Source organism: Thalia democratica, chromosome 5 (assembly GCF_965202585.1).
Source record: "Thalia democratica chromosome 5, ktThaDemo2.hap1.1, whole genome shotgun sequence".
Taxonomy (NCBI): domain Eukaryota; kingdom Metazoa; phylum Chordata; class Thaliacea; order Salpida; family Salpidae; genus Thalia; species Thalia democratica.
In genome coordinates, this window is record NC_139169.1 from 234,859 (window position 1) to 302,374 (window position 67,516).

General features: G+C 25.2%; 2 protein-coding genes across 2 annotated transcripts; one reads left to right on the forward strand and one right to left on the reverse strand.

The window, feature by feature from the left end:
* Window positions 1-9,617: 9,617 nt before the first annotated feature.
* LOC145836183 (chromatin target of PRMT1 protein-like) lies at window positions 9,618-18,611 on the reverse strand. Its single transcript, XM_082943999.1, has 6 exons — window positions 18,513-18,611; window positions 16,289-16,457; window positions 15,824-15,862; window positions 13,123-13,204; window positions 12,635-12,688; window positions 9,618-10,091 (listed from the first exon to the last, which is right to left on the reverse strand). The coding sequence occupies exons 1-6, from the start codon at window positions 18,569-18,571 to the stop codon at window positions 9,949-9,951; spliced, it is 546 nt and encodes a 181-aa protein (XP_082800125.1). The 5' UTR covers window positions 18,572-18,611; the 3' UTR covers window positions 9,618-9,948.
* Window positions 18,612-35,716: 17,105 nt separating this feature from the next.
* LOC145835534 (sphingosine 1-phosphate receptor 1-like) lies at window positions 35,717-49,117 on the forward strand. The gene is made up of 7 exons (XM_082943179.1): window positions 35,717-35,971; window positions 38,351-38,523; window positions 43,069-43,225; window positions 44,651-44,867; window positions 46,890-47,050; window positions 48,418-48,614; window positions 48,940-49,117. The coding sequence occupies exons 1-7, from the start codon at window positions 35,717-35,719 to the stop codon at window positions 49,115-49,117; spliced, it is 1,338 nt and encodes a 445-aa protein (XP_082799305.1).
* Window positions 49,118-67,516: the final 18,399 nt, after the last annotated feature.

The following is a 67,516-nucleotide window of genomic DNA, read 5'->3' on the forward strand; positions in this document are numbered from 1 at the left end:
ATTACATTTTGCTTCTTATACTTTATTTTGGATTGTACTTCTGGACGTATTTAATTGATACTACTGCAAATACAATGCTTGAATTAAAAAACATGGTAGAAGTTACAAAAACTAATGATACTGGCGTGAATTATGATCAAAGCACCCTTCTATACACCAAGTAATTGGACAAAACTTTTGGATCGTCTTCTTAAAGTTGAAATGCATAAGCAACTTATACTTTTTGAAGAATGAGATTTACTAAAGATAATACAAAGGGTTAGCGTTAGACTAAAAACAAAAATAAGTTGGCTCTTAAGCGTACATTATTTTTCACTATTAATACGACTTTAATGTCTAGTATGTGAAGTTTTTTAAAGGATATTAAAGAATTTTCTTGTTGCCACCTTTAAGCTCTAAAGAGCCTTATTTACGTGAAACAGTGATAGTTTTGTGACAAGTTTTTACTAAATGTAATAGTATTAATTTAGCTTCGACAAATTAAAGAGAACTTAACAAAATTGTTGATGCAGGTTTGAAAACTTTTGTAGTATTAAATTTAAACTTTGAAAAGCTAATGTTCTCAAAATGCTTTTGGTTGGTCTATATCAGGGGTCGGCAAACTTCGACCCTCAAAGTCAAAATCTGCGGCCCGCGAGCTCCTTTTTAGCTAGAAATATCCATTTTAGAAGCAATAGAAATCAAAGATTTTGTGATAAAAACTTATATTTAGGCTCTTAATTCATTTTATACTCTTTATTAGTGCTCAACTTTTCATATTTTTTATCATAAATAGTATGTTTCTACTGAATAACAATATTTCTAAGTAAATGCGGCCCTCGAAAGTTTTTTTCTAAATAGTGCGGCCCGCGAGCAATTTTTCTAAAGAAAATTGGCCCGCGAGTTACTTAAGGCTACCGACCCCTGGTCTATATAAACTAAATTTTGCAAGTAAAGCTCTACTAAGTAAAATATTTTTTGAGTTTTTATTTTAAAATCAAAGTCGCTTTCCATGACTTATTCTTAATTAAGCGGCTTAAACATTCCTTTTAAGTTGCATGACGGTCTAGTTTTAAGTAGATCGTTTTGAAAAATTTAGAATATATAAGTGGTAAAATATCGTTTGCCACTTATTAAAGCTATCATAACCTAATAAATGAATTTATTCATTCAAGAATTTATTTTACAAACTAAGTTTCGGTCAAAGACCTCTTCAGTGCTTAAATAAATTTTATTCAATATATTTGAACCTAATAAATGTATAGAAGAAACCATGGTTAAACCTAAGTAATAAATGTCCGAGTTTTACAAAACTAGTTTTTTAAATTTACTTATATTCAGCTCTAAAGTATAACAAAAGTTTCTTAAACTGTGAAGTTTAGTTTTAATAAAACCTAGTTTCATGCATTAAGTGTTACTTACAACAAATAATTTTATTGAGGAGTATCAGCTTAATTCTATTTTGTATATTAAGATTTGAATCGTTTAGGTTCCAACAGAAAATAAACATAAAGTGTAATCAAGAAAACCATAACATAGTTTAAAATTTAGGTTATCTCAAGAATAAAACACTATCACAAAGACTTTCTATAATCATATTCATAACACTAGTTTAATGTTAAAACAGCTTTTATTTTAAAGTAGTTTTTTTATTTAAGCTTTGATTGCAATTTTTAAAGACACCAACATGTAAACTATTCAAAAACCCTTCGAATCTCCTCGCGCCATGTGACACAAACTTTAGTTATAGATAAATTTTAGGTTAGTTTGAAACACTTACTGTGTAAGAATCTTGGCTTTCTGCCCACAAACTTTCAAAGATTAATTCAATTTTTTTTTTGCTTTTTTCAGTTGCGGAACCACTGTGTACTCTTGCAAAATCAACATTTCATAAATTTGATAAACAAATTCTTAAAAACCATAAACATAGATGTCAGTTAAAATTCATGGAAAATTTTTCACAAAGTTGCTAAGGATTATTATTTAGTTTTAATGAATCATTATTGTTTAACTAAAACTTTAAGTGAAAAGATGCAATGTTCCATTATAATTAATGTTGGTTAATTTATACTAATATTTTCCTTATTTTAGTGAATAACTAGATACAACTTTTGTCAAAATAAATGTTTTGTATTTTTTAAAGTATGTATCATTTTCATTAAAACCTGTTACGTTCTGTGTTTACCGTAGTTTTTCGGCACAGTAAATTTACTTGTTTTAAAATGTAAAATAAAAAAAGGGTCAGTTTTCCACAAAGTAACTTTTGCACGAGTAGTCAGTTTTGCATAGATGGTCAATTTTGCACGGATCATAATTTTGCACAGTTAAGTTGTTTAAGTCACCGCTACAACCGTCAACCACCGCTCACCAGGCCGACAGAAGGAACCGCTCACTAAATATCTGAAGCTAAGTTTAAACCCGGGCTAAACTGACGCCTGACAAAAGTGACGCCGTCGTGCGAAAATTTCCCTTTGTGCATTTTTGATATTTACGTATAAAATAAGCTATGAAATATCATAACATTTACATTGTATAAATCATAAGAGTTTATATTTTTTCTTGACAAATTCATAATTGTTTCTGACTTTCAAGTTCTTCTTAAAAAACTTTGTAAATGTTTTAGTATTTATAGTTTAAGTTGAAATCTAAAATAAACAAAAATTCTAAACCATAAATTTTATTGTAGTGAGCATATAAAATCAAATAAAACACATTTCTTATACTTTTTTCATGTATAACGACTTATTTTTACGTAATAAGTAAAATGTATCTCTAGTTATGATTATTAGCTATATTTTTATTTTTGTTTATTGAACGAAAAAAAAAATGTTTGGTCCTAAGACCTGGAGTGAAAAAAACCTTTCGATTGTTGAGTTGTAAAAATTTTTACGTCTTGTCCAGGGCTAGATGATAAATATTGTGGATTTCGTACTAATAAGTAGCGAAGCGATTAAAGTTAAATTCAGTTTACTACTTTTCAGAAACTTAAGCTATTTAATTCGACTTTGTCCATCCTAATTGACTTTACTTTTCTTAACTTTAGCGGAAATCTAATTAGTACCCACTAATAAGTATTCCAATATATTAAAAGTAAAGGAAGAAAAAACGGTGATTTTAAATACTATTTGTAAAAACTAATTACATACCTACTTGTAACAATCAGAAGAGGTAAAATATAAAAAATACTAATTAAACATTAGGCTATTTTCGAGTATTACCTCTGTTGTACTTAATAAATTTTTAAGACTTTTTTGCTTTTCTTAAATAATTCTGAACTTTTCCTCTTTTTTTTTTAGTATAATTGTTTTAGTTTAAAATTAAAATTGTATAACAAACACTTATTTTATTTCAATTTTTATTTAGGTTATTTTAAAAACATTTTTAAAAGTTATTATTAGCTTAGATTTCAAAAATACAAAACATAAAATAAAGTATTTTTTATAACTTTATTCCATTTTTGTGAAAATAAATGTCTATGATATAAGTTTCATTTTGTTTTTCTTTGCATACTGATTTTTTGTCTTTGAAAAACAACTTAACAACTAAAAAAAATGTCGTTCAAATAAATAATTTTGAAAGTTATTAACATTTTCTTAAACTATTTATTTACAGTATGATTAATTTTACTTCTTTTTTAAGTTCAGTATTAACACTTTACTTTCAACAAATTTTCTATGCACTAAGCTTTTACTTGTTGAAAAACATAATTAAGTTTTAAGAAAAAAAGCTAGGATTTTTAACATATTATTTTCTAAATCACCAACTTTAAATAGTCACACTTCTTAGTTCGATACTTAAACTACAGTACAGAGAATTAAGCAAAAAAGTCTTAATAAAACAGTAGAAACCGAAATTATTGTAAGAAAACAAAAAAATATTAATACCTATACGGAACATTATATTTTAAAGAAGTTAATTGAGAATATGTTTTTTAAGCTATGTATAGTATCGTAAATTATAACTCAAACAAGGAAATAAACTAGAATCATAACTTTTTGTCAGCCTAGTATGCTGTTCGAAAATCCTGAATAACAGAACATAAAAACTAGTTTAAAAAACTAATACAAAAGCGAAGTTATTCAATTGTTAGCATCAATATACATAAATATTAATCAATGTGCTTACAAATGCTTATAAAATTTGTAGTATTGAAAGCTAAGGTAGTCAAAGGTTTTTTGGAAACTTTATCCAGGTTTTTTGATTTTTAAAATAGAAGTTTTCTTCTACCATCTTAGTACATATAAAAACTTTAAATACAAATGGTTAGTTCTGTATTTTAAATCAACTGTATTTCTATTTGAAATTTATTTTATTCTTTTTTTATTTCTTCGAAGCCCTTTCAAAAGTAAACCTTTTAAAGCTGAAACATTGAGAAAAAAAAATTGAAGTACAAAAAAATAACTTTTTTTTTTAATTCGAAATTAAAATAATATTTAACTTGTTTCTAAAACTTGTCAAACGAAATTTTATAGAAAGTATGTTTTTTTATCTTTCTCTTTTGATTTTTTTGTTCTGAACATGACCTTAACTTGTATCCTGGTGTACGACTCGATAACCCAAAGGTTATTAAGTTCCCCAAGTTTTTGGATCAAATTTTTCGAGCACTTTATTCACATTAAACAAAATATATAGAATGTGCAAATTGTGTCTTATACATAAAGAATATTTTAGCATTTTTGCTGTCTGGAAATGTTCTAATTATTGTCGCAATTTCCTTAAGTAAATTTGCATTTATTTGCACTTTCAGGACTCACTAAATATGAACAAGTAGTATGCAAAACATTAGATTAGCTAAAAGTTTTACTAGTAGAAACTATTTTAGGAAGAAAGCTTTTGCAGATATTTGTGAGTTTAAGACTGATGCTTTATTGACAGATTTTTTTTTTAAGAGCACCAACTCCTATGTGAGACAAACTCACTAAAACTCTTAACGGTTTACACTTAATTCTAGTACAATCGATTTTGGAACTGTGGATTTTACAGTCATACTTGACGAATCTACTTCTTAATGTACTTTTTATTGATATTTATTTTGTTTTAGACTTAACTCAAAATAGCCTACTTTTATTGAAAAACTCTATTAAAAATTCAAATTGTTTGATATAAGTTTTGTCTTTTTTTAAACACTACAAACAAAACTAATTTATACCTCCACTTAGTAGGCTAGAATATTTTAAAATATAAAAGTATTTTGGTATAATTATTTTTTTGTAAAAGCTGCTACTCCTTAGTATACTGCACTACTATTGGTAGTAGGTAGATAGTTTACAATCACTTTTTCCTGAGATAATAAGTGATTTTTTTATCATGATTCTATGATGTTATTAGTATAAAATTACATTCTTTTTGCTCTTTTTGTCACTGGAGCTGTTGCAATATTTTCATATTAACTTAATAGCGTTTGTTATTTCCATAGATGATGAGTTATTAGATGCAAGATAAAAAGTATGTCTTTAGTTTAGCGACTGTTAATAAACACTTAGGTCATTATTAATCTGAGATTTTAAACATCTAAGGCGTTATTAAAAAGAAACTTGTAAACAGCAGATAAAAATTATTTTTTATAAAAAATCTTCCTGTGTAAATGTAAATTTTTTCACTCTGTAAAGTGCACGTATCTTGATTAAAATTTTTGTTACACTTCAGATTTTATTTTTTAAGTTGCTTTTTCTTATATTCTCAGAAAAACTCACTTGCTACAAACTAAGATTATCTGTTTTAAGTGTTTAACATACAAATAACTTAGTTTTATAACATGCAACTAGTAAAAACGGTTAAAATTAAGTAAGAGCTAAATTTTAAGCTAAATTCGAGTCTTTACTTATAACTTATAATTAAAAGTTGTGGCGAAAACAACAACAAACTAATTATTTTTAAAATCTATTTACCAGGTATAATCAATAGTTAGGGTTAAATGAGTAAGTTTAATTGACTATTCTTGTGAAGAGCTAATTACGTACAATATTTTGTTGATCACATAACTAAAGCTTACATTCAGCTTAATCTTGAATTTCTGTATAGGATTAATTCTCAATTCAATAAACCTTGTTAAGATTAATTTTTATTTGCAACAATAAGTGGGAGACTACTTGACTTAAATTTTTTTTTAATCAAATATTGCTGTGATTGATCTTAAATACATATTCCTTACTCGCTTCGTTTTGAAAATTTTGTAATAAAAATTATTAAATTACAACAAACATAAAATTGTCAAAACGTTTGTTTTAGTGCTCGTTTTTAATAAACATTTTTTACTTGTTCAAAATTTTGGACACAATAATTTTACTTGATCATAAGATTATTTAAAAATAGGGTCAATTCTTTCTTTAAATTGACATCATTTTTTGTTTAAATAAAGTTCTGTAACACTCAATCTAGAAAATACATCCAGTACCATCCAAATTACATTTAAAAAACTAAATTAATTTCAGCTTAACAGAAGAACTAGTAAGTTATGCGTAAAAAAAATACTTATAATTGCAATTTATAATGCAAACACAAAAAATAATAACTAATTACAAGAACAACTTCAGTAAAAAATTATTTTAAAAAATCATTGCATATTTCTTGTTACATGTAACAATGTTTCAGTTTTAATTTGGTAAACAAATGTTAATAATATGTTTAGTCAACTGTATGTACTAAATTATTTTTTTCTCATTATCAGCTTTAAAACAGTTTACTTAAAAATATGCGTTTTAAAGTTTTGTCAGTAGTTCATACTCTACCTCACTTACAAATTAAAATTTATATTTCAATGAGTTTATTTACAAAACGAGGTTATACTTTAGCCTGTTGAGCTCTTTAGTTATAATACTTTTTTATCAGAAATAATTTACAATATAAATTTAAAACAACTAGGTCAGAGATCGGCAAACTGCGGTCTCAAAGCCAAAAGCTTCGGTCCTCTAAATACTTTTCAGCTAAAAACTTACTTTTTTTGATGTTAAAAATCTGTGATAAAAACTTACAATTTTCCCCTTAATTTAATAATTACTTTTCACTAGTGCTTTTTTATGATAGTATTTTCTAGTTTATTATTAGAATGACTGCGGCCCGCTAAAACTTTTTTATTTTAGCGAGGTCCGCGAGCAAATTTTTATAAGAAACTGGCCTGCGAATTATAAAGAAATGTTAACCTTTGCATTAGGTTAACGCTAAACGTCTGTAATCAACAATTTTGATACCACTTTACTTGGATGTGTACTTTACGTGGGTGTGTACCTCTTTAAATGCGTACTTTTCGTGCACAAGTGACCCCTCGTGCAAAGCAGGGTTGTCACAGGTCAAGCTGAGAAAAAATTCCTGACTTTTTACTAAAATTTTCCTGACTCTTTAAGATCAAAATCTTAATTTAAACTTATTCTGATATACATAATTTAACACTTAAAACTACATAAAGCTTTCAATTCTATTTTTATACATGTTAAAACCATAGTTTTTTGCTGAATTCAACCATCAAACTTCCATTACATCACTTGAACCATCTGTGTATGATTGATGTACTTGCAATATTCAGCTATATCAGCAAAACACTTATATTACTTTATAAATACAGCTTGTCTGAAATAAGACATAATTTTTCAGCATCTCCTAACATAAATGTATCTAAATAAACGAAACAACATATAAGGAATTTTTACTTAAAAATACTTAAAAAATTAAAATATTTATATGTGTTGTATAAAATATTTCCTATTATCATTTAGTATAAAATTTGTAACAAATAAATTTACTCTTATTTATTTTAAAAACTTGTGTTATTTTACAAAAAATATAAATAAGTAAACTTAATCATGACATATACCTCTCTTGTAACTTATTTTACAAAATTACGCAACTTTGAAAAAATTATAAAGAGGTAAAGTGTACACATCAATTGTTACATAAAATATTAAGCTTACTGCTTAGTTATAAAGAACTCAATTATTTTGAACAAAAAAAACTTTACATCTAAAATTAAGCTAGATAAACTTTTGTATGTATATACCACAGTTTCACTATGGAAGTGTCCTTGCTGCAGATCATCAATACTAAAAAGCATACAAAAAATGCTTGTTCAAGTAGGGTAGTTGTTCAATATGTTAATAGAAAATTTTTGCAGTATTATAAAGGATAATTTATTATTTTATACCAGATGAAGGCATTAGAAATTAAATAATTTTGTTAACTTATAGGAAATTTTTGCAACTTTAGTCTGACTTTAAAGAATTTTTTGTTAATTTTTTACCATTTGAAGGCTTTGAAAAATAAGGAATTTGGTAAATTTTTAATGACAAAATCTGACTTTTTTTAAATTTGTCAAATTTTCTGACTTTTTTTTTCGAAAACCTCCATTTTTTTCCTGACCATGTGGCAACCCTGCAAAAAAGACCCCTCGTGCAAAAGTGACACCCACCCGTTAGTCGCGTGTCTTTATATCAGGTTTTTTTTTTCCCAGAAAGTAGTAGTTTTTACAGGAGTTTATCGGGAAATTAGCGCATATAAATTATCTTATTCTCCAAAGAACTCAGAGATATTATAAGTATGGACTCTTATAATATTATTGCCATGTATCTCTGTAACTAGCAACCATTTAAAACTTAACATCAACTGCAGAGATAAAAGTGTAATCTGGTGATATTTATAAGGACTTATGAAGAAGAACCTTTTTAAAGTAGAAGATCTTTCTAACTTTAACATACTATTAAATGCACAGAAATTGTAACGATTTATAATAAAGTTTGAATTAAACTAGTTGCGCTAATCAATCTAATATTAAATATTATTTGTATTTCTCCGTTATAAGTAAACATATGTTTGTATTGACGTACAATGTTTAAATATACTGAAAAATCACTTTGGTATTTTCTATCAGTAATCAATTATGCTTTTTACTTTTAATTATAACTTTATAACAGAAAACAAAATCTATTTAAAACCTCGAATTTGTAAAATATTTAATCATTTAAGTCTGTTTTTCAGATATTATTGCTATTTAACATGAATATAAATCGCACAAAACTTCAAATTTAGAATGTTACCGGTATGATTTTAGTGCTAAATTTGCAATGACCTTATTAACGAAATTGTTTAATCGAAAACAACAAAAATGTAATTAAGCAGGGAACGGGTCAAATATGCACGAAGACACTTTTGCACAATGGTCGATTTTGCACGAGAGTAAAAATAAAAATATAATAAAATTTACCGAAGAAGAGTAAGGGGTAACAGTGATAATAAAAAAGTATAATAAAATAAAATTTAAAAAAATCAAACTCGTGCAAAAGTGTCCCTTCATGCACTTTTGTCACCTATCCACTTAAGCAACTATTAAAACTCAAAGGTTTAAATTAGCGGTCTCTTCTGAGGTAATAACGTCGGATTACCATTATTTGATTAAAATTAAGCCTACTTAGTTATATATATGTCTATGAATTTAAATATAATAAGTTAAATTAAATAACTAGTATTAACAAATAAATTTAACATGAAAGTTTAACTCAAAAATTACCAAATTTCTAAATATTGTTAATTTATGATCACTTGAGTGTAAAGTATATCCATCTTAAAATCATAAAAACCTAAAAACTTGCTACTCACTTTATTTTTAAATAGTAAAAAACAAATTAACTAATTTAGGTACAACTTTTAAAACAAAAATCCAACACACAGAATATATAATACAAAAGCCTTTTGTTTTAAACCATCTACGAACTAAATCACAATTTTCAAATTAAATAAAATATGTACAAAAAAACTTGCAAATAAAACAAAGTAAATTTATTTTAATCTTTTATTAACAAAACTTTTTCAAGTCGTGGTAGAAATGTAGTGCAGCTAAATAAAACTTTTTCAACAAAAAAAAAAGTTCACAAATGCGTGGGAACATTCATAAGAAACATTATTATCAAAAAAACAATTAACTAGTAGAAGTTCGTATATACCGAATGAAGAATTCACATTTTTGAGCGGAATATTCACTAACTTTTAATCAGCTTTCTTTTTATCTTTCATGTAAGAATCAAGAGCGTTGTCCAACTCATCCTTGGTTGCCGAGGGTTTACCCTGCCACACCCGGGTTGCCATGCCCCTTCCTCTGCCCCGGCCCCTCACGTTTCCACGGTAACTACCTGTTGGTGTTGCCATGGTTATATGGTTGTTATGGTGAGTTTGGTTTAATCAATGTTGCCAAATGTTTTGACAAATTTTTCAGGTTTTCAAATTTTCTTCCAGGTTTTTCAAATTACTTATTTTAGAGTCTATTTTTGGTTTAAAAATTTAGTTTAAGGTAAAAAACTGTGTTTAATAGTATAACGTCATTGAAAATATACTTTAAAGTTTCTTTAAAATTGTTTTTTTAATAAAAAAAATTGATGATGATAAAAAACTTTTATCTATATTTTTTTGTCAAATAAAAATTTTACTATTTAAAATTGTTTAAAGTTCAAGGTTTTCCAGCCTAAAATGTCAAATTCCAGGGTTCCAGGCTTTTTGGCAATCCTTTTAGATACATAAGTTTGATAACAGGCCATATTATTACAAGATGATCTTAGTTTGTAGATATAATACCATATAACTAAGCTTTATACATTTTACAAGAAACTTGAGAATATTTTGAAAATTTAATTAAAAACAATTATCAGTATTTTAAATGTTGTGTACCCAATACTACAGCTTAACAAAATTACAGTTTGATTTTTCAGAGATAAAAATTAAAAATTTAAATTTATAACGATAAACGTGAGCTGCCATAAAGATGAAAAATTTATTAAAAATCCTAAACTTGTTTACTAATCTTCTTATATTTATTACAGTTTATTATTAAATAACTCTTTTTTAAATTCACACAAAATATTTTAATTTAGAAAAAATATTTCAATTAAAGCAAAAGGTCTTTTTAAAGGGCTTTGACTTTATTTAGTAATAATATTTTTGAAACAGAACATGTGGACATTTCTAGTAACAAAAAGTTTCTTGAAATATTTTTACATCTTTTACTTTTCAAACCTTCATTAATATGATAGATTTTGTTGTAAAAATTAAGCACCTCAACTCTCATATAACCTCAATATATTAACTACTTTTTTCAATTTGAAAAATGTAAATATATTGGACTAATAAACTTACAATTGAACAAATATTTCAGTATATACAATTAAAACTAATTTTTTACTTGTATGTAAGGATTGCAGTCAAACGTAATTAGCAAAATATATACTTGTTTATTTAAATTTATTAAGTTTTTGTTTTAAACTATTCAAAAAGCTTTTTTTAAATACATTTAAGTCCTAACTGCTAATTATTTATTAAAATTTTTAACAATTTAAAGATTTAAGATAAAAAACATTGAAATTAACTAAACGAGCAAACAATTAATATGTGATTAAAACTTTACAATTGTCTACTCATTAAAAAACTGAGTAAACTAATTTCCAATTAAATAATTTTAAACAACTTAGTATACTTGACAAACTAAAAAAACAAACATAGTAGTTTGATCAAAAATCAAAAGTTCAAAATCATAAATTCAATTATGTCAAGTGCTTTATAAAGTTGCAGTAAAAAGGGAGTTTTTTTTAGAATAAATACTATTTGTATTATGGCAATGTCTTAGAGATAAAATTTATTAGTAAACAAAAAAAAAAATACTGTACAAAATTTGAAATTATAAATACTTTTAAGTATTTCATTTAAAAAACATTTTACTTTGCATACAAAAACAGTTTACTAAAATTTTATATTTCGTACTTAATTTTTTATGTTAAAATTAAAAAGAAAAAACTTTAAGTTGAAGAAAAGTTTATAAATTTAATGATTTAAATTATTTCTAATCTAAGATTAAACCATTAAAGTGTTAAGAAAAACTTAACTTAAAATAAACAAAATAACAACTATTTATTTTAACTTGTATTAAAATTCGTTTTATAATTTTGTTTTGAATAGAAAAACAAATAAAAATAAAAAATAATTACAAGCAGATATTTTCATCTTTATATATAAATACTTTTTTTGTAAACTCCAGCGTATACAACTTTATTTACAACAGTAAGAGTAAACTATGAACATCTTAATAAATTAGTAAAGATAGTTTTGTATATATAAATATTTGCATGAAACAACTCAGACCAATTAAAACTAATAAGGACACTTATCTATGCATTAATATAAATAGTTAAAATTAATACCAAGTCTATTTAGCCAATAAAAACTATTTGCTGTATAAAAAATTTTTCTACTAAATATATAATAAAATAGCATTTTTTAAAGCTTACAATAAAACTATAATCATTTTATATACTTAGCGTTAAACTGATAAACTTCAACAATTTTTTTAGCATCCTCTGGAACTATTGTAAAGCAATAAGCTAACTTTATATTGCTAAACATATTGATAATTGTCCATATCAAACAAATAATAACAACAAATTTTGTCAAATTATATGTATTAAAACATACCTCTGCAGTTGTTGTTATTACTGTAAGGCAATACACTAACTTTATAATATTGATATACGTACATATCAACTAATAACAATATTCGTATCAAAATTTATACGTATTTAAGCATACCTCTTGTTATTATTGTAAGGTAATATACAAACAAATTTAATCCTAATAGTAAACATAAATGTACATATTAGATAACAATATTCATATCAAGTATTTAAATTACCTCTGGTGCTGTTGTTACTGATGTAAGGCTTGCTTATTCTACCGCTCAATGGACCTGTAATATTAATAAAAAGTTAGGTTTACAAACAATTAAAAAACATGTTGTTCTTTAATGGTTTAATCAGTTAGATTAATAAATTGGACTTAAATTTTTCGATTTATATATTTTGGTAAGAAAACTTAAAATTAAAAAATAACTAATGCTAAACTTACAACATAATCACCAATACTAATTAATCAAATGATAGTTTTATACTTTATAAAATAAACAAATTTTTGATATTTTTTCAACAATTAAATAAATTTTTATTTTGATCAAGTACTAACAACATAACATAAAAGATTCCATATAAGTTTATAAAACAATAAAAATTTATTAATAATGCATTAAATATTTTAATTATATACATTAATATGTAAAACTGTATATTTTAATTATATTTATAATAAGTGTAATTTATTTATATATTTTTATATAAAATAAAAAACCTCTGTTTAAATTTCCTTTGTAGCTTAATCTATCAGTAACACTAATTCTTTTCGAACCTAATCTTTCCATTACTGATTGATGCTGCAACAAAATAAATTGTGTTAACTTATAATTCTTCAAATATTTGTTTGTGTTACAATTGAAAAAACAATAATAATGTAAAACACTTTAAAGGTTGGGTATCAGCTTTTTAAATCTACAATTGAGGTAAATAGTTAGAAATCAACAATTTTTTAAGTTGAACACAGATAAGTTAATATTTATAAGTCAATAAAAAATAATTATTTAGTTATAAATTTAATGCAGAACAGCCATTTATTGCAATAAAAATAGCAATCTGAACTATTGCACTAAATACTTAAAGTTTACAAATACTGTCAAGTTAAAAATGTACACTAAATGTAAAACTTCAGAACGTGTGTAAAAACAGTCTTAATGTAACACTTCATATTGTAGGTAAAAACAAAACAGCTATACAACTAGAATATTTAAAATCATGCAACAAATTTTGCATAATACAAACACTAAAGCTTTTCAAATAATTTAGTGCAGTGCTTCTGAAATGGGGTTCCGCGGAACCCTAGGGTTCCGCGACGCCTCTCAGGGGTTCCGCGAAGCCTTTCGAAATTTAAAAAAGAAATTTGAAAGAAAAAAAAACATAAACATAAAACTTCAAAAAAAATTGAACACATAAAATGGAAAACATATATAATTATTGCATTCATTGATCTGCTTAGTGTGTATCTAGCGGTAAGACTTTTAGTGGGTATTCATTATAAATAGGTTACCTGGTTGCGCAATTTTTTTCAAATTTTTTGAATTTCTATTTTTAGTGAAGTCATGAAAATATTGGTATTATCACTAAAATGTAGGAGCAATCAAAACAAATTTTAAATGTTTACACAATAAAACTAAAAAAAAATCTTTATCAGAAACTTATTTCTGGCAAATTATGTTGTTCCAAATGCAGTAAAAATGTTTAAAAAGATGTCTATTAGCTTGATTTAAAATTTAATGTGTATAAAAGCTTATTTTGTACTTAAAAAATTCTACTATAATTTTAAAAAAATCTGACCAGGCCTATAAAACTTTAACAGAAATTGAATTTGAAACAGGTTTTTTAGACTTACATGATAAAAAATGATACTCTAATTTTTAAAAGTTCTGGCCAGGTCTTTAAAATTTTAACAGAAATTAAGTTTGAAATAATTTTTAAATTTATATGATAAAAATGTTTAAATGCCTATGTGTTAGCCAAGTTTTAAAGTTTGTTATTTATGGATCAGAAATTTATGGATTTTGAATCCTTTTATGTGTGATATTGCTTCAGAAGAAGTGATTCTTCATACAGATACAGAAAACAAATTGCCGCAACTATCTCAAGATAGCAATTTAAAATAGAGTTTCTAAGGGAAGAACTTTTAGATTTTGGGATACGTGCAATTTCAGAGTACCCCGTCTTAGCAAAGCGTGCAGTATAATTTTTTTACCATTCACCACCACTAATCTTTGCGAGTCCGGCTTTTCGCATGTAACAAACATTAAAACGAAGCAAAGGAACTGTATGCTGACTCCAACCTTATCTGCCTGTCTCCGTCTCAGTCTATCCAAAATCCAGCCGCGCATTGACATGCTTGTTGCTAAGAGACAAGTTCAAGTTTCGGACTAAATGTTTTTTATTTATTTTTCTTTAGGCATCTTCCCCGTTTATTACAGTAATCTGTGAATTCGATTAGGTTTATGTTCATTTCGTTATTGTTTGTAGCTCTCATTTTGTTTTTATTATGCAAGGAAAGATTTTTATGACGTTGCGATTAATCATGTTTGTTTTGGTTTATTTATTATAGAATCATAAAATACCTATTACCTCTGGCACACTTTGAGTTTGTTTCGACTTAATACTATTACAATTGGTATGATTTCTATCGATGATATAGTTCTGCTAAAAAATTCCTTTTTCACTGATATTCTTTTGTTTTTTGCAGGAAATATTATATTAAACATTTTATGTGAAATAAAACTAGGGGTTCCGCGGAAAAGTTGAACTTTGGAAAAGAGTTCCGCCACTAGAAAAAGGTTCAGAAGCACTGATTTAGTGCATCTAAATTTGTAACTTTTATCTTACCTACCATTATGACAGATATGTGTTTAAAAAGTATGAAAATTAAATGGATTTAACATCCACTGGCTGTAACTTGAACCAAGTTTATTTAAGTTGGTCAAAAAAATTATTTATTGACTTTAATAAAACAAGCATTTTCTAATGACCAATCTCCACAAAACAACTTATGTTGAAAGTTAATAAAACAATAATATAAGTTAAGTTTCTCAATAATACTTATTTAAATTTTAAAGAGCAGGTTATATTATTAAGTACAAATCAAAGCTACTTTGATTTTTTAATAAAAGTAGCCTCAGTTTTTAATTCAAAAAAGTTGAAACTAGCTTGACTTAGTCTTAGTTAGTAGTAACTAAATATGTTTTTCTTTGTCATTTTAAAACTAGTGGCGCTCAATATGATTAAATACCTGTTTAAATCTTATATATTTGTTATTAAAAACTACTAAGTAGCCTACATACTAAGAAGATAAACTACATATAAGTAGATAGTAAAAAAAATAATTTATACATTAGGTAAGATTTATCTTAAGTTGTAAAATAAATAATAAACAAATGTGCAAATAATTTAAACATATTTACCTTGGCAACTGGAGCTCTGTACGGTTCTATCTCCCATCTCTGTGAAAAATAAAATAAATAATTTATTTCAATAGGTATTACTACTAGAAGAAAATAACTTTATTTTGCAGATATCTATAACATACATAAGCTTTAATTTTCTAATAAGGCTCTTAGAATGGTTCTTTCAAAGTTTAAGATACTTAAAGTTTGAAAAGTTGAAGAACTGATATGAAGGAGAAGTTTGAATTGTTTAAATCAGGGTTTCAAAAACTTATTTTCACAATCACCCCTTTTCAATATTCAAAAAACAATCGCCTCCCAAGAACAAATAGTGTAAGTTGTTGCCGCCTCACTAGCTATCACCCTCTTACTAAAATCGCCTAAAAAGAAGTGATATGGCTAATTTTATAAAACCCTGGTCTGAATAGTGCTTTTAACTTCTTGGTTCTACCTTGACAAAACTTATTCTCATAATCAACTAACCTTTGGCCTGCTGATATCATCTCTTCTATTAGACGAGTAAGAAGTTCTCTTTTCCATCTGGGCAGCCAATCTTCTGTTCTTTTCAGATGCGGGACGGAGACCTCCCGAACGATCTGCATCCAATGGCCGGATCATTGGTGACTTTGCCGACTTCATTATTGCTGTGAATCTGTTTTAATCGAATATAGTTTGTTGTGGTAATTTGATATATGATCTATTGTTGTGTTATTTCACTCACAAGTTAGCATTTCTACATACACTTGATGTTTTAAGACAATAAACAAACTGAAACTAAAGAACTAAATATGAACTGACAAGTTCCAATACTTAGAATAAGATAAAAAATAATTGATGAAGAAGCAATTTTAAGCTTTTAAACAACAAAACTCTACAAATCAACTCTTTTTTTTCTGAATAAACATTACCTATATGCTGCCTATATGTTTATTTTATCACATATGTTATATATTGTTATTATTAAGTACACTCTTTTTTAAATATTATGGACACTTTTACCTTTAAACATGGCCTTCAAAAAACTTTTTCAATATGGCCTGCTCTTTATAAACTTTAATGTTAGTGTCAGTATAGAGAATTTTTTACATTAACCTTTAAAACTAAATTAAGTTTAGTTTATATTTAAATAATAAGGGGTCCACCTTGATTTTTACAAGGTGATCTTTATTTTGTAGATTTTTGTCATAGCTACCAGACATGGTTGATCACTTTTTGAAGTTTGAAGTAGTTTTTAGATAAAAGTAGTTAAAATTGGTTAGCTCGATAAGTTCCTTGTAGAAGGTGCAAACCAATTACATGAAAAAAATATTTTACCAAAAATATATATTTTACTTCATTTTTTTAACCAAACTTATTCAAATTTTTAAATTAAGTCTATTACTAATGTTCAAATTTTTTCAATACAGGAACTTGTTTAATTTGAAAAACAAAGAATTTGTTAAAATAATATATTTTTTATCATATAAAATTTTTACTTTTTAATATTTTTAAAACATCCAAAGTCTTTAAAAATATGTATAAAGAATGGTTCCTGAACATTTGAGGTCTCTAGCTCAAAAAATTAAAAAGAAGTTAGATCTTTAATGAATTTTAAAACTTACTAGAAAGTTTACATAAAATTTTTGATTCATAAGCTTGTATTGAAAAACATTTTACAAAAATTACAATATGTAAAAAATAAAAATAAAATTAATTTGATAAAAACTGGCTTGTACATTACAATTAAAGCTTTTATATAAAAATAGTTTTAATTTTTGTAAAAAATGTTGGGCCCACCCGTGGCCTTAAAAAATTTAGTGAGTTTGTAATAAAAGGCTAAAAGCTTTTAAACCAGGAATTAGCAACAGTTGAGATTTACTGAAGTAAGTTCATTGCCACATAAAAAGGAACGAGTTCTTTGCAGGCCAAAGTGTTTGTAAAACACTTTACTTAAAAATATATACTTTACAACTAATTTGCAATAAAGTTTTGCACAAAAAGGTAGCACAGTATACTCACAAGCAAAAAACACCATACTTGTCAGCTTTTATTTCAAAAAGCTTGAGCTTACATCTACTGCAATAGTTTTCTTAAACAACTTTGGTATAGAAATTTTGGAACTAAAAAAGAAACTTTTAAGTCTCTACGTAAGAATAAAAAACAACTGATTTTATCTTAGATTATGTTTGAGTATATTTTAAAATCTAAATTGTTTAAATAAAATACTTTAATATAGTTCTTTTTTTATACAATTTTTTTTCTTTAATGAGTGTTTATAAAGAAGAAGTTTTAGCACCTTCATTATTTTTTTTACTTTTGAATGTACTGTACAAAATATACAGGCTGGTAGTGTTTCATTGTACATTTGTGAAACTAAGTTAAAATAAAACTAAAACATTATTTGAACCAATTGTATGTTATATCTAGAAAATTTTTTTGCTAACTTTACACTTAAAAATATGAAATAATATCAAATTTCACTAACATATTTCAAAAAAAATTTTACGTTATTATATTTTTCATAAACTTCATTGTGATACAAAAACAAGTTTATCAATTAAACTTCTACTCATAGAAAAATAACATAATTGGAATTTCATGCACAGTTAAAAAACAAAACTAAAACAGAATAATAAAAATGTACTGTTTCACATAACAAAAATTATTAACTAAATATCTACATCAAAAAAATATAAAACAAATAAAATTATATGCACAGTAAACAAACCTGGCGTTTAGAGTCATGTTAGTTTGACTTTTTAGTGTAATTTTTGTTGGGCCACTCATGTTTATTTATTCTACTTAAAACCTGCAATTTTCTGTAAAATTGAAACTTGTTAATTTTAATTTTAGTTAATTGTTTTTTCTGGCTTACTACTAGATGACCAGGATATTTTTTCACTTCATTTTATTTTTGTTTATTATCTAACTATTTAAGCTATTAGGCAGTTAGAAAAAGTCAGTGACTATATGTTTTGTTATAAAATGATACAAATAGTTCAAAACTTAAAAATAGTGCATAAGCAATTAGTTAAGTTGTCAAGAACTTGTATATTTTAAAACTTGAAAAAAAAAGTTCTTAAAACTAAGAGTTTTCTGACACTGATTTTTTACAAAACCCATGCTAGAACACAAATATCATCAATTTTTTTTAAATATTATAACAAAATTTCAGGTCCAATAGCGATTCTAAGAAATACAATTGAAATTCTTAACTTTTTATCAATAAACTAAATCATAAGTATAACTTATATAAAACTGCAGATTAGATTTTTGTACTTTATTTGTTGGAATTTGTAGCAAAAACACTGTATAATTGATTAAATTGTCTTAGATAAGTTGTATATGAAAATGTTCTACAGGTTACCTCCTTAAAAGCAAACTAGAAGGTTAAAAAAGATACAAAAATGAACTTCAATTAAAAAGTTTTTGATTACATATTTATTTATGTCATAAGAAGTAAGTATTTTTTCTAATACTTAATTTATATTAATAACTAGGCTACCATTTGCTCTTTACTCTTTTAATTATAACTCAAACTAACTTTGGAAATATAAGCAATCAAAGTTTAAAAGTTCCTGATGAAATGCAAAGACTAAAAGATCAAAAAACAAGTACTGTTTCTACCTTAAATTTTTGAGCACTTGTTTTGAACTATCTCAACCTAATCTAAATAAATAAGTTAAAAGAATTTTGTTTTTACTTACAAATAATTCTTTTTTATCATAACATTTTTAGTTTTTAAAAGTTTGATTCAACAGATTTTTCCTATCAAATCAAAAAAAAACCTTAAAGTTTGATGTTCAAAAAGCTAGTTCAAAAAGCAAAAAAACTAATTTCATTCTTTAAAATTTATGAGAAAACTGTGGTCCATAGATTTGTTTTGTATAAGGACATTTTATAAAATTACTACGTCTCTAAAGCTAGTTGCAATTTTATTATTTATAAAAACTGAACTAAAGTCTAGAATAGTCTGAAATTAATTTTTCTAATGTTGGACTACCCTATGGCCAAAAATAAAAACGTTTTCATAAGAAGTTTTACTTGAAAAATACTAATAATAAATAGGCTTAACAATATAAATTCTAGCACCCACAAAAAGTCATTTTTAACAACAACTCTTTTAAATCAAAATTATGATGAGGAGCTTAAAGTTTTAATCATTAAACACATTTTATACTTGGCAAACAACTTCTATTGAGACAAATTCTGAACTAAATCAGTTAACATTTTATTTTTAGAACACATACTAACATTATCAGTTAAGCACACAACACATAGGGTTCAAACTTTTTTTTACAAAAATTAAAACTTGATCTTATTTTTATCCACATTTCAAAACAGTTTTAAAAGAATATAATACTTGAATTTACCTTTTGATATAGTTTGTTTGAAAAAATCTATTTTTCTAATCTTTTAAATGTTAGACCTCAAGTTTTCAGAAAACTTTCCTCACATTACAGGAAAAGTTATATTGTAACAAATATTTTAAAAAGATATGTAAACTTTTTGTTATTCAAAAAAACAAGTGTAACTAATTAAACAAAATACTACAAAAACATGTCCATTTACATTTTTCTATCTTTGAAAAAATTAGTTTAATACTTGTGTCCAAAGATAAAGTAAAACAGTATTAGATTTCAGGTTGCCACTCTTTGAGTCTAAAAAAACTATCTTAAGTGACGTTTATCTAGCATGAGTCATCTTTTTTTTTCTCTATAAAATGCATCTCCAGCACTTACAACTTACACCTCATAATCATTTTTCTTCTAAAAAATTAAAAAGAACGCTGATTTATATTCTTCCACATTCAATTACTACACTAATGAGATAAAAATATTTTTAAATTTTATCTTATAGTTTAAATCATTAATGATTTTAAAAGCAAGTATGTTAATAACTATTTTAACATAGTAGTAAATTTATTGAACAAAAACAAAGATAATCAAAAAAAATGTTACTTCAAGGAAAAGTATACACAAAATAGCCTCTTGGTCATAACTATGTAGTTAAACGTATAAAACTCTTACTATTTTTGTTTAACATAACTTTTAATCTTATAAAAAATAATTAAAAATTTCAAACAAAAACATTTTCCAAGTAGTAAAGAGATAACAGCAAAGATAAAAGATTTTTTTTTTCTTTTTGGAATCAATAAAAATCAAGTTCTTAAATAAAACTGTTCATACAATAACTAAATGTTAAAACTGGATAAATCAAGTTAAATTATGTTATTTATGGCTCCAGTTAAAATGTTAAGTTAAAGCTATAAAATTAAAGCATTTTGGAGATTAAGAAATACTTCAATAGAAAAATGCGTATTTCTGTTTGCATATAGCAGGGTGGCTACTGGTTTTTATATATTACTTTAAGGTTTTTTAAAATACAAGTTTTATTACTGTTTTATTTATAAAACAAAAACAATCATAACGAAAAAATGTGTTTTTTTATAATTTAAGGTTAACATTTGCTTTAATTTAACAAAATTACTGTAAGATACTGTAATGCTACTTTAAATGTTTTTTTTAATAAAACCCTGAAAATTTTATCAATTATTAGTTGTTTATAATAATTATTTCTTAGATAATCTAAATTTCATTATGTTGCTTATAAAAGTTGCTCAAAACTACAGCTTTTAAGTTATTTCAAAGTTATTGTTTTATGCCATAATTTTCAAACCCAGGTATTTCAAGGTTATCAGGTTAAACTGCCACCCTGAAAGGCAGAAGAAAATTGAACAAGTTTAGTAATAATTAAGCTAAAAAACTAAAAAAAATGCCAAAATCATAGGACTTATTTTTAATAAGTTTAATTCTTAGTATATATTTTTAATTTTAAGGGTTTAAAAACTAGCATGAGTTTTGCAAAAAAAAAGCTGTAAACAAGCTAGAGTCAGCCTGAATTTTTCAAATAACCTGAAAAATAACTAGCCTGAATGTGTGGCAACTCAAAAGGGTTGCTACTCTTTTTCAGGGTTGCCACACATTCAAAAATCTTCAAATAAAAATTAAAAAAATCTTCCTTGAGTAACTAGAAACTTCCCTGCGTAACATTAAACTTCCCTGAGTTTTCCTGAATTTTTATAAAATCCTAAAAAACTTTGTTATTTATTAAAAAATTACAATGTTAACTTAAACAATGTTGAAGAACTGGCCGCAAGGTTAAAAAATTTCTAAATACGCATTTAGAAACAAATAAAATAAACTTTTTTGTACAAAATGTTGAAACTGGATTAATTAAATCTCATTTTAGATCTAGAAAAAAATTTCCTGAAACTTTGAAAAAAACCAAAATTGCCTTTTCTCTGAGTTAAAAAAAAAGCAAATTTTCCTGAGTTTCCCTGAGTTCCTTGAGTGTGTGGCAACCCTGCTTTTTGCAAAACAAAAACTAGCCTGAGTTTACTAGAAACCTTTTTTTAAGTAGTAAAAATTGGTAGAGTGTACTGATAATTAACCTTAAAATTAAAACTAGTCGTAATATTTAGTTACTTATTCAATAATATTCACAATCCATTCTACCCAATAGTTACTTTTACCCTTCACTACCTCAGCAAACATTAAATACTTATAACAGTGTGGAGAACTTTCACTCTTTGTGACAAAAAATCCAGCTTGAGTGACTAAAAACTAACTGGAATGACACCAAGCTAGTCTGAGTTTACCTGAATTAAAAAGTGAATGTGCAAAAAAAAAGATATTTTATCAAGTCACCATCTAAAATAAAAAATCCTTACTCAAGCATAATTAATTAAAATACAAAAATTTATCTTTTTAATAAAACACAAATATTTTAGATAAAAATAGGTTTAAAATCTTAAAAACTAGCCTTAGAACAAAGATAATTATCTAGACTAGCTTTTAAAAAAGTTTTAAAATACAAAATTCAAACAAGCCTGAGGTTTGATAAAAGTTTAAATGAGCCTTAGTTAGCCTGAATTAGCAGAGAATTCTTTTTAGAGAACACTTAGAGTTCAGTTCAAACAAAAAAAGATTACACTTACTATGTTACTGTGTTCAATGGTTGTTTTAATGCTGGACAAAATCAGACTGGACAAAAATTTTCAGCTTGATATTTGACTAAAATTACCAACTTGCTAAAACTAGAACTGGACAATTTCTAACTTAGTGAAAGCTGACTTTTAAAAAAATTAAACTTCAAAAAATATCTTTTTAAACTTATAAAAACTGATAATGTTATATAAATAAATATATAATTAAATACATTTATAATGTATAAAAAATACTAATATATAATAAAAAATATAAAAATATTCTTATAAACTTATAAAAGTAAGTATAATACTAAACAATATTATAACAAAAAACAATAATAACACTGTATAAAAAAAATACTAACTAATACTACAACAAAAAAATTGATAACACTATATAAAAATATAAATTAATATTTGTATACAATTTAATTTTTTCATATAAAGCATATTGAATAAAAAAAAAAACTATTCAAAAAAAAATAAATAATAAATTAAGAAAAAAAATATTTTGTGAAAAAAAAAAACTAAAAAAAATAAAAATTAAACAAAAAATAAACTATTTTTGATATAAATATTTGAAATAAACAGTGATATAAAAGTTTTTCACCATTCTCTTATGAGTTTAGGTTATAGACCAAAGGACATTATGTAATAAAATTTAAATTTAAAGTAAATCCATATATATATATATATATATATAGTATAAAAAAGTTAAAATCAATACATCTTAAAGTATGAATTTTTTTGTTATTATGTCATAATTACCAAATGGATCAGCTTAAAATTAAGGGCATAGGGGGTTCACCTTGATTTTTACAAGTTTATCTTATTTTGTAGAGTTTTTTCTGAGCTATCAGACATTTAAAACCGCTTGAAAAAATTCAAAGTAATTTTTGAGATATGGCTATCAAAGATGATGACCTCAAGAAGTTCCTAATAGAAGGGGCCAACTAAAAACACCAAAAAATACAATTTTACTAAAAATTTATCTCCTTCATTTTTTAAGCAATCTTCTTTAAATTTTTACAGAAAGTCTATTAAGAAGTTTAAAAAAGATTGAATGCAGGATTTTTTTTAATTTTGAAATTAAATTTTTATTAAAAAAAATACCTTTTTTTTTTAACAAAATTTTTATTTTCAATGTTTTAAAATTCCAACATTCAAGGTCTTTTAAACTTAAGAGGAACGTTTTCTGAAAGTTTGAGGTCTCTAGCTCAAAAAATGAAGAAAAAGATAGATTTTTAGTGTATTTTACATTTCCAAGAAAATTGCCCAAAAAGTTTGCAGTCCATAAGCTTATATCAGAAACTTTTTATAAAAACTACAATATTTTAAAAGTTAAATAATATTTTAAGTTCTATAAAAACTGGCTTGTAGTTTGTGTTTCAAGCTTTTATATAAGATCAAATGTTATTTTTAGAAAAAAAATGTTTGACCCCCATGCCCTTAAAACTATATAACACAATGGTGTTCAATTATAGTACAAATTTTCATACCTACATGTGCAAAAACTTTGATAATGATAGGGTTCTGATTTTAAACCAGAACTGTCCTCTGATAAGAAATCTTATCTGAGTCATCCTGAGCTTTTTTTAAATTTTAAATCAGCTTGAGTGATCCTGAGTGGCCTTTATGTGAGCCCTGTGTGTGAATTGACTAGTTTTTTATTAAGGTTTATATATAAAATTAGAATTTTATGTTCTGTCCTGGTCATGAAATTAAACTGTATCCTGGTGTATGACTTGATAACTTGATTTTTTTTTACACCAGGTCCTTAGACCAAATTTTTGGGTGCTTTTTTTTTTAAGGTTGAAATATTGTTCAATAAACAATATATCCATCATGAAATTATGAAGTTAGTCAATGTAGAAAAGTTTTTTAAGTGTTACTGAGGTTAAGTTATGTTTTTGATACAGAAGCTAACCAAATATTTATGTTCTAACATCAAAAGTTTTAAAATGTAATTTAAAAATTATAAATTTTTTGTAATGCAAAAATATTCACATATACAAAAAAAAACCTTTAATAATCAATGATGTCCACATAATTTATTTTAGAAATGAAGTTGAAAATACTATTAGTTATGAAGACTAATTAAAAATCAAAGCATTTCTTTTTCCTTGTTTATTTTTGATAATATTACAAAGAAGCCAAGCTTTAAATTACTACTGACCAGATTTGAATTTTCGCTCTTTTACCTAAAACTCCACCAGGGCTAGAAAATATTTGATTAATTGAATTTAGTCACAAAATAAACTACTTACTTCTTTGTTTAAACTTAAGAGAATATTAATATTTTATAGAAACATGTTTGCTTTTTAGTTGCTTTACTGAACAAAACTAATCTTTTTATAACAACGTAAACTAAAATTAAAACAAAAGGGTTGATCATGCCAATTCGATCATCAGACCACAAGTTTCGGTAGACTGAGACCGGTTTCGTCCTTATAAGGACTCATCAGTCAGTCCGGACTTCCGTTCTGCAGACTTTCGCCGATATTTTTTGTTGATTAAAATTAAAACATGTTCGACGCTTGATAAAATATACAGTTATTTATTAAAAGTCTTCTACTACTACGCTTCATTATATTTGAAAAAAAAAACTGTAAAACATCTGTAAAAATACAGCAAGTATACAAAATCAAAATCTAACTTCAAAAAATTTAAAGTCCAGTCTAGACTTTGCCCTGATGTCCTAAGCCGATGGTTTTTTTCGATCTTTATTAGAATAGCATACATCTTTGTTAAAAATTTTTTAACTTTTTTTACTTGTTATTTCTTCCAACTAAGGGCTTGAATTGTATATAAAATAGCCATTACTTGAGTTTTCGTAAACTCAACGGTTGTGAACGCTACGCTTTACTACACATAAACCACCAAGCTTCTAGTTCTAACAAACAAAGTTCAATAAGATATAAACCATTTAGAACCAGTGGATTTAATGAGAGCTTCATTTGTATCGTAACAACTCTGTTTTAAAAACAAGTTTGTAAATGGTAACCATGCTTAATGCTATATGTTTTAAATAAATATATATATATATAAATCAAACAATATTGTAATAGATGTTTATTTTGAAAAAATACGTCTTATTTTAACTTATCAATTGTTAAAAAGATCTCATCGCCACTGATACGGAAATTACAAAGTAAATATTAATAAAATTTAACTAAGGAAATAATATTGTTATAACAATACAATTCTTTAATAAGTTAACTTATTATTTATTCTGAATACTGTATTGTAGATACAGTATAATTCTTTGGTTGTAAAAATTGCATTTTAACTCTTTTCTCATGATATAAAAAATACACTTTTCGACTAAAGCAAAACTTTAAAAAGTTAGTAAATAACTATAAATATTAAATTTATCATGTTCTATAGAAAACTTTATTAACTTACTAATACTCGTTATCAACTTTAATATTTTTCAAATATCTTTTGTCGGGGGTTATGAACTCCTACAACTAGTAAATGGTTCTAATCACTAACTACTAAGTATTTTTTATAATATATTTCTTAATATAAGAAACATAAAAGGAGACAGACAATAAATTAAATCCCCACTCCTTTATAAAATGATATAAAAATTATCAAGAAATCAACAAAAGTACTTCTATCAGTAATTAATTTTTTTTTTATAAGTGGTTTACTGTTTTCGACAAAAAAAAAATAATTTGAGTTAAAATAATTATGTCTAAACTCAATTTTATACAACATTATTTTTTATTTAAAAAGATAAAGATGCAAGTTTATTTCACTTTTTTTTAAAGTATTTAGTGTCATTTTTTAATACTTAAAACACGGACTGAAGTTTATGTATAATACAAAAAAGTTCTATTAACATAAAAGTTTCCTCATATACTTTTAAAGTAAATTAACAACAAGCAACAAACACCGGTATATTTGTAACTTACTTCTCCAAATGTCTTGGACAAGACCTAAAAAGGTATCCAAGTTGAGTGCGACCCGTAATCGAAAGGTTCGTAGTGCACCAGGTTCTAAGACCAAATATTTTGAACAACTTATTTGGTTGTTCAATAAACTATACGATATAAACTGACAACCATGTTGCTTAATCTAAAAGTAACAATGAAATATTTCTATTAAAAAGTAAAAGTTTTTATTTTTGTTTCACTTATTTCGTTAAGCTTTTCCTAACATTACCAATTTTATATTTTTAAAACGTTCAACTAGTTAGAATTGCTATAGAAAAGTGTTATAAGTTTAATTAAATTTATTATTCCGATTACAAGACTTTAATATTTAACAGGTTTACAACAACTTTATTTTGATTAAGATTCTGACTAATTTTTACTGGTTGAATGACTTTTAATAGTTAATTAAATAACAATTGTATAACAACACAATTGAAAATATTCCTGAGATTATACAGTTTGATCATGTATCAAAACTTCTATTAACTTTAAAAAATCTATATAAAATATTTATTTTTAAATTCAGAGCAATTGCGGTAAGTAGTCTAACAATTCAAAAATGAAAAACAAAACTCGACTTTAGTACTTTTAAAACGTCAACCTAATAAACAAAGAACTTTTAAAAACTATAAAAAAAAACTTTGTTATTGAACTTTTCTAAGAGTTTATTAATGTTTTTCAAATGTTTAAAGATTAAGAAAATATTTTTACGTAACTTTCAAATTATAATGTAAGGTTTTAAGCAAAATTAAGATGTATCTGGATGCAAAGTATATACTTGTTTGTAGTAACTTTATCTTCCATTAAAAGTATTTATTTACTATAACTTTATGATATCATTACAACTGATTTAAGTTTGTATTAAATTTCACGATTTTTTACTACTTATAACGCAAACTTAAGTAGAACTACTACAAATTAGTGTCATAAAATCTAAATACTATTAGAAGAAAAAATAATAATCACAACTATAATTGTTATACTGACAACTGTGTTTGCTGGAATCTGAAAATTATTTTTAGATCTATAAAACAAAAATAAACTAAATATATTATAAAGATTTATAGTTAACTTTCTTTTACTTCAAACTTTTTCTGTGCACAATTAGCAAATTGAATCTTTAAAGTTTTTAAAAATTATACCGATAAGAGCTGCTACAAAACACTTTTTATGATATTCTTTTAACTTGATTTGTCATTTTCAAAACTTGAAATTAAAACTATTACAAAACATATGTTTTTTAAGTTTTTAATAAAATTAAATTCTTTTTACCGCTTAGTTTAAGTACATTTGTGAGAAAAGTTTTTAACATATTCGTAAAATTATAGAATTTTAAGACGTACCGAAGCTTTATTTTAAACTTTTCAAAATCTATTTATAGTATTTATGTCATGTTAGAGATGAAAAAGCGATAAATAGGTAAACTTATATTTTATATAGATTTTAGTATTTAAAAAATCTTTAACTTTGCAAACTAAAAAATTTTAAATTTTGATCTTAAGTAATTTTTGCCAATGGGTTTTTTTCAAGGTTCATATAACTTTTTTTGGTAGATTCAAACTTTTTTTGATAGATTAAGAAATATGTTTACGTAACAATTTGATTAAAACTATAAAATTTTAAGCGGACATAAGAAGATGTATCTAGATGCTAAGTACATATACTCGGTTTTAGTAACCTTATCTTCCTAAAAAAGTATTTGTTTACTTCATTTATTTGAGTTCATTAAAAGTAATAACAAACTAAAGTTTGTTTCACGTTAGTTTATTGAAACTTTTAAGCTAAGCTGATTTCGAATCGAGTTATAGCCTATTATTTAAATATAACTTTTGACAAAACTTAACAACAAAATTAAAAAGGAAGCTATAAAATGACTGGTTCACAATAAGATTAAACATTGTGTTAAAATATTTTAAAATTACGTAGTGTAAATGTTTTATTTTAATTATATAAAAATTCATTCTTAAAAGTATTTATGTTACAAAAGTATTACTTTCTTGTTTATTAAAAACATTTCTTGGTATGCATGAATATGTTTTGAAACAAATTATTTTAAAATTATAAAAAAATAAAAACGGCTGACAATATTGATTTTCCCAGGATAAACATTAAATGTTAAAAACAAAGGTTTATTTTATAACATTGATAAAAAAATTATAGTTATTTAAAAGGTCAATACGTACGATGTACCTTAGTAATAATTTAAAATAACTTGTTATTAAATTAAGTTAATTTTCAACTGTTAATTAAATGTATTTTGTTTGAAATTTTAATTAAGTGCGTAATTAATAACATTTAAAACAAGAAAATATTCTTGGTTCGATAAAATAAATGTTTTGTAAAAAACGTGATCAATAGTTTATAAAATAAAATCAATTTATATAATTGATTAAGCAATAATTATTTTGATAAAACGTAGTTAAATAATTGTTTACAACAAAGTAAGGATTTTTAATACAAGTTAACGTATATAACCTTTTTTAAATATACAGTAAATGAGTTGTGACAAATATATTTAGTGAAAATTTTTAAACATTTTATTTTTGAATAAATTAGCACAGGTTACTTAGTATATTAAATTTAGTTCTTACTTAAATTTATTCACTGACGCTTTTTAGCAACAGTCATTGATTGTTTTAAAATTTAAACTGATTGTAATTAATGGCAAAGCACAAATATGGTTGTAGGAAGGATTATTTACTAATTTATTGAGTTACTAAATGCGCAATCTGTTTTTGTGTTGAAAACATATGTCAACAATGTTTACTGTTATTTACTCAACTAGCTTACTTTTGAGTCAACTGTAAGTTATATTAATGTTCTTTATAACCTTTTCTTGTTTTTTACTAATTTGGTTATAAAAATTTTACTAGAAGTATGAAGCTGTTATCATTATTTGATACAACCAATATAAAAAGTATCAAATAGAATACAGTAGTTAAAAATTCCAAGATCTAATAACAAATACTATGTATAGTAAATACGCTTATTGTAAGTTTTACTTATTCAACTAATAACGTTTTAGATGCTTTTTTTAAGCTGACTACCTACTATAACTGTATTTCTAAAAGTAAAAAGCAATTATCTTTTACAATATACATTAACCTTTTCTCACTACTTTGAAATTAACTTAATGTCAAGTATGTTTTTTAGAGTTGTTGTAAAGTGTGTAAACTAAAAAGAAAACTACTTAAAAGGGTATTTAAACATATTTTTTCATCTCTAACTTGTGACAAAATTTCTATTATGTATTTAAAGTCTAAACAGTTTATTATAATAAAGTCTTAGCTTGAAAGACTTATTTATGTTATAAAAGTAATCAGAATTTTATTTGGATAAAACTTTTTAAAGTTTGTCACAAAATAACTTTAAACAGACGAAAATAACTTAGTTAGCTGTAATAACTTGTAAATTTGGTAAATACAAACTTTAAAAATTAATATTACCAAAATAAAAATTAATACAATAAAATATCGCGTGCAAAAGTTTTGACATAAACGGAAAATAAAGTTATGTAAAATATATAGATTTATAAGCATTTAATTAGAAGCTTTGACTGTTTTTTCTTAATCTTAAAGTTTACTTTTAAGTTAATACTTTTTAAATGTTAAAGTTAAAACTGTAAAAAGATATAAAAGTATTTTTATCAATATATTTAATATTGTGAAACCCGCCTACTCTATAGGAAGTAGAAAGTTTCATAATTTTAAAGATTAAAAAAGCATTATACAAAAAATTGTGCCGCAGTATAGTGAATTTTATCATTTTTACAAAAAAATTGAAACCTTATAGTTTAACTTAGATTTTGCATTTATATATACAAATAAGATTAATTTTGGTTTCATACAATAAACTTAAGCTAATATTTGTTTAAGAAATACTATATTATGTAGCACTTTTTAGATTAATTGTTTTTTCCTTTATTTTGTCTATAGCTTTGAAAACAACTTTTTATGAAAGATTAAATTCATTATTTTTCCTTTAGTAGTTGAGATCTCTTTATTTGTTTTCTAAAAATTGAAACATATAACATTTGAAATATGTTAAACTTAGTTAGTTTTTTGTATTCTTGGAAAAAAAAAAAATTTTTATAAGTGTCAGTTTAATTGTTTAATATTTAACAGTATTATGTTTAAATTTTTACGTGCGTTTAGTGTAAAGTTTTTCTGTGGATTGAAATAAAAGTAAAAATTTAGTTTGATTTAGATTAATTTCAGCAAATTAATTTACGAAGTTTGATCGAAATTGGGTGCAAATAATTTCTTTGTATAAGGTGACTAATTGTTTTAAATAATTAATTGTTTTCAGTTCATAAAAACTGTTTTTTTTTAATTCTCCAGCAGTGATAAATTAGACAAATATTAAATTAATACTTTAGTTTCAAATTTGAAAAATAGTTTTTATTTGTCCACACCAGCTAAAATTATAGTTTTTTTTAACTTTTTATTCATCATAAAACTAAAATAAAAAATGTAATAAAATTTCACAATAAGACGAAAGTCTTATATTGCAACTTAGACTTAATTATTGTAAAAGTATATGACTTATACTGGAATTTTTTCATCTTTTAAAAACTGTTAATACATCCCAAGACATACTAATAAGTAATGTGCTACATTTTTAATATAAGTTAGAGAATAGTAAAAAGAATACTAATAAGTGTACTTTGACAAAAACATAGATATTAAAAATTTTCATCTACAATTCTAGTATTTGTTGTAAAGCCAAAACAATGCAAAACATTAATTTGTAAATAACTAAACGACAAAGCAGTTTATAAATACTATTATTTCTTGTTCTAGTTGTAGTATCTTTTTAAAACGAGTTAAAAAGAAATCAATATTAAACTTAAGGCATAAAATACATTGTAAATTTGTAAAGTTTTTGCAAATACAGAAAACCATTTGTAAGTAAATGTCAAAATTCTTAAAAGCACATTATGAAACTTTCAGAACAAAAATTTAAACAAGAGTTTACTTAAACTTTTGCATTACTTAACTTGTCAGCTTAAAAAAGCAATAAAACACTAAAAGAATGACATTTTAACTAAAAAAAATACACAATAAAATTTGTAAATCATTCAACATATAATAAAATTTCTAAAATAGATGTGGGTCTAATTTAATAAACTGCGGTACATTTCAAATAAAAAATAAAAGTTTAACACAAGTTTTTAATATTCATGTCAATTAGGGTGGGTTACAGCGTACAAAACAATTAATTAAATGATCAATAGACGCTCGGTAATAAAATTTAATAAATAATATACACAAGTTTGATTGACAACTGACAACTGTTAAATAAATTAGCAGAAAAATAATAAAAAGACGAGTTTCTTGCAAGTAATTGAGAATTAACCTCTGGTATTACGTCACAATTGACTCCAATTCATCAAGCTGGAAGTTTTTGTCGCGAATAATTCGCAACAATAGAGCTTGGATGCGGGAAAAGTTCACTTCATTGTTTCAAGTTCCGATATTAAAACTCTTGCAATTTTGATAATGACGTCACAAAAGTTTCTCAAAAGCGAGTTAATAAAGATTCGTTGTATTTTGGTTTATTAACAAGAATATCTAGTTGGAAACGAATTAAATTAAAATTCGCTGAAAACATATTTATGAGTTTTGAGTATTCGCAAAACGAGAGAGTTATAGATTCGAGAGACTTTTCTTTTTTTCTTTTTCCAACGCAATGTTGATAAAAACTTGCTGAACTTGTTGTACTCGCGTTTACTCGATTCAAACCAGAACCCTTAAACTTTTTTAGTGGTAATTTTGCAGTGAGGACATTTTCAGTCAGTATATTGTTTTGTTTGTTTTTACTTAACTCATTTTTAGTTTTTTTAAATCATTTTTTTTAACCAATAAGTAATCTGAAAAAAAAAAGTTATATAAAAATTTTTAAACATATTTATAACAATTAAAGTTTGTTATCTATAAAAATTTTAAATTGAGTAAGAATATTTTTAATAACATGTCTAATTAAGACCACCTTTGTGACAAATTGTGTGAAAATTTTAAATATAAATGTATAATTGTCGAGGGAATATATAATTGATCGATTAAAACTGGCTATCAATTAAAATTTGTTCAATTTTTTTTAATTTGAACTAATTAACTTCTAGTCGTTGCAGACAGAAGTCTTTAGTTTGAATTTTTTTTTTTAACAAATTTTGTTAAAAATTCTTGGAATGAAAATTGTTTTTGCGTTTAAAACGCAGTTAATTTTATAAGATATTATTAATTTATTAATCCTAAACAGTTTTCAATTTGAAATGAAATAGTTTTTTATTAGTATGAAGTATTTCTTAGCAGCTGTTTATTCATTAAAATTATCGATATTTTAAACTTTTTTTTTTTTATACAAAATTTATAAGTTTTTTTTGAGTACAAGTTTTTATTGATCAAGAAATGTAAAGCACAATAAAACTTTTAGTATGTGAGAAAAACTTACCAATATAACAAATTTGAAATGAATAAGTATTGAAAGTTAACTCTTAAATATTTTGTTTAAAATATATTAGTTTTAAGTTAATGTACTTTTTTTAAACACGAATTAATTTTGGGAGTAGTTTAATTTTTAATTTTCTAACTCAAAGTACAAAGTTTAAAAAAGTTTAAATCAAAGTTAAAAAGCAGTAATTAAAATGTCCATCTGAAAGTTATATTTTTTAAAGTTAAACTTTGCTAATATTATTACAACTACAAAGCTTTAAATTCTATTAACGTGAACTTTCGAAATACAATTTATATCCAAAGTTTAATATGTCTAAGCACTAAACTATAAAATATAAAACAATAAAATAGAGCAAGAACAATTTAATAATTCCAAATAATAACATTTGAACTCTACAGGAGGTAAGTCTGGAAAACACTTTTTATTTGTTTTGACTTTCAACTAGTTTTTATGACTTTTTATCAATTTTTTATTATAATTCTTCCTTACTTTCGTACAATCTATTGTCTCAGGTTTGCATAACCTCAAAAGTTACATGTCTAAAATTACAATAAGACTTATTTATTTCAAAATTTTGTTTATCTAAAGTAGTATAATTGTAAAAAGTATAATAGTATTCAAGCAATAAGTTAATGCTATAAGTTTAACTAAGGCTATTATAGATAAGTTATAAGCAAAAAAGTTCAACAGATGTTTATTGTTTATTGTTGAATGTTTTAACATAAGACATGTTTTTCAACTAACATTTACTTAAAACTTTATGTTTTTGAAAGCACAACTAGAAAGTTATATTTTTTTGTTAAAAATAATATAAGTTTTTATTCAGTATAAAAACAATTAAATTTTTTACTTATTAAGTTGTTTTAAATGTCAGAACAAGAAAAAGTGATAAAATGAAAATGTTGGTTATATAACTCATTAGACTGAACCACTTAAGTTTTACATAACTTACTTAAATTAACATATAAACATTAAATTTGTGATGGTTTTTGCTTTTATTTGTTTGTTTCTAAATGTAAACACATATCAAATTGCTTATAACCAAATAGACGTTTATTATTATTTTTAAAATACTACATATGTTACCAATATATTTTGAAGCTAGAAATTATAATGAAATGATTCGATCTAAAAAAATTGAATTAAGGTTTTATTTATTATAAACTTATTATTAGGTTATTTAAGAACATGTCAAATAAACAAGTAAGTTATGTAAGTTACAAAATAACATTTAGTTGTGGTCGAATTGTAAAAGTTTTAAAAACGTTTATAAAGGTTTATAAACAATTTATAAGCGTCACAAACATTGAAACTCGTATATACTATCATGAATATTGTTTTGTAACATGATTATATTAATAATCATGTGTCATTTCATGTAATTTACTATATTTTATATTCATATGTGCATATTTTTTGTTTAAAACTTAATGATAAAATTTTACAATGTTATTTGCAATATACATGCCAGTAACTTTTGTAAATTACTTTATTTTTACTGTCTAACAACTATATTTTTAGGTATTTATTTCTACATTTAAAATAAAGCAACTTAAAAATATTTTTGATATATAAAGTGTTACTATGTAGAATTTTAACCTAAACTTGGTTTTATTTTTCATACTATAAACTACATTTTGTTAACAACAGTTTTTTACTTAACTATGTAAAAACTACACTCTATGCGTATTAAAAACTTAAAAATATTTAAACTGTATAAACAGCAAAGCTGTGTGAAATATTTTCTATTTATTTTCCCGCTTGAAAATTTTCATTACGCCTGTTTGTATGTAAACATTTAGCACAAAGTTAAAGAGTGCAACTAAATACTTTTTAACCATCCGCCCGGCAATTAAGCCTGTCTGCCGTTGAGTTAAAAGTTTATTCCTCAAAAAAAACTTTCAACAAAGTTTATAACAGCTTAGATTACGTTCTACAAAACCTTTGATGTTTTCAAGTTGCATATTAAATTTTTTTTTTGTTTTAGTTCGTGTGCTTTTTTTTTGTAAAGTAAAATGTATAAAAAAATAGTTTACAAAGTTTCAAATGGGTATTTATTTTATGCAAATGTAAACATAACTCTAAGTTTAATATAAAACTATTTGTTTGGATTATGCAATAGTTCAAATATTCATATCATAATAATTTTGCAAAATCAATATAGTTTAAATACAAGGGAAAAGTTTTCAAACCATGACCTAATTATTTTGAGGGAAGCCTGACTTATATTCAATATTTACTAGGTTATATAATAACTAAAATATGTCAAGTTGTTTAGCAAGTATGCTAAAGTTTAATTTGATATATCATCTTGATATTAAAGTTTAATGTGTTATTTTTCGATAACTTTGTGGTTATCTAAAAAGCAATTGTCTAAAGCAATTTGGCACACATGTTTGTTTACTTTCTGTCACTTGAACTTATTAAAAAGGTGTTTAAACTAGTGAAAATAATAAAAACTGATACAAAATTCAGCATTTACAAGAAAAATTTTCCAAGTTCAGTAACTTATTTTGTTTATTTATTTTTGCAGGAGTATTAACAATGAACACTACTTCCTTATTAAACGCTTCTTCGAACTTCTCCCAAAACTGCCCGCAGGATTCCAAGTCGGGGAGTTTCGAGATAGTTGCCCTGATAATCGGATCCCTGATCGCAATATCCAACCTGGTGGTGATAGTGGCGGTTGCAATCGGGGGGAAGTCCCTCAGAAAAGTAACTTTCTACTGCATTTGCAACCTTGCTATTGCTGATATGTGCGCGGGGTTCCTGCTTGTGTGGAACTTCAGCGCTCAAAAGGTTAATTATATATATAAATTGATAATATTTTTCAAAAATTTTCAAAACATACATCTAATGATTTACTTAAGTGTTTACTTATTTTCGTTTCAACTCTCGAAAAGTTAGTAATTTAACTCATATTCTTCAATCTGTAAATGTACTGTCTTCTTACACACTTTTAAAAGCTCTAAAAATATGATACTTTTGTCAATTGATAGTTGAAAATCTACCACTATTTTAGATAAAACATTTGTGAAACAGCTGATATATTCATATTAACAACACTAGTTGATTTAAAGATAAATATTTTGAACGAAAAGCATTGTGAAAGATAACTTTGTTTCAAAATATTTTGTTTCCAATGAAAAACTACGAATCAAATTTCATAAAAAAATGTTTTTGTACAACACAGGGTCGTGTACAACAAATACAATTACTACTTAATTAAATCAAGGTTACAGTTTTTTTTTTTGAAATTGATGGTTGTTATTACCTTTGCAATTCGTGTATTTCAAAGATTTTCTTAAAATTAAAGGCAATCAAGTTTATTTTTTATTATTTGTTACTCACTTGTTTAATTTTATTGGTAGTTCTGTTTGGGTGTGATGTTTTTTCATGCATTTCCGGTATTATTACGTCAAAGAAAACCAAATGGGATCAGCTGATGTGTCGTTTAAAATAAAGATCAATTAAGTTTCAGTTATTAGATTTATACAGACCGATTGTAAATTTTACAAACAACAACATTTAAATATTGTTGTAATTATTAGTTAAAGGGTGGGTAAATTTTCGTAAGTCATAAAAACTACTAGTAAACATTTTAATATCGTTGTTAAGTAAATAAAAAATAAAATAAACTTTGAACCTGTTTGACTTACTATAGTTACAAAAAGTTGAAGAAAAAAACAATAACAAGTTAAAAAACACATGATTACAAAAGCATTGTGGTTTTTATTTAAAATGTTAAACTTAACTACACTAATTTACTTTAACTTTTCACATACAAAAATTTACTTTAACATTAAAAATAAAAAAAAATTACTGAAAACTTGGCAGAAGTATGTAATATTGATCTGTATTTTAATAAAATTATATTGTTTTGATAATTATTAAAATAAACTTTTGAATCAATTATCCTTTAACTAATGTTTATCTAAATTTAGCAAAAAAAATTAAAAATGGAATAGATCATATTAGAGAACTAAATTAAAAATAGATAATAACTAAAATCAAACACCATTTAGTAACTCTTAAACCAAAAAATGCCCTAATTTAAACGCTTGCTTTGTTTAAAAATATTTTAAATCGCTCCTCAATTATAAAGTATGAATTTTTGTATTTTATTGCCTTGTATTTGAATATTTAAACTTATTTTAGATATCTGCTAACATTAAAAATGCTCAGTGTTTTTAAAATTAAAACATACTCTAATTTGAATATTTACTACTTTCAAATGTACTTTAAATTTATCATAAAAAATTACAATATCAGTTCTTAAACTTATAGTAACATCTTTAAACAACTTAAGTTCCACACGGATAGTTGTTAAAACTTAATACTTTTCAGTAGAGAAAAAATAAAACGCGCTCTAAAAATAGTTTACATGTTTACTACGTCCGAATATACTTTAAAGTTCTCATCAATAATTCTCAGTAAACGCGACTCTTCAACCAATTTGCATAAAACCACTTCAAACGAGTTTAAATCAAACTGCGAGTTGGCGCCGAATCTGCTGCAAGCCAAACAAAACGGGGTTTCAACGTATTGACACAGCGATCAGCTCCAAGTAAAATATTGACACAAGAGCTTGATCGGTTCCAGACGGAAAAAGTTTTATCACTGTTCGTCTGAGAATTAAGCCTGATAACGAATAACGTTTGCCAGAGTTTCAAACTTAAAATTTTCAAGTTGATTTGTATGATGCTGATTGATCTCTAGTTAAGCTTTGAAATGATAATTAGCAGACAGTTTTAAGCTTGTAAACGTTTTTACAGAATTTTTTTTAAGATTGCTGCTAGTTGCAGTATACAATAATCAGCAAAGTAAAATAAAAATAAACCGCAGGTTTTACGCTTGCACTTCTGATTAAGCTTTTGTTTCTGTTGATGGATAAAAAACGTAAATGAAACATTTTTCAATTAATTTGTTTTGTGGTAATTTTTCTACTAAAATACTTTAACGCAAAAATTAACAAAACGTTCAAGATAAACTTGTATACTTACCAGGGTGATTTATACTTACTCGTTTTTGATCAAAAGTTGTTTACTTAAGTTTTATTTGTTTGATTGTTAGTCTAACAACCAACAAAAAACATTAGCTGCTCCAATAAAAAAATATAGCATTTTTGATAACCAGAGAATTCAGATAAAAGTGACAATTTTTTTAATTATTTTCCAGAAAATATCGGAATACAGGACACCCTGGTCGGAACTGGGCCAGAAACTAATTTGGTCGACGACGATATGGGCGTCGCTTTTGTCGCAGGTTGTCATAGCGATCGACAGGTATTGTTACGTCACAAGGGGTGTTACCGGAACTGGGAATCAGTGGAGCAAAGATAAAAGAAAACTGTTAGTTTAAGTTTTAAAAGTAAACATTTTAAAACAGATAACAAAAATAATCCGATAATGTATACTTGAAGTTTATATTTAATGCTTTTGTACATACATTATTGTTTTTTATTCAGAATCTTTAAAAACCTATAGCATTTAAAGTTAACAAAAAAAAACACTTGACACAAAGTAAACTTTATGATTTTGCAGACTTAAAACTAATTTTTTCATATTTACTTCCGTATAATTGTTAGCGCTTATCAAGATAAGATAGATAACAGTTATAAAATAAAATAAAAAATACTATGCCAGCTAAAAGTCTGTATTAGCGCATTGCAATATGTTAATCAAGCAAGCGAGATGTCAAAAATATAATATAAACTGTTTGTTTTCAGACTTGTTTGTAAACATGGCAAATTAAACAGTCAAGTTCCGATTTGAATTGCTTGGTATTGTTGCTTTTTTAGTGACGTCACAGTAATTGAAGTATTGAGACGAGTAAGCTGTTGATTGTGACAATATTGTTCACTGTATTAAAAAATATTTTAAACTGAAACATTGCTTAACAAGATTCATCAAAGTCCTATGAATTCTATTAAGTTTGAAATCGTTTTATTTTAAAAATATATTATTGTACAACATAATGATTAAAGCGTATTTAAAACCAAAAAAAAAAATATTACTAGTCAATTATAACTACCATAATGTTTTATAACTCATAATAAATCATGTTAAATAATGATAATGACATTTGTAGTTATCGTGAAGGAAATATTTCATCATAATTATTCAAATTTACGCTTTTTTAACGAGCTAGTGACATTGTTGTTGTTCAAATAAAAACACAACAAAGTAACTTAAATAATAAATACCTTTATTATATAATAAAGCTTTGTTGAAGAACTAATTTTATATATATTTTTTAGTATTTACACACATTAAAAAGCTTACAAAATTGTTATTATAACACAAATCAAATGTTGTGGTTTTTATCATTAGTTTTAATGTAGAAACAAAACCACACAAGGCAATGATAATTAAGCCAGCAAATTGGGTGGTTCGTAACAAACAACAATTTCTTATTTTCTACCAAACGAGCCGCGCGTAAAATTAATTCGCAAAAACAAGGGATTATACCGAATAATATCAACATGCATCAGATAACGTTAGAGCTCATTCAAAATTAATGCACATGAGTCACCCCGGGGGATTTGTAACATATGTGAGTTGTCGCTTGTCTGTTTGCTACCCTACTCGTGTGTATATTAGTGAGTATTTAGTCAGCATACACCCTTATGCTAATCAACAGTCTCTGTTTAAAGCTAAGTTACATACATATATATATATATTTAGTGTAGTAACAGTTCTGAAAAAAAACAATACTGTACCTGATCATTTATATAAATTAAACCTTTTATCTTACAACTACATGAAAATATATTACCAAACTATTAAGAGAATAAAGCAATAAGTCTGCTTAACATAGTAAAACTTTTCGTTTTTGTATTTTCAAATTTTAATGATTCATTTTTAAGAGCAGCCAACTATATTTTCAAAACTCTGTGAAATTTGGCTTACAGGTTTAATTTTTTTTTATTCCAACTATTGCAACATTTTTGCAAAAGATAAATCGGCAACACATCAGATTATTCTTGCAGCAGGTTACGGACCTCAGCGGTAATCAGCTTTATTACGTCACACTGTGTGATGAATCTGACGTTCTTACGGTTTGTCAGAATATTTCGTAAAGCTCAGTTATAATATTTCCAGCTTTTGTCGACGTGTAGCTTGATTGAAATTGTTTTAAATACATGTAAACAAAATTGATTTTTATTAATTATTTGAAAACATGCAACTGCGTAAATCATGAGTGATTATTTATGTCACTTGAATAAGTTTCAACGTTAATGATAGCCTGGAATAGTTTAAAATTATAATAATTTTAATGAAATTACCTTTGTATTGTGTGGATTACTTTTAATGGTGAAACATTTTGTCTATGCTGTTTTATTGCTAAGTGTTTGTTGTTTTTCTGCAAAAGCGTTAAGAACAAGGCAGCTGTAAATTATATTTGTTATTAAATGCGCTTCAACTTTATACAGTTTTTTTTAAAGTAACTTAACATGAGCACAACTTTGTTAACAAAAATGTACAAACGAGTAATTGAATAATACATTTTATCTAATAAATATAATTATTTTACTTATTGAGCTTTTACATCAACAAAAAAGGATATTAGTCTTATATTACAAATTAATTCAAATTTAATTCAAAAGACTTATTCAATAAAACTAAGTTTTATCTACCACATCGATTCATTTCTTATCTCTTTTCAAAGAGGAGTATGCGAACAAATTTTAAATTAAAACAATTATCGATAAATTGAAAAACTTCTGTCGGAACTTCTGCCGTTTCTAACCCCGTTTTAATTATTCAGAAAAAAAACTTAAAAAAATATTCAAGCCAAACTAACAGCAGATGTCAGTATTTTTTTGCGATTCTTTTCGAATGCGGAGTGTATTTTGCACAAATTAGATTTGTCCTGTAATCTAATAATCCAGCGGCTGAGAAAGTTTCGCGGCATTATGACGTCATATTTGCGGCGGGCAACAGTTAACTATTGTGACGCAATAAAAGTCTGGTCAACATCAAAAGTTTTTTGGTGGAAATTTTTCCGGTAGTGTTATGTTTAATTGAGTTTGGTGTGAAATAAAATATGTTGACTAAATTCATGTGTGAAAGTTGAATTTAATGTAATATTTGTTCAGTTATTTTTTATTTTTATGTTAGTAAGTTAAAACTAGTTGAATATAAACCTGTGCAACTTATAGTTATAAGTTCAACTAAGTTTAAATTTAAGTAAAGTTATTTCTTACAAAAAATATAACACAAGTAGTTTTTTGGTTTAATTTTAAAGATTTAATAATTTGTTAGTAAAGTATAAGTAGGAAAAACTTAAATGCTTAAAACCGTTAATAAATTGATTTTTAAAGTAAACTGCAATACGCGATTAATGCTGCAATCAATAAGTTCAAAAAAATCTTTAAAAATTAATAATTAAGACGCTACTATATTGTGAAAAATTCTCAAAACACAGAAAATTAGTCATTATAAAAAATACAAAGAAAAAGTAATTAAACGACTAATAAAAAACAGAACGAAGTATTTTACAACGTCATATTAATTATGGCTTGCAGATTATATTTTATAAATTGTTTTTAAAAATTCCAATCTGTTTTTACTGTTAATAAGCATATAATGAACCCAAAAATTTTGTAGAATTTAAACGATTGTAATCAACTAAACTGTGACAGTTTTTATAAATGCTTAGCTTAACATTTATCCTTAATTTTTAGTTCATCTTATAATTTTTAAATACAAATTTCATCTAAACTGTTTTACTTAACTTACATTTAAACATTTGTTTTAATATATCTTACAGGTATTTAATATATAAAAGACAATAAAACTTCGCAAAAAATAACATCAAATAGATTGTAAAATCACATCTAAAAGCAGTTTGAGTAAAACTTTTTATTAGATAATCTATTTGAAATAATTTTACACATCAACAATATACAAAACAACACTTAATACCTTAACTCATAAAAATTGATGTTTATTTAAGTGGTTTACGTTTACTAGCGTGAATGTATGTTTGTTACCACAATAATATTTTAACTTAAAGACTTTGTTTACAATTACTTAAGCAGCATATTGTACAGTTTGTTTTCTAAATTCCTTCGCCAAAATACTTAAGTATATTTAAAACCTACAACTTTAAGTTATTTGTTAATGTAAGTGTTTTATTTGTACAGTATATAATAAATCAAAATATCTCAATTTTTTATTTATTAGAAAGATAATGAAAAAAATTATACAAAGAGTTGTTTACAAAGGAATATTTCTTACTTAGCATATGTTGAACTTTTTTGTACTCTGACATTTTAATGATGTATTAGTATCTCATTATTAGCTTACATTAAATGAATATACTAATCATATGACTTTAGTTTCAAAACAGAATTTATTGTATGTCTACTTTTAAAACATTGTGTATTTTAGTCCGTAGTTATTTACTAAAATGTAGTCAGAGTATTTGGTTATTCTAATAAAATACTGAGAAAATTAATACACACTAATTTTTTTTTAACTTTGTACGTAATCCAATAAAATATTTTTACAAACTTTTGTTTAAAAGATTAAAGTTTAAAACAAATTTTTACGTATAATATATTCAACAACGATTATCGAAACCAAGTAGGACATTTCACAATAATTTTAAACATTTTATGTAAATAATTAAAACGTGAATAGATAGAGTTTTTTTTTTAAGTAAGCTTTTGATGAAACTAAGTTTCTTATACATTAAAGTTAAGTGGATACCACAAAAAGGTTTTTAATTTAAGTAATTCAGCTAAAAATTTTTGTTTTCAGGTATTTTAAATATGTTTAAACAAATTTTAGTCAAATAAAATGATATACATAAAATAAACTTTTACAACTTAACTATTTTGTTTGTATTTTTTATTACTTAATAATTTTTTATCAATATTCAAACAGATGGATGAAAATAGGAATATTGTCCACATGGTTGGTACCAACACTGACATTATGTGTGCCAGTTTTAATTGGCTGGAATTGCGTGGAGAATTGTCACTGCGAATCAATCGACGGTGTCCACTTCATGACTTGTGACCCCATTAGCCGATGCTCATTGGTTAGTTTAATTGTGACGTAATTATGCGATGCTCATTGGTTCGTTGTGACGTCATAATTTTTACTTAGTGGCTAGTGAGATCATATGTTAACAACTTGTCTGTTTTATTATATCAACTATGACTTCATAAATAAATTCGATTGGTTAAATTGCTGGCAGTTTTATTTTTATATTTCAAATTATTTTTTCATATTATTTAAACTATTTTGCTTGCATTTAATGAACATTTTTAGATACTCTAACACCTTGAACAGTTTCAATGCAATTATAAGTGCAAAATACTTTTTTTCTTGAATATATACGTTGAAGTAAAGCATTCAAGGTTTTTTATATATATGTGTTTATACATACATTTAATTCAAGTTATAACTTTGTAAACATTTTTTTAGTAGAATAAAATTATATTTTAACTTTATATTTATATTTTTTATCAAGAATTAGGTTAAAGTTATGTTTTCTTCATGCTAGTAATTATTTCAAGTGACAAGTGTTCATAATTGATTTTATAAATTTTATTGAAAATTATAAATTCACACAAAAAGAAAATTAATTCTCGGTTTCCAAATAAGGCTAATATACAAAAAAATAGTTTTGCATATATAACCGCAGTTGCTATGAATACATTTAAACATATTTTTTATTCTTCGAAAGTTATAATAACATTTGATACGCTTTTCTCGACTATAATAAGAAATAAACAATTATTTCTTAAAAGCAAATCTTTATACAAACTTAATAACTCACACGAAAAAAAATGTAAAAATTTCAATTTTTGTTAAGTAGCTTATTTTTTTTCTCAAACTATCAAAATATTTTGTCAGCAGCCCAACATTAACATGATGGTAAATTTAAAAAAAAAACAATAACGACTTGAAAACAATATAAAGCAAATTTTATAATAAAGTTTTTTTTTACTAAATGATTACTTAATAGTTGTATTTACAGACTGACATTTTTTTCATAAATTTTATACACACTGTATCAAACTCTTACTTTAGTGGTTCAAGTTGTATCGTTATAAAATCAATCTAACAGTTTGAAATCAATTGACATCTAGTACTTTTATTGAAGTCTCTAAAAGAGACAAATCTGTATATAAAAGAATCTCATGAGCTAGTAAACTCCAAAAAAAAAGTCAATTTTTAATTATTTCACAATTCAGATCCTGAAAAAATGCTTCTCCAAATGCAAACGAAACTTAAAAGTAAACCATACATTGTAATGTAAATTAAACTTATTAAGATAATGTAAAAAGTATTGCTACATACATAACAAAGCTACAACGAAGAATTGAGTACAATTCGAAAAGCTTTACGTGATATTTTAACTCAATAAAATTGAGTATATAATGATTTTAAGCTACAAACACTTTATGAACATATTAAAAATGTTTTTATATTATTTAGAAACACAATATTACCACAGACGAATCCCGCATTCACAAAAGGATCGATGTTGTACATGGGCGTCACATTGGTGGTTCTCCCCTTCATTCCCTGTGTGCTGTACTTTCAAGTTTGGTTGTTTGTTAGGGAAAGCACCAACAAGTTGAACAGAAGCATGTGCATAAGGCGGGGTTTCGAATCTGTCGTGCACACCAGCAATATTGTGGGAATCCCCATCAGTGAGAAGAGAAGAAAAAGTTTGTATTAGTATTTTTATTAATTAAAGTTATAGTACTGTTCGTAAAAACTATCAGTTAAAAGTAACGAAAAGTTTTCTATATTTTTGTTAAACCATAAAAAATTAATAATAATGTTGTCCTTGTTCTCATAAATGAAAAGAAAAGTAACATTTTGCATAATAAATTATTTAAAAGTTATAATACTTTCTAAATACCCTTCAATATGAAGATAAGAAAAAGTTTTAGTTTATTAAATTTCAATTTAACAAATATAATTCTAATACTGGTAGTCCAATTATTTGAAAAAAATCAAAAGTTTGTAGCTGTTTTGTAAGAAACCATCAGAGAAAAGAAAAAAAAATGTACAAAGACTTTGTACACATATAGATAATTAGTTATACATGAATTTACAATTCAATAGTTTTTGGAAATACTAAACTAAAAGCTAAAAAAGAAACTAGTTATTTTAATTATCCCTTTATCATATATATTTATTTCTAATTTTCTACTTGAAATTTTCTTGTAAGCCACGATTCACAATGTTCTTATTTTAGAAGAGGATTTTTTTACAGCTAGGTAGAAATTAAAGTTTTGTTTACTTTACTAACAAAAGTATTTTACTACCACCCTTAAAAGTATTTAATCAAATTTTTTTTTATTAACTTTAAGAAAACAAATATCAGAAGATAAAAGTTAAATAGTGTAAATAAAAGCAGATATATTTAACTAGTTGTACATGAAAGCTATAATAAAAAAAAAAGTACAGCCTTTAAAAAGTACTGTAAACTTGTTTTGTTTTCTTTTTTACTTTGTTATTTTTGTTTATTTTTAGCTTTCACTTTTTTTGTTAAATATCTAATCAATGCTACTAGTCTAACAAGCTTGTAATCTTTTTGTAATCAATTTTAAGCCTTGCTGTAAAATTCCTACTGAATCTGAATAAAAAGTAAAGTTTCGAATAAAAAGTTATCTGATGCAAAAACTTTCTACGTTTTTCAATTTTTTTTTTTAATTTTCTATATGTATATATATAAACTATCTAACATTATATTATTAAAAATTATAAGGACCAGAAATAAAATATCATTTATAGATATATTTTAATAAATAATTATCCTATAAACGCTTTTAATGCACCTTGCAATATATTGACTACTCGAGGGTTGTATTTTGATTTATTTTTGACGAAAATAAAGCTTCCAAAACAAAAAAATCAATTAAAAGTCTGAAGTTGAAGTTTAACCACGGTTGCGAACAAAAACACCATTATCACTCATCAGAAATTGTAAATTTAAAGTTTGAAACATTTTGCTGAACTTATTTTTCACTTAAAAATGAATCATTACTTATTCAGTAGCAATTTAAGTTTGAATTAATCATAATTTACGCGTTGCTTACCAAAATTTTGTTTATTTTGGAAATTGCCTGCCAGAAAAGTAAAGTTTATATGAGAAACAGCATGCTAAACTTTAGGCTTTCATACATTATTTGTGTTTAAACTGATAAAGCTGTTTATCAAACTGTATTAAAGTCCTTAAGTATAACTAGAAACAAATTAAAGTTGAATAATTTTATATAAGTATTATATTAAATTTAATTGTAACGTTTTGTTCAAATAAGAAACATAAAGTTTACTTGTATAAATAAATGTTTATTGAACATTAACTTATTTAACTAAATTATTTACAAGAAAAGTAAACAAACTTTACTTCAAAAGTAGTTTTTGATAAAATATATTTGTTTTCAAATTTATATAAGTTTTGATATTTTACGAATAACACTTTAATTGCATTCTCAGCAAAACCTGCAATTTTTCAAATTTAAAGCGAAATGCTTAAACTTTGTTTTTTGCATAAACAAAAACTTCAACATAAAACTTTTAACTTTTTTATGTAAGATTATACCTCTAAGTAAATAGATTAACTTGCACATCACTATACAGTGCTAGGTTTATTTCTCAAGTTTTCATAATCGAACTAAGTATTATTACATATTTTTTTTTAAAGTTATCATAAAAATAATATTTTTTTCTTCCACTAGGTGGAACCAAATACTCGTTCGGGTGGATGGAGGACATTGGCAAGATGTTCAGGAGAAGTTCTTCTGAGAAAACTCACAAGAGTATTTCTTCCGCTATGAGGCGTCGTTCCAGAGATCTCAAACTATTAAGGACCCTCGTCATCATATTAATACTGTTCATGGTATGACATTAATGTTTGATACGTCACAGTTTAATATTTGTTTAAAGTCTCAAATTAAAGATTACGTCACCATCTTCTACTATTTATGGTGACAAATACTTTAAAGATATAAATGAACCAATACTATTCGTGATGAATATCAAACTATTTTTTCGATTCTTAAACTTTATACCACAAAACCTTTACATATTGACGCTTTGGTAGGACTTCTGTCTACTTTTTGAGTTTACATAAATGTTCTCCTTATATTTGACAATGATTACACTTATGACTTCAATGTTTTCAATTAACAAGTACATAGTATATCAGCATTTACGTCGAGTTCGTATGTATTCAATGTTAATTAATTAAAATTTTTACTATATTTATATATATATATATATATATATATATTGAAGGTTTTATACAAAGTTCTGATCGATAGTGCTCGACAAATCAAATTGGAGCTTAATATTTATTTATTTAACTATATAAAAACTATATTTCAAACAGCTGTTTCACACATTGAAATGTAAAATTTCATGTGATCTTCAGTGAGTTGTAGTTTATTATAATAGTGAACAGAAATTTCGATTTTAGAATTTTTTATAGTAATTATGACGTAGTAATGGTACAGTTTATTACACACAACAGAACTAGCGAATTACATATGGAACTTAAAAGATAACAATACAGACTACAAAATTAAATGGGAAATATTAAACAGGACAAAATTAAAATTCAATACTAAATTCGGCTGCAAACTTTGTAACTTAGAAAAAATAGAAATCGAAAAACCAGATAAGAACGTAACACTAAACAAGAAAAGCGAAAGACAAAACATATGCATCCATTATCAAAAATACTTTTTTAACAAAATTAAAACCAACTAAATATTAAAACAAAATAAAATCGAAGCGGCAAACACGAGTATTTTTTAGCATTTTATAACATTTTTCCCAACAGCCTAAAAAAATTTTTCTAATAGCTTAAAACATTTTTCCAAAATAACCTTTTTAAACTTTCCTAAAAAGCATAGAATAACATTTACAGCGTATTTCAAATTCAACTAATCGTACAATAAACTGTACCATTACTACGTCATAATTACTATAAAAAATTCTAAAATCGAAATTTCTGTTCACTATTATAATAAACTACAACTCACTGAAGATCACATGAAATTTTACATTTCAATGTGTGAAACAGCTGTTTGAATTATAGTTTTTATATAGTTAAATAAATAAATATATATATATATATATATCGATATATATATATATTCGAATAAAGCATTTTAAGTACAGTAGTATAACTTAGAAATCATCAACTTAAAATAAATGCTTTTTCTCAATAACTGTTTTTGTTAATATATTAATATTCTGTAGGTGAGCTCTCTCCCACTAGGAGTGCTGTTCATAATAACTTCAACCGAGGTGGACAAATCGTTCCTGACGTCCACGAAGTTACTGATCACTTTCTCCTTGTTCAACTCATTGGTGAACCCGTGGATTTATTTCTGGAGGTTCCCTGAAATGAGGCAGGCGGTGAATTGCGCCATCATGCGGAAGTGTACTGGTGGAAGGTAATGAGAAATTTATTTATTTAAAATTATATTAGATTAAAAAAAACAACATTTGTATTGTTTAACGTAATTATAACGCTTTGATAAAATATTTCCTTTAAAAATCAAAAAAAAAAACATTAGTTAGCACACATGTATATAAGTTGCTATAAAAGTTTCATAAATAACTCAAAGTTGCAACTCCAATCTCGATTTATGTAAAAACTTACAAAGTTTTATTAAATTACTTCAACTCAAACTCATTACAACCCCTCTTGTTTACACACTGAAAACATTTTTAGTGTAAATGTTTTAATTAAAAAATATTAAACTTTTCCTATCAAAGGTACGTGCGGAGGAGAAAGGGAAGGAGGAGGATCTCAAACAGGAGGAGGAGGAGAAACTCACATCAGTCACGCATGGATGATTCTGCTCACTCTAGGGGAATTTCCGGTGTTTTGAAGCAGGATAATTCGCATACAACCACCAACAAGGACTCGTACAGCAGCAGCATGGGATTGTGACGTAATGGTGGTTGTTTGTGACGTCATGTGAGATGTTAGGAGTTGGTTGAGAGACATTTTGTTGCATGAAGAGAGAAGATGTTTGCATGATGAAAAATAAATAACTTAATTGTTTTATTAAGTAAAGCTTCGCAGTCATAAAAAGTTTATTTGTTTAAGTAAATTGTTCTTATCTGTAATTTTTCGTTTTTTTTTTTGAAGATGTTAAAACTTTCTATCATCTTTCTAAAAACAATTCCAATCTTATACCTAAAGGGTTTACTTTTTTTTACGAAAATTTACTTGATTTATTCATTGGTTTAACTGTTTTAAGTAATCCTGAATTTATATGGCTATTTAAGTGTAAAAATTTTTAAAACAAGTTATATAGTTTTTACTATCATTATGTTTAGTTGAGTAAACTGTTTTAAGGCTATTGTTTAAAATAAGTAGTTTAAATCTTAACTGTACAGTTAGTTAAACTAAAATGAAATTTAAATTTATATATCTATTTAACTTTCGTTGTATTCATTTAAATAAAGCTACAAATTTTATGTGTACTTGCATTTTTGTACAAACAATTTCGGGTTTTTTAAAATCATTTATACTTTTTGTTGTTTATTTGTTTTTAATGAAATATTTCATATGTTTTTAACCTGACCTTTATTTTTTTAAATTTTTTTGCACTATTTGGTTTTAACATATAACTTCTTAGCAAATTTTTTAAAGTATAAAAAAGAGCCCAACTATATATAAGAAAGACTTAAAACAAAGAAATACAATTGTTTTATTATAAGTACAACTTATTACAGAATAGTAAGTACAAATTTAATTTGACTCAACTTTGTAGCTTCACTTGTTAGTTTTCATATAAATTTGTTAAAGCTATCGTGCTTAACTTTAAAGAGCTGTTTAAATTTTCAATGGTTATTTTTTACACTGTAGTTTATCATATTTTTAATTTCATTTTATATGGTACAAAAAGATAAAAAAAAATAAAAATTTACATGTTTTTTTGTATGATTTAAATACTAGTATTTGCTATTTTTGATTTCTTATTCTAAAATGTAATTTATATCCATTAAGTACTTTAACTTGTAGTCATACTAACTAAATTAGCAGCACAATGTTTTATCAAAACCCGTCATGTAAATATATGTTCAATGAATTTCAGTAAAAGTTTTTTTGAAAATGCACTAGAAATAAAAAAAATATATATATATTAAGAGATAATAAAATTAACTTTTTTCTAAACATTAAATAAACGACACTAATGCATGTTTTTGACTTTAAGTTATATAACAAAAATGGTTTGTAATAAACATAAAGAAAACTTTTGTTTGCAAATAAAAAAGGTTAGTCACGATCCGTGGCTAAGGAACTACGTTTAACTATAAATTTGTATATATAGTAAGTTATTGTTATGAAAAAGTTAAATTAGTTGAATCAGAAAGTTATAAAACTAACCTAAACAGCATAATACATTAAAAGTTCTACCAGACAATTATAATAAAAGATTTGTCTAAACCTTTGTCGGTTATAAAACTGGTATAGCCATTATACTAATAATACTTAATTCTAAGTATTTTAATTCTTAAAGATTTGAAAATAATTCGCAAATCGGTCCAGGACACAAGTCAATTGTTTTTACTAGTGAATTTTTTCCCCTGCATCAGTAAATACAAAAAATAAATTAACGATGGTTTAAAAATCTACCAGTTTATTGCACGTTTTCTTCAAATTAATTTCTTGAAATTAATTTGAAGAAAACGTGCAATAAACTGGTAGATTTTTAAACCATCGTTAATTTATTTTTTGTATTTACTTTAATTCTTGAAATCCTTTTAAAAGCTTGAAATGCAAACTTTTCTACAAAATGTATAAACAATCGTTCGTTGTAAAGAGTACAGTGTTAAGATAAAACTTTTTATAGGATTTCAAACAAATTATTATTACTTATTTGTAGTAAACTAATAAGGTTTTAATATTATTTTGAGTTATTACTTTTTGTTGGTAGAAGCTAACAATTAAATTCACAGAGTGCTTCACTTTGAAGGAGCAAACATAAATAAAAACTAAAGTTTTACTCAGTTTACTACTTTACAATTTTTTTACACTTGCACAATTGCAAACCACTATTAACCAGAAAAGTTATACTTTCTATAATTAGTAGTAAGTTATAATATTTACAGGTTGTTACGTTCATGTGTGTTTCATGAATGTTTGTGGATCCAACTTTGATTCACTTGTAAATTTTGTAAACGTGGTGAAATTACCATAAAAATAAATGGAAGGAGTTTAGTTTTTCAATTTAGTTTACGTGTTAGTATACTTAGTAGTTTTAATAAAAGATTTAAGTTTGTTTTCAACATTTTAACTTATCATCTTACACCTTTATTGTGTTACTAAATTTTAATAATATTTATAAGCTTACTTGTAAAGTATTTATTATCTGAACTAGTTAAATAAAATTTTACCGTTTGGTTTATTTTGTATCATTATAACAATACAAACTTTTAGTACATTTTTTATGTTTAAATATAATTAAATATAATCTTGATATAATTGTAAAAAGTATGTGTTAGATATTAAATAATTATTCAACATTTTTTTCAACATTTGCAACAAATCGGTACATTTAAATATTTTGTAATACTGAATGCAACCTTGACAACTAAAGATTCATTTTCAGAGCCAACGGTGTCTTCAAAGTCTAAACCAATAGTTTGTAAGTTACAACTCACCAAACATCCAATATGGTTTATTGGAGAACGAGTCTAAATTGCACGAAGACAAAAATGCACGAGGTTACTAAATTGCACGAGGCGAATAAATTGCACGAGAACAAAATTACACGAGTGTAAAAAATTGCACGAGGGCAAAACATTGCACGTAGACGATTTTGCACCAAGGGTCAATTTCGCACGATTACATTTTTGCACGTGAGTAAAAAATAAAACTAAAAAAAAAAATAAAATAAACAAAAAAAAATTATAAAAAAAAAGTTACTGACCGAGGGTAAGGGTTAGGGGAAATAGTAATAGCTTATAAAAACTATAATAATTTTTTTTTTTAATAATTTTTTTAAAAAGTAACCGAACGAGGGTAAGGGTTAGGGGTAACAGTGATAATAAAAAAAAAAATGAAAAATTAATAAATAAAAAATTTTAATTAAAAAAAACTTACCGACTGAGGGTAAGGGCTAGGATTAACAGTGATAGTAAAAAAAAGCTTAAGTAAAAAAATAAAAGTTAATAAAAAATAAAATAAACATTAAAAAATAAATAAATAAAAGCATTTAACTCGTGCAAAATTGTCTGCTCGTGTAAAAGTGTCTTTGTGAATTTTATACCCTAGTGCAAAAGTGTCTTCGTGCAATTTTGTGAACTCGTGCAATTTTATCCCCTCGTGCAATTTTGTACGCTCGCGCTATTTAGACAGCTACCCGGTTTATTGATTGCCAAAGAAAAAGCTTTCTAAATTCGAGTACCAACAAAAACTACGTATCCTGAAACATGATTTTTGTAAACAAGCTATTTAAATTTTATCTAAATCCAGAAAATTAGACCAGTTTCAGTAAAACTCATATGACAATTTTAAAGTGATTGATTCCTTTTAAGTATGACAATTAGAAACTCATCATTTGAAGGGTGTCTACCGTACGTCACATTTCAAATCCTTGACTTTTTATTATCTTCTTATCTAATATGCTTTTAATGTACAACTTTGTAAACAAGGATTAAACTATTTTAAATGTTAATTTTTGTAAACAAACATTTGGTGGCATTAAAAGTTTCGAAATAAACATTCAAGTCATTTTAGTTATAAGCTATACCTCTCCTAGTAACGTAAACTATGTTTGTAAGTTGATACTAAAGAGTAAGGTAAAACTTTCATATTTCATTATGGTTAGCGACTACTAACGCTCTGTACTGGTATAACCAGCTGCAATAACCATAAGGTTAATTCTCAATAAAACATTTAAACAAATGTTTCAACTTTTTAATGTAATAAAAGTTTACCTCTCAACCTCAATACTATATTTAATACTAAATGTAAACATTAATCGAGATATCTCATTGTTAATTATCATTCCAAAACTTTAAAGTTTATTCTACTGAAAACGTAGTAACGGGCCAAAAGTAATGCTTGATTGGCCTCGTTTTTCCAACGGGCCGCAATTTTCCGACCGCTTGATTAAATAATTTTGTCAGTAGTTTTATTTTCTGTTAGTTTTGAAATTATAATAAGTTGTTTACCCGTAAATGTTTATAAAAATACAGTTAATTTTGCTTGATTATTTTTCATATAATACAAAATGAGGTTTAACTTTTGATTCTAACGTAGTATTTATGCATTCTAAAAAAAACTTTAAGTAAAGTTTTAAAGGGTTATGCTTAAAAAACTTTAGTAAAACATATAATATAAAAATAACATACATACAATAAGTATTTATGTTATTACTTGATATACATGTGAACAAGTTATTATGCCGCGAAACTATTTTGGAGGTGTTGTTTCAATAAATAATCTAGAAATTATGAAATTTCTATTTTAGTGTGCTAATATAGATAATAAATAAGTTAACGGTGAAAAATATAATTAATTCAATGTTAAATTTTTCGATGTTTTTTTCAAAAGTTGAATTGTTAAAAGCTTGTATTTTCTAGCACAAAACAATTAAAGAAAAAATTGCAAAAATTTAAACTTAAAACATTTGTGTTTACTAAACAGTATTGTTTTTAAGTATACTATGTAATTTTATTTTTCTAATATATGTGTATAATGGAAAATTTGAAAGTTTTTATGAACAGCTTATATAAGTTTGTTAAAAAATTCTGGTTAAAATAATTTTGTACAGATTATTGAAATGATAGCTGTTAACTTATGCACAACCTAATTTGTTGATACAAACATAAATAATTATTACTTATATAAAATAATAACAGTTTTTTGTGCATTATGTAATAAAAACTTTTAAAAAAATTACATAAGGAAGTATTTCTTAACTTAATTATGCAATTTAATAACTTTTATTCTAATTAAACAATACGCTTACTTTGCTTTTGTATATTTTTATAGTATATGGTTTGTTTGTATATTTTAATTATATCAAAACAAAAATGAGTAGTTGAATTTTTTTATTTGTTTATTTCAGTTTGTTAGCATTAAAGTAAAGTATTTTGAAAAAAAAATCTAATAAGGTTTAAAAATTATAGTTAGTAACAACTTTAAATAATGATGTTAACTTATTGCTTTGTGTTTCTTTTAATTTTCTCAACCAGAAGTGTTTCTTCTAAAATAAATGTAAATCAAAGTTAGTTTTAAAATTTATTTGAACTTAAATAGATTAGTTTAACAATATTTAAGTTGCTATAAATTTATGGTTTGTAAAATGTTATGGTATTGGTTATTATAGGTTAACAATGACTGAGTTAAAGTTGATTATAAAGACATTTTAATTCTGAGTATTATTTTAAGTTAGATGTTTACAATAATTCTATCCAAGCTTTAGTTTCTTTTACGAAAACTTTTGATTGATGTACTTTGTTCATAGTTTTTTTGTAAGATTAATATTAATTTTTATATATTGAACATCAGTATATTCCGTCAAACTTAGTTAAGTAATTTATCTAATTGCTGTAAGCGATATATAGTTAAACTATTTTCTAAACAGTTAATTATCTTTTTAGAGCTTTGGAATGGTAATATCGAAAAGAAATACCAAGTGGAAATAACATCAGACCTACGTACCGCTAAATTGTTATCAGTTAACATTACAGGACCAGAAATACCTAAAATAAAAGCTCTAGTAAACATAAAATACGGTAAAAATCGAACTTTGTGTTCATTTTCTTGGAATAACTACGCTAAATGTAAATATCAAAACAACAATAAAAAGCTGTTTTTTTCACCTTTTTTCTTCAGCTGTATGTCAAAAACAAATTACTTTCATATAAAAATAAAAAAACTAAAAGATAAAAACATTGTTCACTATTTGTTTCCGATGGAAGTTAGAATGAACTTATGTGTAAACTCTAAGAAATGTCACAAACATGTAAGCAAGCTTGAAGGTTGGTTGTTACAGTTAGTAATATTGTAAAAAAACTGGCAACGAACTTTTTTAACCTAAAAACTTCTATAGCTTAAATTTGTATTCTAACTTGTACTATTTATGTTTATTACATTTTTGAAGTTTTTCAAATGACAAATAGTTCATTGAAAGTTGAAAACAAAAATAATAAGCCAATAACAACAACAGAAGAAATAGTTATGACAATATTTTCAACTAAAAACAATAAAACTAAACCGACAAAAACCAATGAACCAATTGAAATTAATAAAGATGACTTATATTCAACTCATTCGATGGGAAGTTACAACTTTACAAAATTTCCAACAAGGTTTCACAAAAATGAAGGAAAAATTTTAGTGACAACGAAACTAATTCCGAAAAAATTTACAAACAAGTTTAAAAAGGACGAGCAATTAGTAGAGACAAAAAAAACAATTATCAAGTCAAAAAGTGTTGTCTATCAAAATACTGAAAAAGATAGACTTAAAAAACGAAAACAATCGACATATCAAATTATTGTAATTTCGTTAACAGCTCTTATTGTTGCGTCAATTGTGATATTAGTTGTGTTCAGAAAAAAGATAAAAAACAATATTAGTTTTTGTAAAGGTAAAATTTATTACTAATTTTACGATGAAATTTAAATACTAGAAGTTTTTTTCTCAAACATAAACAACACATAAAAATTTCAGAAAACATTAAAAAAATCCCAGAAGAAAGAAGACATAACTTAGTTTCTACTCCTAAATCGGACAGGAGTTTAACAGAAGAAGGTTTAAAGTTAATCTAGTTTTTATCAAAAGTATACTACGTTCTTATTTTTTAGTTGATAGGTTTAGACTGTTTAAAACTAACCTCTTTTTTGCTTTAAAAATTTTGGAGTTTTAATATTTCAGCTGCATTATTTTTTTAACTGGAACATTTGTTTTTGCCTTAAATCTAGTTGAAAGCGAAAATTACCAAACTTTAAAGATAGTTAGTAAGTATGATTTGTTTAAATTTTTTTAATATTTATTACAGTTATTTATCATAAAGTTTTCGAAGAACCACTATATTCAGAAGTTGCTAATTCTACATATGAAGATGTTAGAACGCCAAAATCAAATGTTTTGCTACCTAATTCTAATAAAAACACAATACATGGTTCGTATGATAATAGTTTGGAAATCGGAGAACCCAAAACTATTGAAGATATTTATGCTGTTGTGAATAAATCGAAGAAAGTAAAGGTTATTATTTGTTGTTGAATTTAAGTTTTTCATTTAATTAACTTTGAACAAGAACTACTAATGTGTTTGAAAAAGACTCAGTGAAAAAAGATACTTAAAGAATTAAAACAACATAAGTTTTTATATCTCTACTAATAATCAGGCTTAAAAACTAAATTTTGACTAGTTTTTTGAAAAGAAAATAAACATTTCATTTTTGGCTAGTACTAACCCCTAACCCTTACCCTCGGTCAATAATTTTATTTTTCTTGTTTTTTTTTTTACTCTCGTGCAAAAGTTACCCTCCGTGCAAAAGTGTCTTCGTGCATATTTGATCCGTTTCTGTTGTTAACAGACCTAAAAAAGTAAACAATTTTATCAACTTCAAAATATATTAGCTGGGAACGGGTTTAAATTGCACGAAGACAAAATTGCACGAGGTTACTAAATTGCACGTGGGGACTAAATTGCACGAAGCCAAATCCGCATGAGGGCACAAAATTGCACGAAAACGATTTTGCACCAAGGGTCAATTTTGCACGAGTTACACTATTACACGAGAGTAAAAAATACAGAATAAAAATAAAAATAAAATGAAACAAAATCTAAAAGATAGTTTATTGAAAAAAAAAGTTAATGATCGAGGGTATGGGTTAGGGGTAATAATGATAGTAGAAAATAATTAATATATAAAAAAAAAATAAATAAAAGAAAATTAATTATAAAAAAAACAAAAAATAGAAACAACTGACCGACCGAGGGTAAGGGTTAGGGGTAACAGTGATAGTAAAAATAAAAAAGTATAAATCGAAAAAAAAAATTAAAATCAATAATAAATTTTATATACGTAATATTGTACATTACAAATATTCAGTACAAAAATCGATCTACCTTCTAACTAATCAAACAACTAAAATTAACGAAAACAACAGTTAATTGACTATAAAATGCTTCAAAATTTGTTGTGTTTTAAGAGAAGCTTTTTTACATGTCGACAAGACGATATAAATTCGCTCCTCTTATTTAAAGAAGCTTCCTTTTTTAATGCATACATAACGGCTGTTGATTCTTTTAAGCACAGCCTACAAAGAGGGTTGTTACCATCTGCTTTTGGCTGTGCTCTTTTTATCACCTCCCAAGTTAATTTAAAATCAATTTAAGTCCTTAAGCGCAAAAACATTGATTTTAAATTAACTTGGGAGGTGATAAAAAGAGCACAGCCAATAGCAGATGGTAACAACCCTGTTTGTAGGCTGTGCTTAAAAGAATCAACAGCCGTTATGTATGCATTAAAAAAGGAAGGTTGTTTAAATAAGAGGAGCGAATTTATATCGTCTTGTGGACATATAAAAAAGCTTCTCTTAAAACACAACAAATTTTGAAGCATTTTATAGTCAATTAACTGTTGTTTTCGTTAATTTTAGTTGTTTGATTAGTTAGAAGATAGATCGATTTTTGTACTGAATATTTGTAATGTACAATATTACGTCATACTGTTTTTTGTTTTTTTGCATAATTTTTGTATCTTTGTTTAGTACAATGATTTTTATTTTGAACTTAACTGGCTGATGATTAAAGCTTTATGAAATTTTGGGACACGTTCAAAATCCACCCGCAATCAAAATCCACCCGCGATCAAAATCCACCCGATCAAAATCCACCCGATCAAAATCCACCCGATCAAAATCCACCCGAGTCAAAATCCATCCGATCAAAATCCACCCGGGTCAAAATCCACCCGATCAAAATCTACCCGGTTCAAAATCCACCCGATCAAAATCCACCCGGGTCAAAATCCACCCGATCAAAATCCATCCGAGTCAAAATCCACCCGATTCAAAATCCACCCGTTCAAAATCAACCCGGTTCAAAATCCACCCGATCAAAATCAACCCGGTTTAAAATCTACCCGATTAAAATCAACCCGATCAAAATCAACCCGAGTCAAAATCCACCCGAGTCAAAATCCACCCGTTCAAAATCAACCCGGTTCAAAATCCACCCGATCAAAATCAACCCGGTTCAAAATCCACCCGATTAAAATCAACCCGATCAAAATCAACCCGAGTCAAAATCCACCCGATCAAATTCCACCCGGTTCAAAATCCACCCGGTTCAAAATCCACCCGATCAAAATCAACCCGAGTTCATTTTTTTTTCGAAAAAGAATTAATTTCTAATAGAATTTTGTAATATTGAATAAAGTTATATGTTAAAACAACTATTGGTATAAAAAAGAGTAAGTATTTATAAAGAAAGAAATTTTAATTTATTTAATAAAATAATTAAAAAAATAAGTTAAACAATATAATTAAACAGCATTAAAAAAAAATTTATAGTAGCTTTACAAGTATTTAAAATTTTTATAATTTATTAATGTTAGTAGTGTTGGTGTTACTTTAAAAAAAAGAAGTTAAAAAAAAATAAAAAAAGAATTACGCTCAGTTTCAATCCATTTAAACTTCTTTCTAATTTAATTTCCCAAAGTCAATCATAATTAAATAAAAATATTTACTAAGGATAACTCATAGTAAATTAAAATATCAAAACTATAGAAGTTTATAAATTAGAAGAATCTTTAATAACATTTATTAAGCTAAAGAAAATTACAAAAATCAAATACCAAATAATGTAAATTTATGGAAAATGTTAATTAAATGTTACAAAAAGAAAATTAAAATATTAATCTAAAATTTTTGAGCTTTTTTTTTTGATGTAAAAAGTTTTGTGTTTTGTGCTTTACTTAAATTTCAAAATAGTATTACATACAATATTTTATTATATAAAAAATTTCAACTAACAGTGTTTATAAAAAATAAAATATAGACAAAGAATAAGATAAAATTGCTACGTGATAATAAAATAAAAATCCTTTGTTAAATTTCGAAAAACTATCACTTATTAATTATATTTTAAACATTATTGTTTTCGACGTGGAAAAGACGTTAAAAGATATTTTTGGTGTGCGACTCGATAACTTTAAGGTATGTTCGTGCAAGAGGACTTAGGACCAAATATTTTGAGCGCTTTTATTTGTCGTTTAGTAAACAATTTATTGACGTTTCTTTTATTAGTAATTTTTAAAAACAGAACATAAATTTTAATATAAAAATACGAAAACTAATTTACTAAAAATATAAATGAGGAATATGTAAGAAATCAATAACTGTTTTAAAACAATTTTATTGTTTTCTATCTATTTTTTGTTACAAATATTTTTTAGTTATTTTTTTTAATTTATACAATAACTTTAGCTGCTATTATCGTTTTTTCAAAGTGTTTAAGTTAATTGAATTTTATTTTATTAAATGTTTTTTTTACAAACCATCTATTTTTGAAAAAACTAAAAATTTTTTCGTCTAAAGTAATTAAAGTTATAAGTTATTTTTAATTAGATAACAACTTAATTTGCTAATTTTTAACTAATAGTACAAATTAAAAAGCTAAACATTTTTCTATGAATTCTAAAGTCCTTTACATAAAACAAATATCGACTCTACAATTCATTGAGTTTGCTCAAATAGCTTGTAAATTGCAACTAAAAAAGTTAGTAGTTAGACTTGAGCTAAAGAAATTATATACTTTAGAATTGTAGTAGTAAACAAATAAGTTGAGTTTTTTAGAAATGACACTATATTTATAACAAATATTACGAAAAAAAAACTTATAACATTTTTAATTTATTATTAAAGTGTTCTATTTTTACATAGGTTCATTAAAAAAAGTATGTATTTCAGACAAGAGAGTTTAAATTCAAGTATAAGTTATTTTTATGAATTTTTGTACCAGACTGTATCAACTTAAACAATCGTATTATTAATTTTATTAATAAGTTAAGGCCAGTTTTGAAAGTGATTAATTGAGTGGTTTTATAAAATTTAATCTCTTTTGGTTAACGTTTAAATTTTAAATTTAAAATTTTCTAATCTAAAACTTTTAATTTACATGCGATAAATTTTTTTGAATTAATTTCCGACAATTTAAGTTAAAAGCTATAACTGCATGTTTTTAATTAATTAGTTGTAAACGTTTTATGTTTTTTTAAAAATATAAAGTTGCATAGAAATTGTAATTAAGTAAGATAAATTATTATTTACTGTTCAATATTATATTGTTAATTGATATTTTTTAATTCATAGAAATGGAAATGTTATTATTTACCACTATTTTTTTTAAATATAATCTTCATATAAAAAAAGTCCATTTGTTAAAACTTAAGAAATTTTAAGTAATTTAATTAATAATGAAACAATATTTAAATTAAAAAAAAATTTTTATTGGTTATAACGAATTTAAACGGTAAAGACAACTATTATTATAACATATTGTTTAGTAGACAAATTAACTTTAAAAGCGTGAAAATTTTGTCTAACAAATAAAACCGAAAATTAATAAATATTTAATTTAAAGTTAATATTGAAAAATCTTTAAATGGCAATACAGTAAAGGTAACTATCTAGAGTAAATTAGTGACCTTTTCTTAACAAAGAGAACTTTTATAGATAAATATCTTGTTAAGACCTTTCACATAAAAAAATTATATTAAAAAAAACACAAACTAAATGAATTTTAAACGTTTGCCTTTTACTTTTTTGTAATTAAAAGTAACGAAGATGCAGTTGGATATAATCAGAGTCGGCAGACAATTGTTTATCTTGGGCCAAATTTCATGTTTCAATTTTTTCCGCGAGCCGTTGTTTTATTCAATTTTTGTTTTTAATCTGTTTTAGTCACGTTTATCTACTTAAAGGGATCAGGCCTGGCATATTTAAAATGTATATTTTTTTCTAAAGTCAAAAACTATTTTTTTTAAAAACTTGTGTCATATTATTATTTATATCATTATTTACAAGGTGTAGATCATAAAAAACAGGTGTAGATCATTATGTACACTTTTTATAATCAATTTCTATTATTTTATTTGTATTTTCTTTTTAGTAGTTAAAAAAAATCTTTTTTTATTTAATGCACAGCATATCACGTATTTAAAATTTTAGTGATTTTGTTAAACTAGTTAAAATATAAACAAATATTAATACTTTCATTTTAAACAGTGTAAGTTTTTCTTTTAAAACCTTTAAATACCTTAATAATCTATCTAAAGTTTTTCGGGTTGCAACTTTTTGAAACAAAAAAAGTACAACAGTTACTTCAACCCAGTCACCGTGTTTTTAAAAGTTAAAAACATGTAAAATTGCCAATTAAAAAAACTTTGCAATATTATATAAGTAATTTATCCAAGTACGTAAGCTTTTGTTGTTTAAAAGGAAAAGTAAAGTCTAAACTTTAAAGAAAAACTTCTAGATTTACTATCTGTCTTTTTTCACATCTAAGGCTTAAGCATAATAAATGATTTTTAAATGATATTCAGAAACTTAAAAACAAACTATTATAATTTCTTTTTCTTTTTTGAAAATTTCAATTTAAATTTTGTTTTGTTTAGTTGACCAAATTTACATGCTCGAGAGCCACATATTTACACTTCGAGGGCCGCAGTTTGCTGACCCCTAAATTAAATGGATTAATTTGTAGTATAAATGGTAGCTTTCACTTGTAATACTCAGTTTTTATAAAAATTATATCGTGTGACGTATTTGTTTAAAAATTACTTAAAAGTTCTAAATTATTAAATTTTATACCTAGAAACAGTAAATTATAATTGATTGTCGTGTAATTGTGATTGAGATAATACAAGATTATTTTTTCTGGCACATCCTTTAGTTTTCTAAAAGTTTTAACATAGTCATATTTGTATGGTAAAACTTTAATTTATTTATCCTGACGTTGTTAAACTTTTATTAGCTCTTATAGTTATACTTATATCAAAAACAACAGTACCTTTAAAAGCTGCTTGCCGGCTGTAGCTATTCAAAATTATATTCAGTAATCAAAAAAACAAAAATATTTTTGTCAAAAATTCCTTATAATAAGCAAAAATACCAAATAACAACTCAAAAAACCTAACAAAATAAGTTCAATCTGTAGTACAGTTTTTATATTCTTAAGTCAATTTATAAGGGACAAAAATACAAGATTTATAAGTGTTTTTTAAATAAAACTTGTTTAAGATTGGTACTTTAGAGTGGTGAGATTTGTTTAAATGATACTTGATTTAAAAAGAAATAAATAAACAAGGTGCTTGTTTCGATTCGGTTGGATTTTGACTTTAGTTGATTTTGTGTCGGTAGGATTTTGACTCGGGTTGATTTTAACTCGGATGAATTTTGATCGGGTGGATTTTACTCGGGTGGATTTTGATCGGGTGGATTTTAAACCGGGTGGATTTTGATCGGGTGGATTTTGAAACGGGTGGATTTAGAGTTGGGTGGATTTTGATCGGGTGGATTTTGAACCGGGTGGATTTTGATCGGGTGGATTTTGAACCGGGTGGATTTTGATCGGGTGGATTTTGATCGGGTGGATTTTGAAACGGGTGGATTTAGAGTCGGGTTGATTTTGATCGGGTGGATTTTGAACCGGGTGGATTTTAATCGGATGGATTTTAACTCGGGTGGATTTTGATCGGGTGGATTTTGATCGGATGGATTTTAACTCGGGTTGATTTTGATCGGGTGGATTTTGACTCGGGTTGATTTTGATCGGGTAGATTTTGACTCGGGTGGATTTTGATCGGGTGGATTTTGACCCGGGTGGATTTTGATCGGGTGGATTTTGAACCGGGTGGATTTTGATCGGGTGGATTTTGAATGCGGGTGGTTTTTGATCGGGTGGATTTTGAACGCGGGTGGATTTTGATAGTATACCGAAAAATTAAAGCTTTATGAAACATATGTTCCAGAATTTTTAAAATCGCCATTTCAATAAATTATTTAAAAGCCCTTCAAGTGGGCTCAGTTGAATGTGTTTAAGTTTAAACATTAACCTTATTATATATATATATATATATAACCGATGCAAAATTGTCTCCGTGCAAAGTTAATACGCTCGTGCAAAAGTGTCTTCATGCAAAATAGACCCTTAATGTAAAAGTATCTTCGTGCAATTTTATTCTCTCGTGCAAATTTGACAGCTACCCATATTAGCTAGTTCTCCATGTTTGAGTAAATTTGAACAGTTTTATTGCTTTATTCATGATCATCTTCTCTATTTTTAAACAATTAAACTTTAACAAAAAATCTAAACCGTTATACGAACAGAAAGAAAAACGGAATGAAAGTTCAGTTTTGCAAGTCAACCATGCTGAAAGCTTAATCCCTAGTTCATCTACTTATAGTACTGGTAACGGGAATTCCCAAAATATAGATTATTTGTACGCTGTTGTCAACAAACCAAAGAAAAAAGTGAAAACTGACGTTGATGAAGAAGAATAAATACTATAATTTTATTGGCTATTGTTTTGTAGCATTTTCTTTCTTGTATAGATGTAAAAAATTCAGCAGCTTTTTCTCAAATAAAAACTATAGTGAAAAACAAAATTTGATAAATCTAAAACAACTGTTTTTGGGGTTTAACCGTACTAGTATGTTTTTTATAACCAGGCTCAAGCTACTTTTTGGGTTTATTTTCAGGTAATTTAGTTTATTTTCTTACGGATACTCTTAATTTCAATCTACACAAATAAAAAATTGAAAGATTTTTCATAAGTGCTGTCTGAAAATCGGAAAGTTCTAATCTTATTTTCTATGCTATTAGTGTTGTAAAACATTTATTCAGATTACGTATTTTGCAAAAAATATTATTTTTTGGTGTTTTCTTAAGAAAAAAGTTAACTTTTAATCTCAAACATTTTTTACTTTTCTTGTGGTAACTGCATTTTTAATTTAGTTTGTGCATCAATGTTTTATTGAATTTTATTTAAGTAAGTTTTTATTATGACAAAAACTAACCATCATAGAAAGTGTGTTTTAAAGAACAAGTGAGATATCCTAATTCAGCAATTAGTTTATTTGTGTTTATTTTATACTATTTCAAAGTTTAATCTACAGTTTAAATTTAAAACTTTAGTTTTAGGTTTGAGTTATCAAAGTTAATATCGTTTTAATCTGTTAAAAAGCCTTAATTTAAGTTTAAAACTATACAGTGTTGTTCAAAAACTATTTTAACTTTTTGCTCTCTACTATAGTATTGCCTAAACATTTAATATTTGATATTACGATCACAAGACGTATTACTAGTTCATGCTAATATTTAATTAAAAAGATAATTTTAAAATAAACATTTTTTTAAACTATTAATATTTGGTAGCTAACATCACAACTAAATTTATCATTTAACTTTCGTGGTGTCTTAAAATAAAAATTAAAACTGTTATATACCTTTTAATTCTGTTCTATTTTATAGAAAACTTCTTTTGAAAATAATTGTTTATTACTTAAAAGTTTATGTTGTAGTTATGCGTACTTTTTTTTATTTAAAAGTATCATTCGGTTTTAACTTTATATCTCTAAAGCTATACGAAATAAACAAATAAAATAACTACTGAATATAAGTTCTAAGTTAAAAATTTAACTTGTCGTATATCTTACTAACTTAAACTTTTGCACATTTAATCCGTGGGAACATCGCCTTTCAAAAATTTCATAAAAATTTGTCGAATTTTTTTACACAGAACATGTGACTACTATGTAATCTTTAACACACTATAGTTAAATAACTATATTTAGTTTTTAAAGAAAAAGTTATACACAATGTTTAACAAAACTAGAATAATTTATACATACGTGTTTTTACAAAGTTAGTATTACCTTAACTTTTTTTTTGGGTTGTAACATATATATAGTTTATTGAAAGATAAAAAAAAGACGCTCAAAATATTTGGTCCTACGACCTGGTGCACGAAAAAAATCTTTGGTTATGAATTTGTAGTAAAATTATTGAAAAAGACAAAAATCTTTAGTTTTTAAACTTCCAGTCTCCAGATTAATCTTGACGCATAAATAAGTTTTTACACTAAAGCACTAAAATTTTATTATCGTCCGTTGCAAACTAACTTAATTTATTTTTATCTTTTTTTTAGATATGATCTCTGAAAAATAATACTACAATATGGTATGTAGAACTCTTTTCTGATTACAGAATACAGAGTATGTGATTACTAATTGGTCAAAAGAAAAAAGTACTTTGTATATACTCGAGTGAAACTTATTAGGAACCTAAAGTTACTAATAGGAAAATATTATCTTTTGGTGTTTTCTTAAGAAAAAAGTTAACTTTTAATGTCAAACACTTTATACTTTTCTTGTGGTAACTGCATTTTTAATTTAGTTTGTGCATCAATGTTTTATTGAATTTTATTTAAGTAAGTTTTTATTATGACAAAAACTAACCATCATAGAAAGTGTATTTAAAGAACAAGTGAGATATCCTAATTCAGCAATTAGTTTATTTGTGTTTATTTTATACTATTTCAAAGTTTAATCTACAATTTAAATTTAAAACTTTAGTTTTAGGTTTGAGTTATCAAAGTTAATATCGTTTTAATCTGTTAAAAAGCCTTAATTTAAGTTTAAAACTATACAGTGTTGTTCAAAAACTATTTTAACTTTTTGCTCTCTACTATAGTATTGCCTAAACATTTAATATTTGATATTACGATCACAAGACGTAAGACTTTGTGCATGCTAATATTTAATTAAAAAAATAATTTCAAAATAAATATTTGTTTAAACTATTAATATTTGGTAGCTAATATCACAACTAAGTTTATTATTTAACTTTTGCGGTGTCTTAAAATAAAAATTAAAACTATTATATACCTTTTAACTTTTAATTCTGTTCTAATTTATATAAAACTTGTTTTGAAAATAATTGTTTATTACTTAAAAGTTTATGTTATAGTTGTGCGTACTTTTTTTTTATTCAAAAGTATCATTCGGTTTTAATTTTTTATTAGTCAAAGCTTTACAAAATAAATTAAACAACTAATGAAAATAGATTTTAAGTTAAACATCTAACTTGTCGTATATCTTCCTAACTTAACCACGCTTTTACCAAGCGCGCCAAGTTTTGCACATTTAGTGGGAACATCATAAACTAAATCGCCTTTCGAAAATTGCATAAAAAATTGAAGAATTTTTTACACAGAACATGTGACTACTATGTAATTTTTAACACTTTATATGTAAATAACTATTTTTAGTGTTTGAAGAAAAAGTTATAAACAATGTCTAACAAAACTGCAATAACTTATACAAATGTGTTTTTACAAAGTTAGTATTACCTTAATTTATTTTTTGGGTTGTAAGATGTATATAGTTTATTGAAAGATAAAAAAAAAGGCGCTCAAAATATTTGGTCCTACGACCTGGTGCACGAAAAAAATCTTTTGGTTATGAATTTGTATTAAACTTATTGAAAAAGACGAAAATTTTTAGTTTTTAAACTTCCAGATTAATCTTGACACTTAAATAAGTTTTTACACTAAAGCACTTGAAATTTTATTATCACCCGTTGCAAACTTACTTAATTTATATTTCTCTTTTTTTTTAGATATGATATCTGAAAAATAATTCTACAACATGAAATGTGGAACAGTTTTCTGGCTACAGAATATGCGATTACTTATTGGTCATAAGAAAAAGAAGTACTATGAATAAATTCGAGTAAAACTTATTAAGAACCTAAAGTTACACTAGATTAAAGAAAATAAGTATAAAATCACAATGAAAAGCCTAAGTTTTAATTACTTTATGCTACTTTTGGTACTAAACTTAAAAACAAAAACAAACAAATATCATACTAATACTTTATTTAACAAGCCCGTTACCAGGCAAAATCGACTATGTGTATTGTTTAAAAAGAATAAAAATAAATAATAATAAAAACATATAAACACAGTGATGCAATAAATATAACAAAACAATAATAAATTAAAATGAAACACATATATTAAAATAGATAAAAGTTGCTTTTTATTTCTTTGTCTGCTTCGGTTTTTTAAGTACTGTTTTTTTTATTTTCCAGTCTTTTGTACAAAGTAGATCGCGATTTGAAGCCGTGATTTACAAGTCCCATTTATCAATTCTTGTGTTCAAGTTTTTCAGGTTGCGCTTTTATACGTCCTTAATACGTAATTTTGGGCGACCTCGGTTGCTTTTGCCAACGACCAACTCGCCGTACAACAGAGATCTTAGATTTCTCTCGTCACCAATCCTTTAAACATGACCAATATATCAG

Bases quoted from the DNA above. Each gene is read 5' to 3' on its own strand.
- LOC145836183 (XM_082943999.1), bottom strand. From the start codon at position 18,571: ATGAGTGGCCCAACAAAAATTACACTAAAAAGTCAAACTAACATGACT. The intron at 15,863-16,288 runs GTTAGTTGATTA...TATTTTTCACAG, and splicing joins ATGATATCAGCAGGCCAAAG to AGATGGGAGATAGAACCGTA. The intron at 10,092-12,634 runs GTAATTTAAATA...CAACACCAACAG, and splicing joins CAGTAACAACAGCACCAGAG to GTAGTTACCGTGGAAACGTG.
- LOC145835534 (XM_082943179.1), top strand. From the start codon at position 35,717: ATGAACACTACTTCCTTATTAAACGCTTCTTCGAACTTCTCCCAAAAC. The intron at 35,972-38,350 runs GTTAATTATATA...ATTATTTTCCAG, and splicing joins GGAACTTCAGCGCTCAAAAG to AAAATATCGGAATACAGGAC. The intron at 47,051-48,417 runs GTATGACATTAA...AATATTCTGTAG, and splicing joins TCATATTAATACTGTTCATG to GTGAGCTCTCTCCCACTAGG.